Genomic DNA, 72089 nt, shown 5'->3' on the forward strand with positions numbered 1-72089 from the left:
CGACCCAGTTCGAGCGTCGAGTCTCGAACTTGGCCCTGAGGAGGCATTCGCCTTCATTCAGCTTCTGGAGCTCCGCCTTGTGCCGCTCTGCCTGGTCTGCCGGCTCCTTGGCCAGACGGCCGCACTCGTGAGCCGCCTGGCTGCGCTCTTCTCCCTGGTGTGGAGCGTGGATTCAGCCTCGCCCAGGCGCTTCCGCAGATCTGCGGCGGCCCCTGCAAAGACAAGAAAGAAAATGTCAACACAAACCAAAGACAAGGAGTCGTCGGGAGATCCGGCCCGACTACTCAGCAGTCAGCCCGAATCTCGGGGGCGACACCCAGCTGGTGCGCTGATGCGCCCCGCGAGAAAGAAGAATGGAGTGCTTACTCTAGCTCTGATTCAGGTCGCCGGTCCGCTTGGCCAGCTCCTAATGCTGGGAGTTGTAGGCGGCCATGCGGAGGTTGTGGTAATCCTTTAACGAAGACAATAGAAGAAAAAACAAGTCAGCACTCGGAGCTTACCATAAAATTCCGAGCCGCCTGCTCAGGAGCCGACCCGGAACTCGGGGACTACACACAGAGGGTGCGCTGGCGCGCCCCCATGGAAGATTGCAAAAATTGAAAAACAAGAAGCAAGTAACGTACCCGGACGGCTGCCCGCGTTGCCAAGAAATCCTGCATTTGTTGCTGGAGGGAGGCACCTTGGGTGTTGAACTGGGCCAAGACGTCCTGCACGACCATGTTTAAGACACCCGTGCCGCCCCAGTCGTCCTATCCGGTGGGGCGGCGCTGGTGGTCTCGGTGACGGGCGCCACCGAGCTAGCGGCCCCGGTCTCCATCGGCCTTGGCACCGAGATCGCCTTTGCCGGGCGCTGGCGCGCCGGAGCGCGGGGAGTCGGACCCACCACCAACTCACCGCCAGATGGCGGCACCGGAGGCACTTTAGGCCGGCTGTACTACGCGTCGGCAATTAGCGTGCGCAGAGGCACCTCCGCCTCCAAGATGACGGGGTCCGCCTCCCTCCTCTCCAAGGCTGGTTGGTCAGCACCAGTCCCTCCAGTCGGCGCCTGGCCCTCCGGCACCAACGGCTCCGCGTGCTGCGGTCCGGTGGCTTCCGGAGCCCTGCTGCGGGACACCTCCTCCTCCTGCGCCTTGGTGGCCGCGTTCGCCCGCTCCTGGGCTGCCGCGTCGGCTTGCGCCTTGGCCGCCTCGTTGGCCCTTTCGCCGCGTCGGCCTCCTTCGCCTCCACTCGAGCCGCAGCGTCCCGCTCCTGCTGCACCTCCAGCGGGTTCCTCTTCGTCGCCTCCTGAAGGGCGGCGATCGGGTCCACGCGACGCGTATTGGCGGAGCCGTCTGCCACCCCAACTACCGAGCCCGATGGGGCTCGCGACAAGGAAAGCGGGGCCCTTCTCGGCGATGCAAGAAAAACTAAGAAGGAGTTTGCGAGAAAGGAAGAAAAGCAAACGCGAGAAAAGACAAAGATACTTACGCAGATACCATCGGGCGCTGCTTCGGGCCCTTCTGGAAGAGGGCCGCCTTCGCGGAAGCCTCTTGCCGTTTGGTCGCGGCGGCCGAGGTCTTGACCTTCTTGGGCCGGCTGCCGAACAACCCGGCGTCGGCCCGGCGCTTCGGCGCGCCGGCTGCTGCAGTCGGCGCGGCTGAGGAGCAGGCGCCCGCCCTGTCGGCACCAAGGGCGCGGCGCAGCTCATCGTCCTCGTCCTTGTCGTCCGGCCACTCCCCGGGGCCACCTTCTGAGGAGCCGCCTGCTATCTCACCGCCATCACCTGTGGCGTCGTCCTCCTCCATGGCAGCCGCCCCCAACTCGGGGTCGTCTGCATTGCTTTCCATGCGGTCCGCCATATACTGATGGCCTGGGACTAGCGCACCGTCTGCCGTCTGGCCCGGGAAGCGCTGCATCGTGGCCGGGTGGTCAGGAGGCAAGAAGAAACTGAGCTAGCAAAGAAAGGAGAACCAGAAGACTTACCGCAGGTGGCGGATTTGCGCGGCTGTACGGCTCCTTGACGAACCACCACTCTGTCTCCGACAGCTTGCAGTCAGAGAAGAAGTTCACCAGTCGAACCATCTACACATCCGGCAGCACCTTGGTGCACATCCAGCACGGGTCGCAGCGCCCGCTCATGTTGCTGATGATGTGGGGCCAAGCTTGAATGGGTAGCACCCGACGCTCCACAAAGGCGGCCAGCAAATCAGAGGCCCTGAGGCCCTCCAACTCCGTCATCTCCTGGAGCCGCGCGAGAGCGGCGGAAGAGGCGGCCGACAGGTTCTTCGGCCGGAATTTCTAGTTGGCGCGGGGCTCGTAGTCCATCGTCGAGTGGATGTTCTCGATGTAGAAGTATGACTTCTGCCACAGCTTGGCTGACTGCAACAAGGCAAGGTCCGGGAAGCGGACCCCCAGAACCCGAACACCGTACCGCAACGCAGGCCCCAGACTGGGCCGCCTCGTCCTTGGCGGCGGTGCCCAATTTGAGATAGAAGAGCTCCCCCCATAGCTCGAGGGTGGGGAGCACGCAAACATATCCCTCGCAGAGGGTGACAAATGAGGAGAGCAGCACCACCGTGTTCGGCGTGAGATGGTGGGGCTGCACTTTGTAGAAGGTGAGGAACGAGCGGAGGAATCCGCTCGCCGGCAGGGCAAAGCCGCGGAGGAAGTGTGACCGGAAGACGACGCGTTCGCCATCCGCCGGCACCGGCGAGATCTCCGCCTCAGGAGGAACGCGCACCTTTACATGCGACACGCGGGGCAGCCGCCGTGTCTGGCGAAGGAACGCGAGGTGATCCTCGTGGACGTTGGAACCGTCCCAATCGCCGTAGCGCCCGCCGCACGCCATGGATGCAGTTGCTCGACAGTGGCGCAGCGCGGTGGCGAGCGAGCTGTGCCGCAGCGGGTCAGAGAGGCCCTGCGACGGTAGCTACAGAGGAGCTCCGGCGGCAAGCAGGGGCGCGGCAGCAACAAGAAGAAACAGAGGAAGAAGAAGACGTAGGGCGACGGGGCGTGCGTGTGTTCTGCCGCCCCCTCCTCCCCGTACTTATAGCCCCCCGGCGGTAGAGCCGAGGGGGCGAGACATGGGGGGCGAGATTAACTGCGCCCACTCCCCCCATGACCCCGCATCTACCGCGCCATAACAACATGTATTTAACGCGCCTGGGAAGCGCAACCACCCGCTTCGGCCGCAGTGGATCTGCCGCATGTCGAGGCCCTGTAGTGGTGGGCCAGGGCCTGCGGCGACGTCCCATCGCGCGCGTGGGCTGGCAGGCCGGCCAGGCCTGCTGACGCCGCGTGGTGGACGAGCAACGGGCGGCAAAGCCCACCACCCAGATGGCTCGCCACCCGGCCCCCACCAAGACGATTCGAATTCACCAGGCGGCTGGCCTGGCCAGGGCCGGCTCCTAACAGCCGGTATCTCCAGAAGGCGGATGCAGCAAAATTACCAGATCACTCTGAGTAGGAAGCTGCTGAGGCTCCTCGATTTTTAGCCGCGGTGCCCCACCAGCTTCGGGGACTACTGTCGGAGTAAATGACCACGGGTAGCCTCATCGGCCCCCCATGGTATTTCAAGACATCGGGCCTAGCAGCGCCCCTCACACCTCCCGGAAGCACGATCGGCTTTTTGGGCCGGCTGGTCCAAGAGGCCGGCTGCTAGCAGGCGGCAAGACCACAGAAAACGGCCGCAAAGGGGCCGACTCCTAGCAGGCGGCCCCTCAACCCTCAAAGTTTGCGCCCCATTGCCACGACGAGACCGGGCGTGGCTATAGTGCAACCTGCCGCCCGCGAATCCAGGGCGGATCATGGCCACAGTGCGGTGTAGCAGGCGGACACTCCTCGCCCGGCGCGGCACTGTAGCCATGCGGCCTGTGACATCACCTACGCCAGAGGAAGCCATGCTCCCACGACGGGCGGTCCGTACGGCCCGTTGGCGGCGGGCCCTACCTGTCCACGAGCCACCAGAAGGCGGCGAACCCCCAGCAGGCGGCAACAAGGGTGGGCCGACTCCTAGCAGGCGACCCTTCTCTCCCTTGGAGTCTGCGCGCCATTAACCAGATGAGACGGGGAGTGGCTACAGTGAGCGCCCGCCAGGCGGCGGGACTGTAGCCATGCCCCCCCGACAAAGCCTTCGTCCTCAGGGGCGAGGCTACAGTACAAAGCAGTCAACATGGCCCTACCTGTCAGCCAAGATAACGGCAGCCGGTGGGACCCACCAGGCGACGGGCCCCTGCAGCCGGCGGAGAAGCCGGCGACCAGAGACACTGACGGCTGGGTCCTACACCAGGCCGGATTACCATTGTACCCCTGGGGGTAGGCCTATATAAACCCCCCAGGCTTCCCCATGCAAGGGGTTCGCGGAAGGACAGGAAATCCGGGCACGCAGAGCCGGCGCGGGACAGCTGCGGGAGGCGGCCGAAGCCGGTGAGCAGGGAGCCAGCACGCGCACGGGTCGCGGAGCCGACTCGCGGGACAGAGCAGGGCGCGATGCGCCGGAGAGTCGTCCAGGCTTGCAGGCAGTCGGACCCGAACCTGGCAGTGGCCGCGAGCTGGACGGGCGGGATGGGGCCGCGGCGAGAGCGGAAGCCGGCCACCGCGGCGGCAACCGACGGGGGTGGGGAGGCATGCGAGGGGAGCAGAGGCACAACGCGCTGTGGGGATCGGGAGGGAGAGCTCACACGCAGGGCCTGCATGTGCCGAGGCAGCGGCCTCCAGAGGAGCCTCGCGGGCAGTGCAGTGGCGCAGCGCAGCTGGGGCGGTGCTGGACGGCACCGGCGGAGCAGCGCGCAGGGGCGGGCAGTGCGGCGGAGCAGACGTGGAACACGGGCGAGCAGAGGAGGACGCCCGCGAGGCTGCCCACCTGCGTGAACAAGGGCCAAGGTAGCTAGCTTGCTAGCTTAGCAAGGCCAATCGAAAGGTAGCTAGCTAGCTTGGGCATGAGTGTGTATCTGGCTTGCTTGCTAGCGTATGGTGGAGCTCGACGCAGCGTGGAGGGGAGCGGATGCGAGCGATGCGCGGATGGACACGGCCGACCGAAGCGACGCGGCACGGCATGGCGCGCGCATGGACGAACGGCCGGTGTCGCAGCGGTGGTGACAAAGAGGCCGAGGCCGACGATGAGGACGCGCCGTTTCGCGCGGTCGCTCCATGGACGGGGCGATGTCGATCCCCCGAGCGCTACCGGAGAGATGGCGCGATGTCGCGGCGGAGATAACAAAGATGGCGAGGCCGATGAAGAGGGCGTGTCGCCCCATGCAGTCGCCCCGAGGGCGCATTGGTGTCGAGCCCCCCAGCGCTACGGGAGAGACGACGGCGACGCCACGGTGATGATGACGAAAAGGGGTCCCGCCCGGACCACGATTCCAGCGGCAGCTTGCCCCACGGTGTGTGCCAAATGTGGGGGATATCTAGCGACATATGCCAAGGGATGGCTTATCATGGAGGGGGTCAAGAGTACGTCGCCGGGCTCTAGCAGCGGGAGTGAGTGAGATCGCATACGCCTACGAATCTTACACAGGATCGGGGCTCTCCGTGGAGATAACACCCCTAGTCCTGCTCTGCGGGGTCTCCGCATGATCAGTATGGTCAATAGCGTAGTTACAAGATGGCTCCTTGAGCTATTCGGCTAGAGGAGGAAGAAGGGCAAGGCTAGCTCTACTCCTCTCTCTATGTGGATGTGTATGATCTCTAAGGTTGTGAACCCCTTGCATGGGGAAGCCTGGGGGGTTTATATAGGCCTACCCCCAGGGGTACAATGGTAATCCGGCCGGGTGTAGGACCTAGCCGTCAGTGTTTCCGGTCAGCGGCTTCTCTGCCGGCTGCTGGGGCCCGCCACCTGGTGGGTCCCGCCGGCTGCCGTTATCTCGGCGGACATGTAGGGCCCGCCGCCTGCGGTCCATGTTGACTGCTATGTACTGTAGCCTCGCCCCTGATGACGAAGGCTTTGTCGGGGGGAGCGTGGCTACAGTCCCGCCGCCGGGCGGGCGCTCACTATAGCCACTCCCCGTCTCATATGGTTAATGGAGCGCATACTCCAAGGGAGAGAAGGGCCGCCTGCTAGGAGTCGGCCCACCCTTGTTGACGCCTGCTGGGGGTTCGCCGCCTTCTGGTGGCTCGCGGACAGGTAGGGCCCGCCGCCTGCGGGCCGTACTGACCGCCCGTCGTGGGAGCATGGCTCCCTCTGGCATAGGTGATGTCACGGGCCGCATGGCTACAGTGTCGCGCCGGGCGAGGGGTGTCCGCCTGGTACACCGCACTGTGGCCACGATCTCCCTGGATTCGGAGGCGGCAGGTTGCACTGTAGCCACGCTCGGTCTCGTCGTGGTAATTGGGCGCAAACTTTGAGGGGACGAGGGGCCCCCTACTAGGAGTAGGCCCCTTCGGGGCCGTGTTCTGTGGTCTTGCTGCCTGCTAGCAGCTGGCCTCTTGGACCAGCCGGCCCAAGAAGCCAATCGTGCTTTCGGGAGGTGTGAGGGGCGCTGCTAGCCCCGATGTCTTGAAATACCATGGGGGGCTGATGAGACTACCCATGGTCATTTACTCCGACATTGACTGACCCAAGCTTGTGAGTTTCCAAATCATCATCAGAATGAGCTTGTACATATTTGCCATTTTGTTGTGGTCCATCCTGGGCTTCCCATATACATCAACATCATCTTGATCTTCTTCAGGGGCATTCAGAAGAGCAGCCCACTTAGAGATTGATGACTGGCACCTTTTACCCTCAGTCATCCATCTGATCCTCCCATCTGGATAGAGGTGTGCCATGGAGTAAAACTGCATGATCATCTCGTCATTCCACTTTGTAAGCTTCTGACCAACAAATGCATCTACTCCCGCAAGACTGAAGCTCTCATGAACGTGGCGGAAGTAGTCTTCATTTGCATCGATGTACTTCCAGTCCACCCACTTCATGTCACTGACAATGGGCTTCTTATCAAGTAGCACTGCCTCATAGGCTGTCCTCCTCCTCATAGAATATGGATCCACTTTCCTCCATTCTCTCAGACCCTTGTCCTTCCTGAGCATCATGTTCTCTACAACTGGATGAGCATCATCATGATCTGGAATCTTGGGCTTCAATTTTCTAAGACTTAGTGGCTCATCATCATCTTGAACTTCATGCATTGGGGCCTTGTTCTTCTCAGCAGCTGGAATGTTTCTAGTTGACCTCTTGAGAGGCATGCTAGATGTGTTATTCTCAAGATGAGTGTCTATTCACTTGTCATTGCACGAGAGTACGACAGTAATAGGGATGCCCAGTCCCGAAATGAAAAAGAAATTTACTTTATGTTATCAAATAATAAATTCCTTCGAAAGTGTTGGTATGGAAGGCGACCGTGGATACGGCTAGCCCTGGATTGCGAAAGAATGGTGGAAAAAGGAATAAACTTTATTTTATGTTTGGGAACTGCCTATGATATATCTAGCATGGAAAGTATTGGGAACTAATCAGTCGTTTTCGTTGACAGGAAAAACATGTCTCTCAAAAAAATGTATCTCTCAATTTTTTCTTTGAGCTCTCGCACCTCTTCAAATCTCTGCTTCCCTCTGCGAAGGGCCTATCTATTTACTTTATGCAATTCTTATGTTTATTTGAGTCTCCATTTTCTCTTATAAAGCACCAACTAGGGAGCACTATGATCATACTTGTGCATTGGATGTAGCTAATATTCGAGTGTGTTTCATGAATGGATCTATGATTGAGCATGACGGGCTTGGGATAACTTTCTTTAGTGTGGATATTTTGAAAGACATGGTTGCTTGTTTATATGCTTGAGTATTGAAGTCTTCATGTGAAATATAGACAATTGCTTTGAACCATCTAAAAGACCAAATGTCCATGCTACAAAGGAAAAGAATATGTGATGAACATGCTAGGCAACATTCCACATCAAAAATTCTGTTTTTATCATTTACCAACTCGAGGACGAGCAGGAATTAAGCTTGGGGATGTTGATACGTCTCCAACATATCTATAATTTTTTATTGTTCGGTAAGCACGAAGGGAAATTAAACAATGTATGGGATAAAGAGTTACTCTCTGATACGTCTCCAACGTATCTATAATTTTTGATTGTTCCATGCTATTATATTATCATTCTGGGATGTTTTGAAATCATTTTATAGAAACTTTATATCATCTTTTGGCACTAACCTATTGACATAGTGCCCAGTGCCAATTGCTTTTTTTGCTTATTTTTTTACTTCGCAGAATATCAGTACCAAACACAGCGAAACTTTTTGGAGTTTTTATTTGGACCATAAGACAACTTGGGAGCCAAGGAAGCACCAGAGGGGAGGCATGTGGGGCCCACAAGACACCAGGGCGCGCCAGAGGCCCATGGTGTGCCCTGATGGGTTGTGGGGCCCATGGGGGTCTCCTCCACCGCCTCTCAGCTCTATAAATACCCAAATATTCCAGAAACCATAGGGGAGCGATAAAAACATAATTCCAGCCGCCGCAAGTTCCAGAACCACGAGACCCAATCTAGAGCCCTATTCCGGCACACTACCGGAGGGGAACACGATCACGGAGGGGTTCATCATCCTCATTGGTGCTCCTCCGATGATGCGTGGGTAGTTCACCATAGACCTATAGGTCCGTAGGCAGTAGCTAGATGGCTTCTACTCTCTTTTTAATTCTCAATACAATGTTCTCCTAGTTGTTCTTGGAGATCTATTTGATGTAATGACTTTTTGCGGTGTGCTTGTTGGGATCCGATGAAGTTTGAGTTTATGATCAGATCTATATCCATGAATATTATTTGAGTTTTCTTTGATCTCTTATATGCATGATTATTTATAGTCTCGGTTTATTTAGATCTCTGTTCTCCTTAATGGGAAGATGTGCTTTGTGATGGGTTTGATCTTGCGGTGTCCTCACCCAGTGACAAAATGGGTAGCAAGGCACATATGTATCGTTGCTATTAAGGATAAAAAGATGGGGTTAATTCCTACATGAATAGATCTTGTCTACATCATGTCATCGTTCTTATTGCATTACTCCATTTCTCCATTAACTTAATACACTAGATGCATGCTGGATAGCGATTGATGTGAGGAATAATAGTAGTACATTCGGAATCATTTCGGTCTACTAATCTTGGACGTGATGCCTATATACATGATCATTGCCTTGGATATCGTCATAAATATTTGTTCTTCTATCAATTGCCCAATAGTAATTTTTTTACCCACCGTATGCTATTTTCTCGAGAGAAGCCACTAGTGAAATCTACGGCCCCCGGGTCTATCTTTTATCATATTGTTTTCAGATCTATATTTCCAAAACCCAAAAATACCTTGCTGCACTTTTTCTTTACTTGTTTTATTTTGTGTTCTTGCTAGATCTATTTATCCAAACTCATACAATTTAATCAATCTTTTCACCGTGGAGGGATCGACAACCCCTCTTACGCGTCGGGTTGCAAGTATTTGTTCTTCGTGTGCAGGTACCATTTACTTGTGTTGCTTGGTTCTACTGGATTGATAACCTTGGTTTCATAACTGAGGGAATTACCTACCGTAGCTATACTGCATCATCCCTTCCTCTTCGGGGAAATATCGACACAATTTCAAGCTACATCAAAAGTTTCTGGTGCCATTGTCGGGGAGACATCATCGACATCTATCGAGTTAATTGCACAGAAGTACCATAATTTGGGCATTACAAGCAGATTGGTACCAAGATTGGTAATTTTTATGTGTCAATACCAACTCTGGGGCGAGGCGTTGCAAAAGAGGCTAAAACGGTTGTTTATACGTATTGACAGCCGAACTTACCGCTTGGGCCCGTGCTACCTCTTGAGCACTGCGTTGGTTTTCCCTTGAAGAGGAAAGGGTGATGCAGTAAAGCAGCGTAAGTATTTCCCTCAGTTTTTGAGAACCAAGGTATCAATCCAGTAGGAGGCCACGCACGAGTCCCTCGCACCTACACAAACAAGTAAAATCCTCGCAACCAACGCAATAAAGGGGTTGTCAATCCCTTCATGGTCACTTACGAAAGTGAGATCTGATAGATATGATAAGATAATATTTTAGGTATTTTTATGATAAGGATGCAAAGTAAAGAAAGCAAAACAAACGGCGCCAGAAATAACTTGTTGACGGGAGATTAATATGATGGAAAATAGACCCCGGGGCCATACGTTTCACTAGTGGCTTCTCTCGAGAGCATAAGTATTACTGTGGGTAAACAAATTACTGTTGAGCAATTGACAGAACTGAGCATAGTTATGAGAATATCTAGGTATGATCATGTATATAGGCATCACGTCCATGACAAGTAGACCGACTCCTGCCTGCATCTACTACTATTACTCCACACATCGACCGCTATCCCGCATGCATCTAGAGTATTAAGTTCAAAAGAACAGAGTAACGCTTTAAGTAAGATGACATGATGTAGAGGGATAAACTCATGCAATATGATATAAACCCCATCTTGTTATCCTCGATGGCAACAATACAATACGTGCCTTGCTGCCCCTACTGTCACTGGGAAAGGACACCGCAAGATTGAACCCAAAGCTAAGCACTTCTCCCATTGCAAGAAAGATCAATCTAGTAGGCCGAACCAAACTGATAATTCGATGAGACTTGCAAAGATAACCAATCATACATAAAAGAATTCAGAGAAGATCCAAATATTGTTCATAGATAAACTTGATCATAAACCCACAATTCATCGGTCTCAACAAACACACCGCAAAAGAAGATTACATCGAATAGATCTCCACAAGAATCGTGGAGAACTTTGTATTGAGATCCAAAGAGAGAGAAGAAGCCATCTACCTAATAACTATGGACCCGAAGGTCTGAGGTAAACTACTCAAACATCATCGGAGAGGCTATGGTGTTGATGTAGAAGCCCTCCGTGATCAATGCCCCCTCCGACGGAGCGCTGGAAAAGGCCCCAAGATGGGATCTCACGGGTACAGAAGGTTGCGGCGGTGGAATTAGGTTTTTGGCTCCGTATCTGGTAGTTTGGGGGTACGTAGGTATATATAGGAGGAAGAAGTATGACGGTGGAGCAACGTGGGCCCCACGAGGGTGGAGGGCGCGCCCAGGGGGGTAGGCGCGCCCCCTACCTCGTGCCTTCCTGGTAGCTTTCTTGACGTAGGGTCCAAGTCCTCTGGATCACGTTCGTTCCGAAAATCACGTTCCCGAAGGTTTCATTCCGTTTGGACTCCGTTTGATATTCTTTTTCTGCAAAACTCTGAAATAGGAAAAAAAACAGCAATTCTGGGCTGGGCCTCCGGTTAATAGGTTTGTCCCAAAAATAATATAAAAGTGTATAATAAAGCCCTAATGTCCAAAACAGAATATAATATAACATGGAACAATAAAAAATTATAGATACGTTGGAGACGTATCAAGCATCCCCAAGCTTAATTCCTGCTCGTCCTCGAGTAGGTAAATGATAAAAACAGAATTTTTCATGTGGAATGCTAGTTGGCATAATTTCAATGTAATTCTCTTAATTGTGGTATGAATATTCAGATCCAAAAGATTCAAGACAAAAGTTTAATATTGACATAAAAATAATAATACTTCAAGCATACTAACTAAGCAATTATGTCTTCTCAAAATAACATGGCCAAAGAAAGTTATCCCTACAAAACCATATAGTCTGGCTATGCTCTATCTTCACCACACAAAGTATTTAAATCATGCACAACCCCGATGACAAGCCAAGCAATTGTTTCATACTTTTGTTGTTCTCAAACTTTTTCAATGTTCACGCAATACATGAGCGTGAGCCATGGACATAGCACTATATGTGGAATAGAATGGTGGTTGTGGAGAAGATAGTCTCACATCAACTAGGCGTATCAACGGGCTATGGAGATGCCCATTAATAGATATCAATGTGAGTGAGTAGGGATTGCCATGCAACGGATGCACTAGAGCTATAAGTATATGAAAGCTCAACAAAAGGAACTAAGTGGGTGTGCATCCAACTCGCTTGCTCATGAAGACCTAGGGCATTTTGAGGAAGCCCATCATTGGAATATACAAGCCAAGTTCTATAATGAAAATTTCCCACTAGTATATGAAAGTGATATCATAGGAGACTCTCTATCATACAGATCATGGTGCTACTTTGAAGCACAAGTGTGGTAAAAGGATAGTAACATTGTCCCTTCTCTCTTTTTCTCTCTTTTTTTGGGCCTTTTCTCTTTTTTATGGCCTTTCCCTTTTTTTAGTCCAGAGTCTCATCCTGACTTCTGGGGGAATCATAGTCTCCATCATCCTTTCCTCACTTGGGACAATGCTCTAAAAAATGATGATCATCACACATTTATTTACTTACAACTCAATACTTAGAACACAATATGACTCTATGTGAATGCCTCCGGCGGTATACCGGGGTATGCAATGAATCAAGAGTGACATGTATGAAAGAATTATGAACGGTGGCTTTGCCACAAATACAATGTCAACTACATGATCATGCAAAGCAATAAGATAATGATGGAGCATGTCATAATAAACAGAACGGTGGTAAGTTGCATGGCAATATATCTCGGAATGGCTATGGAAATGCCATGGTAGATAGGTATGGTGGCTGTTTTGAGGAAGGTATATGGTGGGTGTATGATACCGGCGAAAAGTGCACGGTATTAGAGAGGCTAGCAATGGTGGAAGAAAGAAAGTGCGCATAATCCATGGACTCAACATTAGTCATAAAGAACTCATATACTTATTGCAAAAATCTACAAGTTATTGAAGCAAAGTATTACGCGCATGCTCCTAGGGGGATAGATTGGTAGGAAAAGACCATCGCTCGTCCCCGACCGCCACTCATAAGGAAGACAATCAACAAATAAATCATGCTCCGACTTCATCACATAACGGTTCACCATACGTGCATGCTACGGGAATCACAAACTTTAACACAAGTATTTCTCAAATTCAAAACTACTCAACTAGCATGACTCTAATATCACCATCTCCATATCTCAAAACAATTATCAAGTATCAAACTTCTCATAGTATTCAACACACTCATAAGATTTTTTTTTCTAATATTGAATGCCTATCATAATTAAAGCAAATTACCATGCTGTTTTGTAGGACTCTCAAAATAAACTAAGTGAAGCATGAGAGAACAAAAGTTTCTATAAAACAAATCCACCACCGTGCTCTAAAAGATATAAGTGAAGCACTAGAGCAAAAGCTATATAACTCAAAAGATATAAGTGAAGCACATAGAGTATTCTAACAATTTCCGAATCATGTGTGTCTCTCTCAAAAGGTGTGTACAGCAAGGATGATTGTGGCAAACTAACGAATAAAGACTCAAATAATACAAGATTCTCCAACAAAAAACACATATCATGTGGTGAATAAAAATATAGCTCCAAGTAAAGTTACTGATGGAAGTAGACGAAAGAGGGGATGCCTTCCGGGGCATCCCCAAGCTTTGGCTTTTAGGTGTCCTTAGATTATCTTGGGGTGCCATGGGCATCCCCAAGCTTAGGCTCTTGCCACTCCTTGTTCCATAATCCATTAAATCTTTCACCCAAAACTTGAAAACTTCACAACACAAAACTTAACAGAAAATCTCGTGAGCTCCGTTAGAGAAAGAAAACAAAACACCACTTCAAGGTACTGTAATGAAATCATTCTTTATTTATATTGGTGTTAAATCTACTGTGTTCCAACTTCTCTATGGCTTATAAACTAATTTACTAGCCATAGATTCATCAAAATAAGCAAACAACACACGAAAAACAGAATCTGTCAAAAACAGAACAGTCTGTAGTAATCTGTAACTAATGCAAACTTCTGGAACTCCAAAAATTCAGCCAAAATAGGAAGACCAAGACAATTTGTTTATTGATCAGAAGAAATTGGAATCAATATTTTATCACGTTTAGGTGATTTTTAACAATTATTTTTGTGAACAGAAAGTTTCTGGAATTTTCAGCAAGATCAAATAACCATCATCCAAGAAGATCCTATAGGTTTAACTTGGCACAAACACTAATTAAAACATAAAAACACATCTAACCAGAGGCTAGATCAAATATTTATTCCTAAACAGAAGCAAAAAGCAAAAAACTAAAAATAAAATTGGGTTGCCTCCCAACAAGCGCTATCGTTTAACGCCCCTAGCTAGGCATAATAGCTAGGATAGATCTAGGTGTCGCCATAATAATACGATAGATCATTAAAACTCATTTCATATTCTCTACGTTCAGCAGCAAGTTTTCTTTGAGGCAAACAAAAGTAATCAGAAGGGCTAAATTTAATGGCACAAAAGTCCCCAAGATCAACTTTAGGAGGTATAGGTTCCTCCTTCGGCCATTCGTATTGCAAAACCAATTCATCATTATAAGCATTCTTTTCACAGAACTTTGTGAGCCTATACTCGAGAGAATATCCTAGCTCGTTATTTTGAATAGCCAAATCATTATTAAGTTCAGAAATTCTATCAACTAGAACATTGGTAGGAACCCTTTTTCTAAGATTTTCATTGAAAGCAACATAGTCTAGAGATTGAAAACGCGTTATTTCTTCTTGATCAAAGAGGATAGCCTCTATGGGAGGACGGCCAGGGTCCACCCTATAATGCACAAAGATTTCTTTGGCCTCTTTTATTATAAATCTAAACTCATGAGCCAAAAAGATAGTAGCGGCACGCTTGACAGAAGAATGCTCAATATTATAAAATTCTATAAAAATCCCTTGTATGCAAGGATACATGTGCATAAATTGTCTTTCAAGTTCAACTACAAGCATGGCGATAGCGTCGGCAAGACTACTAGTTCTATGAAGAATAGAACAACCCATAGAAGGCAAAGCACCAGCACAAGTAAAGAAATCTTGGATAACTCCTTTTCCAATAATATTACCACTACCAATTCAGAATTTTTTGTATGTAAGACAGGGGGTTCTTCAGCAGGAGCATCGGAATTTTCCATGATATTATTATTGTCCATATCGACAATAATTTCCCCAATTTCAGACATAACGGCAAAAAGTGCAAAGGGCAAAAAGGAAAGAGGAAGGCGAACGGAAAAGAGAGGGCGAATAAAACGGCAAGGGTGAAGTGGGGAAGAGGAAAATGAGAGGCAAAAGGCAAATAATGTAATGCGGGAGATAGGGGTTTGTGATGGGTACTTGGTATGTTGACTTTTGCGTAGACTCCCCGGCAATGGCGCCAGAAATCCTTCTTGCTACCTCTTGAGCATTGCGTTGGCTTTCCCTTGAAGAGGAAAGGGTGATGCAGTAAAGCAGCGTAAGTATTTCCCTCAGTTTTTGAGAACCAAGGTATCAATCCAGTAGGAGGCCATGCACGAGTCCCTCGCACCTACACAAAGAAATAAAATCCTCGCAACCAACGCAATAAAGGGGTTGTCAATCCCTTCACGGTCACTTACGAAAGTGAGATCTGATAGATATGATAAGATAATATTTTTGGTATTTTTATGATAAAGATGCAAAGTAAAGAAAGCAAAATAAACGGCGCCAGAAATAACTTGTTGACTTGAGATTAATATGATGGAAAATAGACCCGGGGGCCATACGTTTCACTAGTGGCTTCTCTCGAGAGCATAAGTATTACTGTGGGTAAACAAATTACTGTTGAGCAATTGATAGAATTGAGCATAGTTATGAGAATATCTAGGTATGATCATGTATATAGGCATCACGTCCATGACAAGTAGACCGACTCCTGCCTGCATCTACTACTATTACTCCACACATCGACCGCTATCCCGCATGCATCTAGAGTATTAAGTTCAAAAGAACAGAGTAACACTTTAAGTAAGATGACATGATGTAGAGGGATAAACTCATGCAATATGATATAAACCCCATCTTGTTATCCTCGATGGCAACAATACAATACGTGCCTTGCTGCCTCTACTGTCACTGGGAAAGGACACCGCAAGATTGAACCCAAAGCTAAGCACTTATCCCATTGCAAGAAAGATCAATCTAGCAGGACAAACAAAATTGGTAATTCGAAGAGACTTGCAAAGATAACCAATCATACATAAAAGAATTCAGAGAAGATTCAGGTATTGTTCATAGATAAACTTGATCATAAACCCACAATTCATCGGTCTCAACAAACACACCGCCAAAAGAAGATTACATCGAATATATCTCCACAAGAATCGTGGAGAACTTTGTATTGAGATCCAAAGAGAGAGAAGAAGCCATCTAGCTAATAACTATGGACCCGAAGGTCTGAGGTAAACTACTCACACATCATCGGAGAGGCTATGGTGTTGATGTAGAAGCCCTCCGTGATCAATGCCCCCTCCGGCGGAGCGCCGAAAAAGGCCCCAAGATGGGATCTCACGGGTACAGAAGGTTGCGGTGGTGGAATTAGGTTTTTGGCTCCGTATCTGGTAGTTTGGGGGTACGTAGGTATATATAGGAGGAAGAAGTACGTCGGTGGAGCAACGTTGGCCCCACGAGGTTGGAGGGCGCGCCCAGGGGGTAGGTGCGCCCCCTACCTCGTGCCTTCCTGGTAGCTTTCTTGACGTAGGGTCCAAGTCCTCTGGATCACGTTTGTTCCGAAAATCACGTTCTCAAAGGTTTCATTCCGTTTGGACTCCGTTTGATTTTCTTTTTCTGTGAAACTCTGAAATAGGCAAAAAAACGTCAATTCTGGGCTAGGCCTCCGGTTAATAGGTTAGTCCGAAAAATAATATAAAAGTGTATAATAAAGCCCATTAATGTCCAAAACAGAATATAATTTAGCATGGAACAATCAAAAATTATAGATACGTTGGAGACGTATCAGCCCGCCCGCCAGGTGCCACGTTGTCCAGTGCGCGCATGCCCGTGTGCTGACTCGGATGAGGCCGGATCGAACCGGTTTACCCTCGGTCGCTCGTGTTCTCCTCTCCCCCGAGCCCTCTTCGCCCCAGCGGCTGCTCTGCTCTGTGAGACCATGGCGTCGATGGCTCCGGCAGGCGACGAGGGCGGCGTCGACGTCAGCGGCGGTGGCTACCTCCCCCGCTTAGGCTTCGACGCCTCAACAGGAGGAATAGACGGCGGTGGCGGCTACTCCACCTCGAAGTACTCTAGCGAGGACAAAAATTTTGTGGAGCCTGTGTTGTTGATGGACAGAGGTTGCGGATGGCGCATATTTGGGTGGCGAACCCTACCACAGCCCATCAGTGGACTCATGGAATCAGTGGTGTGCTGTAAGTTCTCCAATCTTCCTTTTTTGTTTACAAATTGGGGATTAGGGTTAGGTTTTTTTTGCATCCATGTCTCTTTTAGCTCCAAATTGGTACTGATGTATTGATTCACACAGTTTACTAGCTAGGAAACAATATTCAGTAACTAGGATTAGGGCTAGGTAGACAGCAACAATATTCAAATTGGTACTGATCTATTTACATTGTTTGTTCTGACTCCAAATTGGGATTAGGTCTAGCTTAACTAGGCAGCAGTATTCTGTAACTATCATTAGGTTTTGCTGTCATATTCTCAGTTGGCACTGAGATACTTATTTACATTGTTTACTATCATTAGGGTTTGCAGTCATATTCTCAGTTTATTCATAATTTGTTTGATTTGTAGTAATTGTGTTTACTGGAATTATTGACTAGGGTTAAGTAAATAATTCATCCATGTATGTTCTTTAAATACAAAATCTCAGCTTATTTCAATGTATATTAACCAAAAGTGGTAAAACTCATTACTGAATCGAGAATAGTAAAACAAAGCTTTGTTTATATGTTAACTAAAATTGTGTTTTAGGCTTAGGTTAAACTTGGGTACTAAATAGTGCATATATATATATATCCTTTGTAGCCTATCTGTTAAGTAAATTTATTTATTATCCCTAGGTTAAATTGTTTACCATTATTTTGTGTTATTTCATTTTGCAGTTTGTATGATGACATTTTGGAGGTTAGGATCCATCTTGATGCTGGAGAAATGTTGGAGCTGAAGCTCTGCAATTTAGATGTAACATATCTGAATATAGTGGAAGTTATGGAAACCCAAGGATTTAGTGTATATGATATACTGTATCACATTGAGAATCTAGGCTTAGGGGAGAAAGGGTTGGAGTTGGTAGAAAGTAATTCAGAGTTGGAAATCATAAAGAGGCAGAATAAGGAGGCTAAGGTTCTTAATATGCTAGTGAGGGCATGTCCACCTCCTGTTAGCCAGTTTCAGAGGCGAGAACTTTTCCCAATTGTGTATGAAGAGCCTGTGGTATATGATCTTAGTGAGCCTCCAATCTATGTTGTTGATCAAGAAGGAATTGTGTTCGAAAGTCAGAGTAGCAGCTCCAGTGCAGCTCATGCTACTGGTGTTTGCACACAAGAGAGCAGGAATTTAAAAGGAAAGCTGAAAGCATTTTTGGAAGTAGAAGAAGATGAGGGATATGGATATGAGGGTAGTGGTGCTTCTGACTCTGATTCTGAAGGTGAAGATGGCAGTGACCAAAACCCTTCTTACATGGGTGATGCTGATGACATGGAGATGGAAGAGGGAAAGAGACAGAGAGAGGAGGAAGAACTAGAAGAGGAAGGAACAGGTGATGAAGAATCAGAGGAGTAAGAAGTGGTGCATTATGAGGGTGACATAGAGGTTGAGGAACTATTTGAGCTGGAGGAAGATGACACATTTGCGGCAGAGGAAGAAGAGATTGTAGAAGTACATGCAGAGAAGAAGAAGAAGCCGAAGCTTCCAGTTAGGAGAGGGCCAACAACAAGGTCACATTCAAGTGTATTAGAAGAGGAGTTGCCTGATTTCAAACCTTCATCTGATGAAGAAGAGAAAGGTTTGTTGAAGGAGGTTGGTGATGATGGTTTTGAGCCATTATCATTTGTCCTTCCAAAGAAAAGGAAGAGCAGGGCAAAGAAGAGGTCTGCTAGAAAATGGTTCAATCAAAAAAATGGATCAACCACATCAGCAATTATGTCTGCACATGTGTTTCAAGGATCAACATCAATTCAGAGAGGCTTTGTTGAACTTACACATCACTCAAGCTAGAAACTTCAAATATCACAGAAATTCAGATCAAAGGATAATTATTCAATGCAAACAAGAACATTGCAAGTTCTTTATTGTGGCAGCAGCTATAAAAGGGGAAAATACTTTTGTAATTAAGAAGATGAGAAGTAAGCACACTTGCCCTACTGTATAGAGACAACCAAGGCCAGTGCCAAGTGGCTTGCAAACAAATATGAGTCATTATCCAGATCTGATCCAACTATTGGTATTCAGACTTTGATTGCTGCCTGCATGGAAAACTCAATGGCATATAGGGCAAAGAACCTAGCTATTAATGTTGTGTTAGGATAACACAAGAAGCAGCATCCTAGGTTGAAAGATTATGCTCAAACAGTGATGGATACATACCCTGGGAGTAGAGTAGTAGTCACAACTGTAACTCCAACAGCCACTGAAAAAATTCCCCATCCAGGCCCAAGATTCCATGCCATGTTCTATTGCATCAATGGAGCAAGGGAGGGGTTTCTCAAGGGGTGCATACCATTCATTGGTCAGTTTCTTTACGTTGTGTAATAGTTACATATTGTTTCACCTTTAAATGCATTTAAATGTGTGAGATGTTGATTTTGCTTGCTCATGCAGGTGTTGATGGGTGCCTTATTAAGCTATCTACTGATGCACAGCCAGTTGCTGCCACTGGTAGAGATGGCAACAACAATATATACCCACTAGTATTTGGAATTGTGGGGCAAGAGGACACACCTAGCTAGTGTCGGTTTCTGGACCAACTTAAAATGTGCCTAGGAGGAGAAGTGGGACAATTTGGTCCACATACAATAATGTCTGATAGACAAAAGGTATGTGTATGCATATTTTTTATCTGCTAGACATTAGCTTACCTTGTGCTTATATGATTATTAGATGCTAGACAGTAGCTTAGCCAGTTAATTGTGTGTACCACGGCCTACCAAAATGCAGTGAATGTTGTCTTTCCTAACTGCAACCAAAGATTCTGCCTTAGGCATATATATGCAAACTTCCAAAATGCTGGGTTTAGGGGGGAAGATCTGAAGAAGTGTATGGATAATGATGCCTATGCATATAGTGAACACAAATTTAACATTGCAATGAATGACATGAGAGCTGAATGCGAGGAAACTTGGAAGTGGCTTTGTGCAATACCCAAGAAAACATGGACAAGGCATGCATTTGACACCAACTGCAAGACTGACCTAGTAGTTAACAACTTGTCTGAGGTGTTGAACCAGTATATCCTAGATGTTAGGAAGAAACCAATAAGGACAATGTGTGATGGAATAAAGGATAAGAAGATGGTGAGGTGGCATAGGAACAGGGAGATTGGAAAGACAGCTAGATTGGAGATAACACCCCATTACAGTGAGAAGTTAAAGGATGAGAAGGAGAGGGCCAAATATTGCAAACCTATTCAAGCTGGTGTGAACTTATGGTAGGTTACAAGTGGGCAGCAAACACATGCTATGAACTTGGAGTGTCACACATGTGGTTGCAGAAAATGGGACCTCAGTGGCATCCCATGTAACCATGCCATCTCAGCAATAAACAAGGGCAAAAGATTTCCAGAGGATTATGTCAGCAAATTCTTCAAGAAAGAATTCTATGTGGCAGCTTATGAACCAATGATCTATCCAATTCCTAGTGAGCATGATTGGACAAGGACCCCTGGTCCAGACATTGAACCAACTGCATTTAAAGTGAAGAGGGGAAGAAAGAAAGAGAAGAGGATCAAGGGGAGATTTGAAGTTCCAAAGCCAAAGGACACATCAAGAATAGGGACTATAACATGTGGCAATTGTGGACTCCAAGGCCATGGTATACAAGCTGCATGAAAAAGTTGAAGCCTGAGCTGGCTTTGAGGAAGAACAAACATGTGGTAATCCCCTTTGAAGTACTAACATGTTTTCCTTCTTGTACATTACATACTTGTACTATTTGCTAACTGATTTCCATGTTTATGCAAGCCTACTACAAGGAATTCAAATGCTGGTGCTAATGCTCCTACACCACCACCAAGAGCTTCTGATCCAGCTCCTACAGCAGCACCAACAGCTGGAAGAGGAGGTGCTGGAAGAACTTCTGGTGGAAGAGGATTTGGAAGAGGTGCTACAACTGCTCAATATGGAACATGTGCTACTAGGAGAGGTGCAGCAAGAGGTGCTGGGAGAGGTGCTACTGCTGCTCAATATGGAACAGGTGCAGGAATAGGTGCAGGAAGAGGTTCAAGGGCATTCTCTGTCCCAAGGCAATCTGCTGCCTCCACATCTACTGCTCATCAACCTTATGGTGGTACTCATAGTGGATGGATTGCCTTCTTCGCTGCTAGTGGTAACCACAAAATGGCAGATGTGCCATGTAATGTTGAAAACTATGATAAATGTGATGTTGTTTGCTGGTGCTCTTGCTACTCAGTCTACTTCAAGAATTAATGCCATTTATGGCTTTTGTTCATGTGGATGGATGGATGTATTTATTAGTTAATGTCATTTCTGGCTTTTCTTCATGTGTGTTGATGCATCTTATGAGTTAATGTCTACAATGGCTTTTGTTCATGTGGATGGATGGATCTATTTATTAGTTAATGCCATTTCTGGCTTTTCTTCAGGTATGTTGATGCATCTTATGAGTTAATGCCTGGAATGGCTTTTGTTCACGTGGATGGTTCTTTTTATGATTGATATGTTGATGAGTACTCATTATATTGTTGGATAGAGTAACTCTGTTGGATATGTTGTTATGGTCTAGGGTGCATGTTTACATTGCTGGATATATTGTTAAGGTCTAGGCTAAAAAAGAAGCACTTAGGGTATAGGGTGGCTCGGGGTAGACGGAACCACCAAAAGAATCATTTAGTGTATAGGGTGGCTAGGGGTCGACGGGACAACCAAAAAGTAGCACTTAGGGTATACGGTGGCTCGGGGTCGACGGAACCACAAAAAAGTAGCATTTAGGGTTTAGGGTGGCTCGGGGTCGACGGAACCACCAAAAGAAGCATTTAGGATATGCGGTGGCTCAGGGTCGACGGAACCACAAAAAAGTAGCATTTAGGGTTTAGGGTGGTCGGGGTCGACGGAACCACCAAAAACAAGCATTTAGGGTATAGGGTGGCCTAGGGTGGACGGAACCACCAACAAGAAGCAATTAGGGTCTAGGGTGTCTAGGGTCGATGGAACCACCATAAAAGTAGCACTTAGGGTATAGGGTGGCTCGGGGTCGATGAAACCACCAAAAACAAGCATTCAGGGTATAGGGTGGGTCGGGGTCGAAGGAACCACAAAAAAGTAGCATTTAGGGTTTAGGGTGCCTAGGGTCGACGGAACCACCAAAAGAAGCATTTAGGGTATAGGGTGGCTAGGGTCGACGGAACCACCAAAAGTAGCACTTAGGGTATAGGGTGGCTCGGGGTCGACGGAACCAAAAAAAGCATTTAGGGTATAGGGTGGCTCGGGGTCGACGGAACCACCAAACACAAGCATTTAGGGTATATGATGGCTCGGGGTCGACGGAACCACCAAGAAGAAGCAATTAGGGTCTAGGGTGGCTACGGTCGACGGAACCACCATAAAGTAGCACATAGGGTATAGGGTGGCTCGAGGTCGACGGAACCACCAAAAACAAGCATTTACGGTATAGGGTGGCTCGGGGTCGACAGAACCACCAAAAAGTAGCACAACAAACTTTGTGTAGATCAAGAAATTTTAATCCAACATTGCTCACAACTAACAAAGAGAACCAACTTAGGGTGCAAATAGAACATTATAACATACAGTTGGCTTGCTTGAGTTCAAATACAAAGAGTACCAACATTGCTCACAGCTAACAAAGCATGGTATTGAAAACCCAAGGAAAAGAAGGGGTGGCAAAACTCCCCTAGTGGAGACAGAGGGAACAACAAGTGGCAGGATTAGCAAAGATAATGCTTGTTCCAAGAGAAATTCTTGTTCAAACAATAAATGTTTACCATGTAATGCTATGCCTCCTATACAAACCAAAGCAGTGGTTAAGAATCACACAAAATCTTTTTCTAAGGTGGCTGATGGAGATCTAGAGAACAAGCTGGCAAAAAAGCAGAAGAATAAGCAGCCTTTGAGGGAATTGGGCAAGGTGTCCTTGGCCATGGATGAAGGATCTGATGCACCTGTTGACAAATGATAAGTTCAATCAGTAGTACAAATAGTAGTGGTAGTTGCTCCACATTAAGAACTGTCACTACTGCTACTTTGGACAAAACTGGTAAGATGATTTTGGATATGTATGAGATCTATCTCTCCTTTTATAAGACTGCATCCTTGCTATTCAATGTTAAGTTATGGGCTGCTATTTTGTTCATTTGATGTGATCACTGTTGTATTGAAATGTTGAACTGGTTTGCTTCTAGTCTGATAAGCACAAACTCTACAAAGTTTAGTCATGAGTAACAATAGAACTTGGAATATCTTGAACTAGAATATTATATGTTTAAATGTTGAGGCCAAATTGTTAGCATTGAAGCAGAAAATTGAATAAAGTGCATGCTCCATTGCTTATCTTCAAGAGACTAAAAGAGAGACTTTTGATCTTGCATATATTAGAAACTTCTGTCCCACAAGGTTCAATAAATTTGAATATCTGCCCTCTATTGGAGCCTCAGGTGGCTTGCTGGTAGTTTGGAATGGATCTCTATTTACTGGTGAAAAAATCTTCCAGAACAGATTCTCATTATCCATATAATTCACTAGTCACTTATCTAATCAGAGCTAGATTTTGACAAATATCTATGGCCCCTGTGAGCACAATGACAAAGTTGTTTTCATTGACTGATCTTCTAATATTCATATGCATCCAGATGTAGACTTGATTGTCATGGGTGATTTCAATTTTGTTAGAGACCCACAAGATAGAAACAGGCCAGGAGGGGATGTGAATGATATTCTACTTTTCCATGAGGCCATCAGCAACCTCAGCCAGATTGAACTGCCTATGAAAGGAAGAAAATATAGTTGGAGTAATATGTAGGATAACCCTCTTTTAGAGAAGCTGGACTAGTTTTTCACTTCAACATCTTGGATGACTTCTTTCCCAGATAGAGTGGCCCACCCTCTAGAAAGGCCAATCTCTGACCATGTCCCTTGTATGATTAAAATAGGGACTATGATTCCTAAGGCTAAGATTTTTAGATTTGAAAATCATTGGCTTCAGCATAGTGAATTCAGGAACATTGTTATCAATGCTTGGAACATTCCAGTGGGGCACACTGATGCTGCTAAAAGTATCAATGCAAAGCAAAAAAATTGAGAAGAGCTCTTAAGAAGTGGGCCAAAAGCCTATCTTGCTTGAAGAAAAAAATTGATGACATTAATGCTGGGATTTTCCTGCTAGACCTATTTGAAGATTATAGGGCTCTAACTGATTTGGAATGGAACTACATAAACCTTCTCAAAGAAGAGTTAATGATCTTACTACAGAATTAGACAATTTACTAGAAGCAAAGAGGAAAGATTAAAGGAGTCAAATTTGGTGATGAAAATACCAAAAAATTCACACAAAGGCAACAATCAACCACATACATAACTACATTGTTGTGCGACAAAATCAAGAGCAGGTGGAGTTTACTAATCATGAAAATAGCAACAATTCTCTGGAAAGCATTAAAGAAAAGAATGGGGACTGCACAAACCACAGTAATGCATTTTGACCTCCCATCCCTATATGGCAATATTGAGAACCCCAGTATGTTTGCTCACCTGGAGGAACCTTTCTCTGATGAGGAAATCAACCAGGTGGTTAAAGGCCTTCCCTTAGATAAATCACCTGGGCTAGATGGATTCAATAATGAATTCTTTAAAGCTTGCTGGGACATTATTGGGCCTGATGTCAGGAGATTGATACATGAGTTCCTTTAAGGAAATGTTAACTTGGAAAGCATCAATACTTCTTTCATTACATTGATACCAAAAGTGTCAAGCCCTGCTACTCCTAATGACTTCAGACCAACTTCTCTTCTCAATAGCTACCTCAACATTATTACAAAACTGCCTGCAAACAGGTTGCAGAAGATTATCTTGAACCTGATACACATTAACCAGTATGCGTTCCTACAGAATAAATCAATTCATAATTGTCTTGGATGGGCTTATGAATACATACATCAGTGTCACAGATCAAGAAGAGAATGTGTTGTGCTAAAATTGGATTTTTAAAAGGCCTTTGATACCATTGACTTCAAGGCTTTACTGAGCATTCTGCAGACCAAGGGCTTTGACAGTAGATGGATCATGTGGATGAAACTACTTTTCCAAAGTGCCTCATCTGCCATATTATTAAATGGAGTTCGAGGAAAGAAATTTTTATTGCAAGCAAGGAGTCAGACAAGGGGATCCATTATCACCTCTTCTCTTTGTCATTGCAGTAGATCTATTGTGAATAAGCCTAAATAAAGCAATGTGACAATGACTCATCTCCCCACCTTTGAACTTCAACACAGCTCTAGATTTCCCAATTGTTCAATATGCTGATGACACCTTGGTGATGATGCAAGCTGACACAAGGCAACTGTTCTACTTGAAAGCTCTGCTCAACACCTTTGCAGATGCTACTGGTCTTAAAGTGAACTATAACAAATCAAATCTCATCCAAATCAATATGTCTGAGGAGAGAGCTGCGATCATGATAAACACCCTCAACTGCAAGAGGAGAAGCTTCCCAATAACATACCGAGGAATGCCTCTCATCCTACAAAAACCAAATGTGGAGCAGTGTATGCCCCTTGTAAGGAAAACTACCAACAAACTCATGGGACTTGCTGAAGGAAATATGCCCTAGAGGCAATAATAAAGTTATTATTTATTTCCTTATGTCATGATAAATGTTTATTATTCATGCTAGAATTGTATTAACCGGAAACATAATACTTGTGTGAATACATAGACAAAAAGAGTGTCACTAGTATGCCTCTACTTGACTAGCTCGTTGATCAAAGATGGTTATGTTTCCTAGCCATAGACATGGGTTGTCATTTGATTAACGGGATCACATCATTAGGAGAATGATGTGATTGACTTGACCCATTCCGTTAGATTAGCACTCGATCGTTTAGTATGTTGCTATTGCTTTCTTCATGACTTATACATGTTCCTCTATGAGATTATGCAACTCCCGTTTACCGGAGGAACACTTTGTGTGCTACCAAACGTCACAACATAACTGGGTGATTATAAAGGTGCTCTACAGGTGTCTCCCAAGGTACTTGTTGGGTTGGCGTATTTCGAGATTAGGATTTGTCACTCCGATTGTCGGAGAGGTATCTCTGGTCCCACTCGGTAATGCACATCACTTAAGCCTTGCAAGCATTGCAACTAATGAGTTAGTTGTGGGATGATGTATTACGGAACGAGTAAAGAGACTTGCCGGTAACGAGATTTAACTAGGTATTGAGATACCGACGATCGAATCTCGGGCAAGTAACATACCGATGACAAAGGGAACAACGTATGCTGTTATGCGGTCTGACCGATAAAGATCTTCGTAGAATATGTGGGAGCCAATATGAGCATCCAGGTTCCGCTATTGGTTATTGACTGACGACGAGTCTCGGTCATGTCTACATAGTTCTCGAACCCGTAGGGTCCGCACGCTTAAAGTTCCGATGACAGTTATATTATGAGTTTATGAGTTTTGATGTACCGAAGGTAGTTCGGAGTCCCGAATGTGATCACAGACATGACGAGGAGTCTCCAAATGGTCGAGACATGAAGATTGATATATTGGAAGCCTATATTTGGATATCGGAAGTGTTCCGGGTGAAATCGGGATTTTACGGGAGTACCGGAGGGGTTCCCGGAACCCCCCGGGGGTTTAATGGGCCATAGTGGGCCTTAGTGGAGAAGAGGAGAGGCGGCTAGGGTAGGGCCGCGCGCCCCTCCCCCTCTAGTCGGAATAGGACAAGGAGAGGGGGGCGGCGCCCCCCCTTTCCTTCCTCTCTCCCTCCTCTTTCCCCCTTCTCCTAATCCAACAAGGAAGGGAGGGAGTCCTACTCCCGGTGGGAGTATGACTCCTCCTGGCGCGCCTCCTCCTGGCTGGCCGCCTCTCCCCCCTTGATCCTTTATATACGGGGGCAGGTGGCACCCCAAAGACACAACAATTGATTTGATCGTTTAGCCGTGTGCGGTGCCTCCCTCCACCATAGTCCACCTCGATAATACTGTAGCGGTGCTTAATCGAAGCCCTGCGTCAGTAGAACATCATCATCGTCACCACGCCGTCGCGCTGATGAAACTCTCCCTCAACACTCGGCTGGATCGGAGTTCGAGGGACGTCATCGGACTGAACGTGTGCTGAACTCGGAGGTGCCGTGCGTTCGGTACTTGATCGGTCGGATCGTGAAGACGTACGACTACATCAACCGCGTTGTACTAACGCTTCCACTTTCGGTCTACGAGGGTACGTGGACAACACTCTCCCCTCTCGTTGCTATGCATCACCATGATCTTGCGTGTGCTTAGGATTTTTTTTGAAATTACTACGTTCCCCAACAGTGGCATCCGAGCCAGGTTTTATGTGTAGATGTCATATGCACGAGTAGAACACAAGTGAGTTGTGGGCGATATAAGTCATACTGCTTACCAGCATGTCATACTTTGGTTCGGCGGTATTGTTGGATGAAGCGGCCCAAACCGACATTACGCGTACGCTTACGCGAGACTGGTTCTACCGACGTGCTTTGCACACAGGTGGCTGGCGGGTGTCATTTTCTCCAACTTTAGTTGAACCGAGTGGGGCTACGCCCGGTCCTTGCGAAGGTTAAAACAGCACCAACTTGACAAACTATCGTTGTGGTTTTGATGCGTAGGTAAGAACGGTTCTTGCTCAGCCCGTAGCAGCCACGTAAAACTTGCAACAACAAAGTAGAGGACGTCTAACTTGTTTTTGCAGGGCATGTTGTCATGTGATATGGTCAAAGCATGATGCTAAAATTTATTGTATGAGATGATCATGTTTTGTAACCGAGTTATCGGCAACTGGCAGGAGCCATATGGTTGTCGCTTTATTGTATGCAATGCAATCGCCCTGTAATGATTTACTTTATCACTAAGCGGTAGCGATAGTCGTAGAAGCATAAGATTGGCGAGACGACAACGATGCTACGATGGAGATCAAGGTGTCGCGCCGGTGACGATGGTGATCATGACGGTGCTTCGGAGATGGAGATCACAAGCACAAGATGATGATGGCCATATCATATCACTTATATTGATTGCATGTGATGTTTATCTTTTATGCATCTTGCTTTGATTGACGGTAACATTATAAGATGATCTCTCACTAAATTTCAAGATAAAAGTGTTCTCCCTGAGTATGCACCGTTGCCAAAGGTCGTCGTGCCCAGACACCACGTGATGATCGAGTGTGATAAGCTCTATGTCCATCTACAACGGGTGCAAGCCAGTTTTGCACACGCAGAGTACTCAGGTTAAACTTGACGAGCCTAGCATATCCAGATATGGCCTCGGAACACTGAGACCGAAAGGTCGAGCGTGAATCATATAGTAGATATGATCAACATAGTGATGTTCACCATTGAAAGCTACTCCATTTCACGTGATGATCGGTTATGGTTTAGTTGATATGGATCACGTGATCACTTAGAGGATTAGAGGGATGTCTATCTAAGTGGGAGTTCTTAAGTATATGATTAATTGAACTTAAATTTATCATGAACTTAGTACCTGATAGTATCTTGCTTGTCTATGTTGATTGTAGATAGATGGCATGTGTTGTTGTTCCGTTGAATTTTAATGCGTTCCTTGAGAAAGCAAAGTTGAAAGATGATGGTAGCAATTACACGGACTGGGTCCGTAACTTGAGGATTATCCTCATTCCTGCACAGAAGAATTACGTCCTGGAAGCACCGCTAGGTGCCAAACCTGCTGCAGGAGCAACACCAGATGTTATGAACGTCTGGCAGAGCAAAGCTGATGACTACTCGATAGTTCAGTGTGCCATGCTTTACGGCTTAGAACCGGGACTTCAACGACGTTTTGAACGTCATGGAGCATATGAGATGTTCCAGGAGTTGAAGTTAATATTTCAAGAAAATGCCCGGATTGAGAGATATGAAGTCTCCAATAAGTTCTACAGCTGTAAGATGGAGGAGAATAGTTCTGTCAGTGAGCATATACTCAAAATGTCGGGGGTATAACAATCACTTGATTCAACTGGGAGTTAATCTTCCGGATGATAGCGTCATTGACAGAATTCTTCAATCACTGCCACCAAGCTAGCAGAGCTTCGTGATGAACTATAACATGCAAGGGATGGATAAGACGATTCCCGAGCTCTTCGCAATGCTAAAAGCTGTGGAGGTAGAAATCAAGAAGGAGCATCAAGTGTTGATGGTTAATAAGACCACCAGTTTCAAGAAAAAGGGAAAAGGGAAGAAGAGGGGGAACTTCAAGAAGAATAGCAAGCAAGTTGCTGCTCAAGAGAAGAAACCCAAGTCTGGACCTAAGCCTGAGACTGAGTGCTTCTACTGCAAGCAGACTGGTCACTGGAAGCGGAACTGCCCCAAGTACTTGGCGGATAAGAAGGATGGCAAGGTGAACAAAGGTATATGTGATATACATGTTAATGATGTGTACCTTACCAGAGCTCGCAGTAGCACCTGGGTATTTGACACTGGTTCTGTTGCTAATATTTGCAACTCAAAGCAGGGACTACGGATTAAGCGAACACTAGCCAAGGACGAGGTGACGATGCACGTGGGAAACGGTTCCAAAGTCGATGTGATCGCCGTCGGCACGCTACCTCTACATCTACCTTCGGGATTAGTATTAGACCTAAATAATTGTTATTTGGTGCCAGCGTTGAGCATGAACATTATATCTGGATCTTGTTTGATGCGAGACGGTTATTCATTTAAATCAGAGAATAATGGTTGTTCTATTTATATGAGTAATATCTTTTATGGTCATGCACCCTTGAAGAGTGGTCTATTTTTGATGAATCTTGATAGTAGTGATACACATATTCATAATGTTGAAGCCAAAAGATGCAGAGTTGATAATGATAGTGCAACTTATTTGTGGCACTGCCGTTTAGGTCATATCGGTGTAAAGCGCATGAAGAAACTCCATACTGATGGACTTTTGGAACCACTTGATTATGAATCACTTGGTACTTGCGAACCATGCCTCATGGGAAAGATGACTAAAACGCCGTTCTCCGGAACTATGGAGCGCGCAACAGATTTGTTGGAAATCATACATACAGATGTATGTGGTCCGATGAATGTTGAGGATCGCGGCGGGTATCGTTTTTTCTCACCTTCACAGATGATTTAAGCAGATATGGGTATATCTACTTAATGAAACATAAGTCTAAAACATTTGAAAAGTTCAAAGAATTTCAGAGTGAAGTTGAAAATCATCGTAACAAGAAAATAAAGTTTCTACGATCTAATCGTGGAGGAGAATATTTGAGTTACGAGTTTGGTCTACATTTGAAACAATGCGGAATAGTTTCGCAACTCACGCCACCCGGAACACCACAGCGTAATGGTGTATCCGAACGTCGTACTCATACTTTACTAGATATGGTGCGATCTATGATGTCTCTTACTAATTTACCGCTATCGTTTTGGGGTTATGCTTTAGAGACGGCCGCATTCACGATAAATAGGACACCATCAAAATCCGTTGAGATGACGCCTTATGAACTATGGTTTGGCAAGAAACCAAAGTTGTCGTTTCTTAAAGTTTGGGGCTGCGATGCTTATGTGAAAATGCTTCAACCTGATAAGCTCGAACCCAAATCGGAGAAATGTGTCTTCATAGGATACCCAAAGGAGACTGTTGGGTACACCTTCTATCACAGATCTGAAGGCAAGACATTCGTTGCTAAAAATAGATCCTTTCTAGAGAAGGAGTTTCTCTTGAAAGAAGTGAGTGGGAGGAAAGTAGAACTTGATGAGGTAACCATACCTGCTCCCTTATTGGAAAGTAGTTCATCACAGAAACCGGTTCCTGTGATGTCTATACCAATTAGTGAGGAAGTTAATGATGATTATCATGGAACTTTAGATCAAGTTGTTACTGAACCTCGTAGGTCAACCAGAGTAAGATCCGCACCAGAGTGGTATGGTAATCATGTTCTGGAAGTTATGTTACTAGACCATGACGAACCTACGAACTATGAAGAAGCGATGGTGAACCCAGATTCCGCAAAATGGCTTGAGGCCATGAAATCTGAGATGGGATCCATGTATGAGAACAAAGTGTGGACTTTGGTTGACTTGCCCGATGATCGGCAAGCCATTGAGAATAAATGGATCTTCAAGAAGAAGACTGACGCTGACGGTAATGTTACTGTCTATAAAGCTCGACTTGTTGCGAAAGGTTTTCGACAAGTTCAAGGGATTGACTACGGTGAGACCTTCTCACCCATAGCGATGCTTAAGTCTGTCCGAATCATGTTAGCAATTGCCGCATTTTATGATTATGAAATTTGGCAAATGGATGTAAAAACTGCATTCATGAATGGATTTCTGGAAGAAGAGTTGTATATGATGCAACCGGAAGGTTTTGTCGATCCAAAGGGAGCTAACAAAGTGTGCAAGCTCCAGCGATCCATTTATGGACTGGTGCAAGCCTCTCGGAGTTGGAATAAACGCTTTGATAGTGTGATCAAAGCATTTGGTTTTGTACAGACTTTTGGAGAAGCCTGTATTTACAAGAAAGTGAGTGGGAGCTCTGTAGCATTTCTGATATTATATGTGGATGACATATTGCTGATTGGAAATGATATAGAATTTCTGGATAGCATAAAGGGATACTTGAATAAAAAATTTCAATGAAAGACCTCGGTAAAGCTGCTTATATATTGGGCATCAAGATTTATAGAGATAGATGAAGACGCTTAATTGGACTTTCACAAAGCACATACCTTGACAAAGTTTTGAAGAAGTTCAAAATGGATCAAGCAAAGAAAGGGTTCTTGCCTGTGTTACAAGGTGTGAAGTTGAGTAAGACTCAATGCCCGACCACTGCAGAAGATAGAGAGAAGATGAAAGATGTTCCCTATGCTTCAGCCATAGGCTCTATCATGTATGCAATGCTGTGTATCAGACCTGATGTGTGCCTTGCTATAAATCTAGCAGGGAGGTACCAAAGTAATCCAGGAGTGGATCACTGGACAGCGGTCAAGAACATCCTGAAATACCTGAAAAGGACTAAGGATATGTTTCTCGTTTATGGAGGTGACAAAGAGCTCATTGTAAATGGTTACGTTGATGCAAGCTTTGACACTGATCCGGACGATTCTAAATCGCAAACCGTATACGTGTTTACATTGAACGGTGGAGCTGTCAGTTGGTGCAGTTCTAAACAAAGTGTCGTGGCGGGATCTACGTGTGAAGCGGAGTACATAGCTGCTTCGGAAGTAGCAAATGAAGGAGTCTAGATGAAGGAGTTCATATCCGATCTAGGTGTCATCCCTAGTGCATCGGGTCCAATGAAAATCTTTTGAGACAATACTGGTGCAATTGCCTTGGCGAAGGAATCCAGATTTCACAAGAGAACCAAGCACATCAAGAGACGCTTCAATTCCATCCGGGATCTAGTCCAGGTGGGAGACATAGAAATTTGCAAGATACATACGGATCTGAATGTTGCAGACCTGCTGACTAAGCCTCTTCCACGAGCAAAACATGATCAGCACCAAGACTCCATGGGTGTTAGAATCATTACTGTGTAATCTAGATTATTAACTCTAGTGCAAGTGAATGATTGAAGGAAATATGCCCTAGAGGAAATAATAAAGTTATTATTTATTTCCTTATATCATGATAAATGTTTATTATTCATGCTAGAATTGTATTAACCGGAAACATAATACTTGTGTGAATACATAGACAAACAGAGTGTCACTAGTATGCCTCTACTTGACTAGCTCGTTGATTAAAGATGGTTATGCTTCCTAGCCATAGACATGGGTTGTCATTCTATTAGGAGAATGATGTGATTGACTTGACCCATTCTGTTAGCTTAGCACTCGATCATTTAGTATGTTGCTGTTGCTTTATTCATGACTTATACATGTTCCTATGACTATGAGATTATGCAACTCCCGTTTACCGGAGGAACACTTTGTGTGCTACCAAACGTCACAACGTAACTGTGTGATTATAAAGGTGCTCTACAGGTGTCTCCGAAGGTACTTGTTGGGTTAGCGTATTTCGAGATTAGGATTTGTCACTCTGATTGTCGGAGAGGTATCTCTGGGCCCACTCGGTAATGCACATCACTTAAGCCTTGCAAGCATTGCAACTAATGAGTTAGTTGTGGAATATGTATTACGGAACGAGTAAAGTGACTTGTCGGTAACGAGATTGAAGTAGGTATTGAGATACCGACGATCGTATCTCGGGTAAGTAACATACCGATGACAAAGGGAACAACGTATGTTGTTATGCATTCTGACCGATAAAGATCTTCATAGAATATGTGGGAGCCAATATGAGCATCCAGGTTCCGCTATTGGTTATTGACCGGAGACGAGTCTCGGTCATGTCTACATAGTTCTCGAACCCGTAGGGTCCGCACGCTTAAAGTTTTGATGACAGTTATATTATGAGTTTATGAGTTTTGATGTACTGAAGGTAGTTCCGAGTCCAGGATGTGATCACGGACATGACGAGGAGTCTCGAAATGGTCGATACATGAAGATTGATATATTGGAAGCCTATATTTGGATATCGGAAGTGTTCTGGGTGAAATCAGGATTTTACCGGAGTACCGGAGGGGTTACCGGAACTCCCCGGGGGTTTAATGGGCCATAGTTGGCCTTAGTGGAGAAGAGGAGAGGTGGCTAGGGCAGGGCTGCGCGCCCCTCCCCCTCTAGTACGAATAGGACAAGGAGAGGGGGCGGTGCCCCCTTTCCTTCCTCTCTCCCTCCTCTTTCCCCCCTTCTCCTAATCCAACAAGGAAGGGAGGGAGTCCTACTCCCGGTGGGAGTAGGACTCCTCCTGGCACGCCTCCTCCTGGCCGGCTACCTCTCCCCCCTTGCTCCTTTATATACGAGGGCAGGGGGCACCCCAAAGACACAACAATTGATTTGATCTTTTAGCCGTGTGCAGTGCCCCCCTCCACCATAGTCCACCTCGATAATACTGTAGCGATGCTTAGGTGAAGCCCTGCGTCGGTAGAACATCATCATCGTCACAACGCCTTCGTGCTGACGAAACTCTCCCTCAACACTCGGCTGGACCGGAGTTTGAGGGACGTCATCGGGCTGAACGTGTGCTGAACTTGGAGGTGCCGTGCGTTCAGTACTTGATCGGTCGGATCGTGAAGACGTACGACTACATCAACCACATTGTGCTAACGCTTCCGCTTTCGGTTTACAAGGGTACGTGGACAACACTCTCCCCTCTCGTTGCTATGCATCACCATGATCTTGCGTGTGCGTAGGGATTTTTTGAAATTACTACGTTCCCCAACACTTGCCACCTTCATGACACAAGCAGGAAGACTATTACTAGTGAAGCCCATCTTTGCTTCACTACCAATCTTCTTTATGTGCTGCTTGGATATCCCTGAGACAATCAAGAAACAGATCATTAAATATCTTAGGCACTGCCTTTGGAGAGGATCCGATATGGAAGATCATAGACCTGGTTTAGTCAAATGGCAAACTGTTTGTAGGCGAAAGAATCAAGGAGGGCTGGGAATCAAGGATCTGAATACTCACAATAAGGCTCTGCTGCTGAAAAACCTGCATAAGTTTTACAACAGGCAAAATATACCTTGGGTTAACATTATTTGGGAAGCTTATTACAGTGATGGACATCTTCCAGGAGATCAAATGAAGGGCTCATTCTGGTGGAGAGCAAACTTAAAACTGATTGATCTATTCAAATCTATGGCCAAATGTAACCTGGGTGATGGAAAATCAGCTGCATTTTGGTATGATTTCTGGTCCTCCAATTGTCTGAACCACAAATTTCCAGAGATCTTTTCTTTTGCAAGGGATACACACATTACAGTTCACACAGCTCTGCAAACTGAATTCATGGAAGACCAGTTTCACCTACCATTTACAACACAAGCATACCAGTAGTTCCTGCAATTAGAAGATATCTGTGAAGGCATAAAAACATTGTATCACATTACTTCCATAGATACCTGGAGTTACATTTGGGGATCCCAACAATTCTCCACTGAGAAAGCTTATAATGTCATGATTGGTATAATAGCTACTCCACCACACTTCCAATGGATCTGGAAAAGCTCATGTCAGCCAAAGGACAAGATCTTCTTCTGGATGGGTTTGCATGATACAGTGAATACAAGGAATCTGCTCAGGAGGAAAACTTTCTACTTGGAATCATATAACGGTGCTCTCATGAGATGTCAACATGAAGAAACATTATTTCGCCTGTTCTGGGAAGGCCCTTTTGTAGCTAGATGTTGGGATTTTGTATGCCCAAATAGAGATGCACCAAAATCAATCTGGGAAGCTATACAGGACACAACAAATAAATTGGGATTACCATTTGCCATGGAAATTGTTATCCTAGAATCCTGGGACATTTGGATAACTTGATTTTTGAAAACATACAGCCTTCATTCCACGGCTGGAGAGCAATCTACATCTGGAACTCAAATTCCTAAAGTACAAAATCAAGGAAAAATATGTTGCTCTGTTCAACACATGGCTGGATCTCTTGACCTGATGGTCACCTAGTTTAGCTTGCTCTTTTTCCTCCTTTCTTTTTATTCTTCCTCTTTTGTATTCCTTTTTCTTTCTTCTCTTCTCTTCTTTTATTTATTTCTTTTATTTATTAGGCTTTCCTCAAGCCTTTTGTAACATTTTGTACTTCTTCCATTTGGGCTTTTTTAATATATAAAAATAGAAGTGGGGCATTGCCCTACTGTGTACAGTAAAAAAAAACAAAGCATGGTATCTCAGAAATAACTTACTATATTATAACATACAGTACCATGGTTCACCAATACATACTGGAGTTCAAATACATAGTGGAGTTCAAATGCTGCCATTTATCCTTTGCTAGCAAAGGATGGACAACATAAATAATTGATACATACACACCCAAAGTTCACAATTTGTACAACCATACATTACACAAGCATAGTTAACAAGGTCATTACACAACCATACTTCCCAAAAGGTCAGCAATGCCCGGTGATCTTCATGAACACCTTGTTCATTCCTCTAACATGGCTTGGATCCCATTGATCTTCTGCTTTTCCTCTCCCTTGATGAGCTTAGCAACATGAAGCTTTAACTGTACCCTCTCCTCACTAAACTTCTCCTTTCCCTTTAGTAGATCAGCAACCTAAAGCTTCAACCCTAGCTTCTCATGGGTGAGCTTCTCCTCACTTTTTTTCAACTCTGCATTTTGAAACTCCATTTTAATCCTAGCTTCAGTCAGCACTTCCTTCTCTTTCCTGTGTTTCAACTTCAAGTTCTGGATGACAGTTGCTTGAGCTCTTGTCAAGTTCACTAGGAGATCATACTTTTCCTGAAGCTTCTGGTGATCTGCATCTTTCTTTGCGATCTCTTCCTTCATACCAGCCACCAGCTCACTTCTAAATTGCTGCTAATATGTTAGGTTAGATTGCAGATAACTGAAATCTATCACCCTGTTGATACGTCTCCAACGTATCTATAATTTTTGATTGTTCCATGCTATTATATTATCTGTTTTGGATGTTTACTGGGCTTTACTAAGCACTTTTATATTATTTTTGGGACTAACCTATTAACTGAAGGCCCAGTGCAAATTGCTGTTTTTTTGCCTATTTCAGTGTTTCGCAGAAAAGGAATATCAAATGGAATCCAAACGGAATGAAACCTTTGGGAGAGTTATTTTTGGAACAAACGTGATCCAGGGGACTTGGAGTGGACGTCAAGAAAGAAGCGAGGAGGCCACGAGGCAGGGAGGCGCTCCCCCACCCTTGTGGGCCCCTCGCAGCTCCACCGACCTACTTCTTCCTCCTATATATACACATATACCCCGAAAACATCCAGGAGCACCACAAAACCCTATTTCCACCGCCGCAACCTTCTGTACCCATGAGATCCCATCTTGGGGCCTTTTCTGGCGCTCCGCCGGAGGGGTAATCGATCACGGAGGGCTTCTAGATCAATACCATAGCCTCTCCGATGATGTGTAAGTAGTTTACCACAGACCTTCGGGTCCATAGTTATTAGATAGATGGCTTCTTCTCTCTCTTTGGATCTCAATACAAAGTTCTCCTCGATTCTCTTGGAGATCTATTCGATTTAATTCTTTTTGCGGTGTGTTTGTCGAGATCCGATGAATTGTGGGTTGATGATCAAGATTATCTATGAACAATATTTGAATCTCCTCTGAATTCTTTTATGTATGATTTGTTATCTTTGCAAGTCTCTTCGAATTATCAGTTTGGTTTGGCCTACTAGATTGATCTTCCTTGCAATGAGAGAAGTGCTTAGCTTTGGGTTCAATCTTGCGTTGCTCGATCCCAGTGACAGTAGGGGAAACGACACGTATTGTATTGTTGCCATCGAGGATAAAAAGATGGGGTTTATATAATATTTCTTGAATTTATCCCTCTACATCATGTCATCTTGCCTAATGCATTACTCTGTTCTTATGAACTTAATACTCTAGATGCATGCTGGATAGCGGTCGATGTGTGGAGTAATAGTAGTAGATGCAGAATCGTTTCGGTCTACTTGTCACAGACGTGATGCCTATATACATGATCATGCCTAGATATTCTCATAACTATGCACTTTTCAATCAATTGCTCGACAGTAATTTGTTCACCCACCGTAATACTTATGCTATCTCGAGAGAAGCCACTAGTAACCTATGGCCCCCGGGTCTATTTTCCATCATATAAGTGTCCAATCTATTTTACTTTGCAATCTTTACTTTTCAATCTAGATCATAAAAATACCAAAAATATTTATCTTTTTATCTCTATCAGATCTCACTTTTGGAAGTGGCCGTGAAGGGATTGACAACCCCTTTATCGCGTTGGTTGCAAGGTTCTTATTTGTTTGTGTAGGTATGAGGCGACTTGCGTGCAGTCTCCTACTGGATTGATACCTTGGTTCTCAAAAAGTGAGGGAAATACTTACGCTACTTTGTTGCATCACCCTTTCCTCTTCAAGGGAAAACCAACCCAGTGCTCAAGAGGTAGCACCTGTCCTCCTGGAAATTCATAAGTTCATGCACATCTTGAACTAACTTGTCATAGTTGGCTTCCAATTTCTTTTTCTCTTCTGTCAGATGGTGAATCTTTAGAGCACTTTCAAGATTGCCATTCCTCCTAGCAATCTTGGCATCTTCATACATTTCCCAAAGCTTCAACAATGCATTATGCGTTGTTGGGGGCCACTGGTGATCAACCCATTCAACAAACCCACAGTTTTGACCTTCTTGGAAAAATAACAAAGGCAACAGTGAGTTTAATGCCATGGTTAGTACAATTCATCTAAATATATAAGATCCGTAGCACATTTAGTAATAACACATGCAACAGTAAGTTCACAGCCTTGCTAAATACACTACATTAGCATGTGGTCTTCAAACTAACAACACATGCAACTGCCTACAAGAGCAATACTTAGTTCACAGCCTAGAAGAGGATATGCATCTCTAGTAACACAATAGCTACTGGGAGTAGCCCACTCCTCCTCCATCTAAATATATAGTTAGTTTACAGCATATGCATTATAGCAATACACTAGCTAATGAGAGTAACTACTGTCAACAGTAAGCAATAGTTACTTATTGGGAGTAACAGATCAGCTAATGGAGGGGCTAATGTGAGCACTAAGCAACATTGCATTTGGCAACAAGTATAAAGGAAGAGCATGTGCACACAACAGGAGCACATATTTAGCAAAATTGCACTCCAGTAAACTTAATATTGAGCATTCCTACAATGAGCACTACACTAGGGCATATAAGACTAACAAATTGACCATAGACATAGCTGAATCACACTTAGCAGCAAACAAGACTCTGCCACTATCAATGAACACAATCCTGTACATAATCAAAGTAGGCAAGAAACATACCAGCTCTGCACATGCTAAGAACCTTCTCCCAGTGTCTGTTCCTTCAAATGCAACCAACCTCTCTGATGCCTTGCCATGCTTCTCACAGAACACCATAAGATCTAGCTCAAGCCCCTTGTACTCCGGGTCCTCAAGTGAATAGGGGACCTGCAGAAGCAAATCTAAGTTAACACCATGTGCAGACGAGGAGGAAACCACATCAAAGCAAATCCCCAGATCAAAATCAAGCTAAACACAAAAATCCCCAATTCTCAAACCCTAACCCTAGCTCCAATGAACTCACCTGGTTGAGTCCATCGGTGGAAGAGGAGGAGTGAATGTGTGAGAGGCTTGAGGTGTCCTCACTGCTTTCGTCCTCGAAAACCATGGCTGCGGCAGTGTGGTGTTACGGCCGGCGGGCGGGGACACAGGCAGCGGTGAGGGAGCGAGGAGCGAGGAGGAAGAGGAAGAATGGAGCGGGGGGTGGCTCGGGCCGACAGCTATCGAGGGTAAAACGGTTCGAGCCGGCCTCGTCCGAGTCATCACGCGGGTACGCACACACTGGACAGTGTGGCACCTGATGGGCGGGCCAAACGGTCAGTTCATCCCTCAATACGTATAAACAGTCGTTTTAGCCTATTTTGCAATGCCTCACCCAGAGTTGGTACTAACACGTAAAAATTACCAATCTTGGTACCAATATGCTTATAATGCCCCAATTTGTGGTACTTCTGTGCAATTAACTCACATCTATCAGGTTCCTAATCACAAATCTCATCTCCTGGGAATTTACATTAATTGCCATTTGCCTCTCGTTTTCATTTCCCCCACTTCTAAAACGTTTTTGCGGAAAGGACAAAAATATTTGCCTTTTTATTTGCCTTCTTTTCTGTTTGTCTTTTTTATTGTTTGCCATGTGCCTTCTATTTGCTTGCGTCTTTGCATGCTAAAAATATACTGATATGGATCCTCATCCACTTGCTAATCTTCTTAAAAGATCCAATTATGATGAACCAATTGCTAGTGAATTGAGTTCACTAGATTATATTTATGAAGTTTTTCTTGAAATTCGTGAATCTGAAAATTGTGATGAAGTGATTGATAAAGTGATTCGTGATATCTCTTTCAATGAACAACTTGATTGCGATGAAGTTATTATAAATTCTATTATTGTCAATTGTGTTAATGATATGTGAAACCCCAAGCTTGGGGATGATGATTTTTTTATGTTCACTACTTATTGCAATGATCATGATTGGGGTGATAATGTTTCTTATGATCTTGAAATTTTATTCAAGCCACATGATGAATATGATATTGATGTTTGCAATAATATTGAAAGTGGGTTTGGAAGAGCGTCAACTTTAGGTAAAAATAATCCCACGTATTTGGAGAGTGTTCAGTCTTATGAAATTATTGATAAAAGTGGGCTTGGAGAGGTCATGACTTTGCTTGATGATAATCCCACTATTTTGGAAGAGTGTCAACTTTGCATGCATGTGGATCATGAAGAGAATATTTTATTTGATAGCTATATTGTTGAATTTGATTACGGTCCTACATGTAATTACTATGAGAGAGGAAAAATATGGTTGTACAAATTTTCATGTTACTAAATCACCTCTCTTTACGTTGAAATTATTAATCCTTCCTTCTTCCTATTTGCATATGCTAGAAATTACTTGTATTGATAAAAAAATCCCTATAAAATGCCTATGCATAGGAAGTATGTTAGACTTAAACTTGTTTTTCACATAATACATGATGCTCTCTTTGTGCTTCAATTTTTTGTCTTTCATGTGAGCATCATTAAAATTATTATGCCTAGCTAGGGGCATAAAACAATAGTGCTTGTTGGGAAGCATCCCAATGAATAAAATAATTTTTTTCTCTTTTTATTTCTATTTTTTTGTGTTGACACAATCATGCTACTGTTATGATTGTGTTTTTGTGTTTTAATTAGTGTGTGTGCCATGTAAATCCTTTGGGATCATGTTGGGTGATAGTTGATTTGATCTTGTTAAAAAACAGAAACTTTTGCGCCCAGTAGCTGAATTGTTAAAAATCACAGAAGCGAGATAAAATTCTGATTTTTGTACACAATATTTATATAAAAATTTCCTACGTTGTCCTAATTTTTCAGAATTTTTGGAGCTCCATAAGTATGGTCAAAGTCTAGATTACTACAGACTGTTATGTTTTTGACAGATTCTGTTTTCGTTGCAATGTGTGCTTATTTTGATGAATCCATGGATTGTATCGGGGGGTATAAGCCATGACAAAGTTGGAATACAGTAGGTATAATGCAATAATAAAATATGAATGGGTTTGCAACAGTACTTAGAGTGGTGATTTGCTTTATTATACTAACGGATCTCACGAAGGTTTTGTTAAGCTTTGTGTGATTGAAGATTTCAAGTTTTGGGTGAGATCACGATGGATGAAGGAATAAGGAGTGAAAAGAGCCTAAGATTGGGGATGCCCATGGCACCCCAAGTTAATATTAAAGGAGAACCAAGCAACTTATCTTGGGGATGCCCCGGAAGGCATCCCCTCTTTCTTCTAACGACCACTAGTAAATATACTTGGAGCTATATTTTTATTCATCACACATCATGAGTTTTGCTTGGATTGTATTATAGGAGTCTTTGCTTGTTTTGCTTTTTAGTTTGTCACAATTATCCATGCTGGACACACCTATTTGAGAGAGCCATAATGATGCTATGATTTGTTAGAATTGCTCTGTGTGCTTCACTTAAATTTTTTGAGCTATGGAATTGATCTAGTGCTGCACTGATATCTTTTTCAGCACGGTGTGCTTTAATTTTTATGAAGAAATACTCTCATGATTCACTTAGATTTATTTGAGAGTTAGGAATTTTTTTCGAAGAAATTCTCTCATGCTTCACTTATATTATTTCGAGAGATGAAAATCTTTATGCTCATGTTCTTCACTTAAATTTGTTTGAGCTTGTCAAAAGCAATGGCAATATATGAAACTAGTCCCAAAGTGATAGATATTCAAGAGGGATAGAAATAAAACTTTCATGAAGATATTGGACAAAATAAACTTGATTCTTTGTAATAGTTTTGAGATATGATGATCGTAATATATGAGTCATGTTGGTAAATAATTATGCTTTAGTAAGAATATTGGTGTTAAGGCTTGTGATTCCATATGCGAGCACGAAAGTCAATATGTATGCAATGGAATTACATCCTACTTGTGGTGCATTGTTCGGTGTTAGTTATGCTTAATGCTCGTTTTTGAGAATTTTCGTTTCTTGGTTGGTTGCTTCTCAATCTATTTGCTAGCCTCTATTTGCATTAAGTGGGAATACTGCTTGTACATCCAAAATCCTTAAACCAGTTATGCCATATGAGTCCATGATACGTCTCGACCGTATCTATAATTTATGAAGTATTCATGCCATGTTTACAACAATTTTACATGGTTTTGGTATGATTTGGATGGAACTAACCCGGACTGACGCCGTTTTCAGCAGAACTACCGTGGTGTTGTTTTTTGTGCAGAGATAAAAGTTCTCCAAATGCAATGTAACTATTTGACGAATTTTTAGGAACAACAGAGGCACTAGAAGCTTCGTGGGAGGACCAGAAGGTGAAGGTGGTGAGCACAAGACACCTGGGTGTGCCAGGAGGCCCAGGCGCGCCCAGGTGGGTTGTGCTCACCTCGAGGCCTATTTCGCGTGTAACCAACGCCAAATATCCTGTAAATACAGAAACCCCCAGAGATAACCCTAGATCGGAAGTTCCACCACCGCAAGCCTCTGTAGCCACGAAAAACCAATCTAGACCCTATTTCGGCAATCCGCCGGGGGGGGGGGGGAGTCATCACCGGTGGACATCTTTATCATCCCCGCGTCCACCATGATGAGGAGGGAGTAGTCCACCCTCGGGGCTAAGGGTTTGTCCCAATAGCTATGTGTTTAATCTCTCTCTCTCTCTCTCTCTCTCTCTCTCGTGTTCTTGATTTGGCACGATCTTGATGTATCGCGAGCTTTGTTAATATGGTGTTTTCCCCTCTATATCTTGTTGTGACGAATTGAGTTTTCCCTTTGAGATTTCATTATTATCGGATTGAATACTTTGATGGATTTGAGAGCACTTGATGTATGTCTTGCTATGAATACCCGTGGTGACAATGGGGTATCATATTGATTCACTTGATATGTGTTTTGGCACTCAACCCGCGGATTCCCGAGGTGACATTGGGGTAATCTATGCATAGGGGTTGACGCACGTTCTCGTCTTTGTTTCTCTGGTAGAAATCTTGTGGCACTCTTTGAGGTTCTTTGTGTTGGATTGAGTATTATGAATCTGAAATTGATTGATGCATACCGTATAATCAACTCATAGATACTCGTGGTGACATTGGAGTATCTAGGTGACATTAGAGTTGGTTGATGTGTATCATATGGTGTTGTTTTAGTACGAACTCTTAGATTGATCGATTGGAAAGGATAACTTGGTGTTATTTTAGTATGAACTCTTGGATAGATCGATCGGAAAGGCTGACTTTGAGGTGGTTTCGTACCCTACAAACATTTTTTTCTTATGTTCTCCGCTAGATAAGAACTTTGCAGTGATTCTTCATCGCATGTTGAGGGATGGTTATATGATCCAATTATATTAGCATTGTTGGGAGATTGCACTGGCGAAAGTACATACCCTAGGCTTTATTTTCAAGCATTGCAATACCGTTTGTGCTCACTTTTGTTACTCGCTACCTTACTATTTTTATTGTTACTATTACAAAAATCAATATCTACTATCCATATTACACTTGTATCACCATCTCTTCGGCGAACTAGTGCACCTATAAAATTTACCATTGTATTTGGTGTGTTGGGGACACAAGAGACTTTTTATTGTTTGGTTGCAGGGTTGTTTGAGAGAGACCATCTTCATCCTGCGCCTCCCACGGATTGATAAACCTTAGGTCATCCACTTGAGGGAAAATTGCTACTGTCCTACAAAACTTTGCGCTTGGAGGCCCAACACAAGTATACAAGAACAAGTTGTGTAGTAGACATCAAGCTCTTTTCTGGCACCGTTGCCAGGGAGGTGAGTGCTTGAAGGTATATCTTTAGATCTTGTAATTGAATCTTTTAGTTTCTTGTTTTATCACTAGTTTGGTTTATAAAAGAAAACAACAAAAAATGGAATTGATTGGGTCTCATATTGTTCATCTTCATCATGTCTTTCTTGAAAATGACGGAAAGGAAAATTGTGCTAAATTGATAGAAGAAGAATTCAATAAAATGATTGGCATGAATGATGAGAATGATTGCAATGTTGCTAGTATAAATTCTTCGAATATCCATGATGCTAGTGATATGCAAAGGCATAAGCTTGGGGATGCTATATTTGATGAAGATGATATTTTTAGTCCCCGAAGTTTTGATGAGAAAATTTATTATGATGATAGCATGCCTCCTATTTATGATGATTATATTGATGAAAGTGGGTTTGTAAGAGTGTCAACTCTAGGTAGTATTGATCCCACTATTTTGGAGGGTGTTGAATCTTATTGTTATAATTATGAAAGTGGATTTGGAGAGGTCATGACTTTATTAGTGAGAATTCCACTATTGCGGAAGAGGTTTCAATTTACTATAATAAAAAAGTTGCTATCTATGATGATTACGGTGATGACATGTATGCTATACTGAATAATGATTACTATGAAACTTGTCATCATGATTTTATTTTTCAATCTCATGATAGTTATTTTGTTTAGTTTGCTCCCACTACTATTCATGAGAACAAATTTTCTTATGTGGAGAGTAATAAAAAAATTATGCTTGTGGATCATGGAAAGAATGCTTTATGTGATAGTTATGTTGTTGAATTCATTCATGATGCTACTGAAAATTATTATGAGAGAGGTACATATGCTTTTACATATCTCACTAATCTCAAGTTTCCTCTCTTTTTGTTGAAAGTATTGAAATCATGCTTCTTGTGCCTTCCTATGCTAGTTGATTCTTGTTCCCATAAATTTTTTGCTCACGAAATCTCTATGCATAGGAAGTGGGTTAGACTTAAATGTGCTTGCCATGTGATTCATGATGCTCTTTTTCATGTTTCAATTACTATTCGTATGTGAGCATCATTGAAATCATCATGCCTAGCTAAAAAGGCATAAAAGAAAAGCGCTTGTTGGGAGACAACCCAACACTTTTACATACTGCTTTTGTGTGTTCACATGATTAAGCTATTGTAGTAATCATGTTTTATTGCTTTTGTTTCAATAAAAGTGCCAAGTAAATCCTTTGGGATAGTGTGGATGATAGTTGATTTGATTCTGTGAAAAAACAGAAACTTTTGCGCCTAGTATCAGAATTATTAAAATTCACTGGAACGTGCATTTGATCTGAATTTTTTACACATGCACTACTAGGGAAAACCCTAGTAGTAGTGCAGGTTTTGAGGCTATCAGCAGCGCGGGCACCCGCGCTACTACTACGGCGCTACAACTAACTGTTAGTAGTAGTGCGGTCTGTACCCGTGCTACTACTATTGACTATATCAGCAGCGCTTTTCCTGAACGCGCTACTATTAGTTAGCTGTAGCGCTTTCCTAGCCCCGCGCTACTTCTATATCTTTCATCACCCCCCCCCCGCTTCCTATCCCGTTTCAGTTCCAATAAACTGCAATTTCCAGATACTAGGTACTACTAGATATCAATTTCATAAAGCATTATAGGTATTAGGTAGTACTCCCTCCGTTCCAAATTACTCGTCGTGGTTTTAGTTCAAATTTGAACTAAAACCACGACGAGTAATTTGGAACGGAGGGAGTACTAGATAACAATTTCATATATAGTCAACATGCATCCTCAAGCGGTACTAGGTGATATCGACGATGATCATCATATGTAGTTCTAGATGATATCGACGACGATCATCATATGTAGTTCTAGATGATATCAACGACGATCATCATATGTAGTTCTAGATGATATAGCCACACACACATATGTTGTTCTAGATGATATCGACGACGATCATCATCCTCAAGCCTGGGCGGTGGGTGTTCCTGATAGTAATTAGGATGGCCTGTCCAACACGAAGATTCTTGCCAACGAGGAATCTCTTCCACCTAACCGAATTTAAATGTGTGCGACCGTCCGTGTCCATGCGGTAAGTACAGGTGGTGATGGAGCCCCTTGCGGTAAGGTGTAGTCCAGCTGAGACTTCTTCATCAGGCTCGATACCACAACTCACAGATTGGCTCTTTGGCAATTTCTGAATAAGAAAAACATATCAATTAATAAATAGCCTCACACATACTTTTGCAAATATATTTCTATTAAGTATAGATATCTACAATTTCAAAAGACATAGTACTACACATTTGTACTAAGCATGAATTCTACTAATAAGTATATATGGATTATCTACACTATCAATAGCTCCCTGGATTCTACACTAATAAGCATGTGATCGGAGTCTACACTAAAGCATAATATCGACTAGATTCCACACAGCATATCATTGGACTCTACACTAAGTATATCATCGGATAATTTGCATTTGTAAGTATAACATACCATATCATGCCGATCGACCATGGTACTTGTCAGGCGGGTCACAAATGACACCCCGACAAAGTCATCACGTGGCAGAATTATGTCCCATAGGTTGCACACCTCCTCCTCGCTCAGCCTCATTCTTTGAGCTACGATGGCTTCATGAAGTGGGTCCTCATCATCTTCATCGAGTGGGTCCTCATTATCTTCATCATCTTCGTCATCTTCATCTTCTTCCACCAGGTTGATATAAATGATAGCCAGCTTGGGTCTTTCTGCTCTCTAGGAGAAGCTGATCAACTCACCACCAGTAAGACGCATGCGGGCGAGGAAACGGGCCCATCCATCTCCTCCAATCTGCGACATATTGTGTCCTTTCTCGACCTCCATAGTGTACGACCCCCAGGAGCCTCAAATGTCACAGTGTCTCCTGTCATCTTGTTGAATTTCAACCTCACATTGCATGGGACGATATGTGTAAAAAAGCAAAATGACACAATGCAGTAATGCCAACACTAAAAATAAAAATAGTTGTTACATTTCATATAATTTCTTACCGCTGCATGACAAAAACTCGGCTGGAAGTAGATGCCGAACAGCTTGCCAGTTACAAGGCTGCTGGCGCACCTTGACTTTCACAGTTGACATGGTGGTGGTGTTGCCATTTTCCTAAAGCAATATGAGCAAAGGATTAACGATCCACTTCATAGGAAAGAAAAACAGTAGCATGTGATATTTTTGGTTCTTCTTCAGTTATATTTTCATAGCTTACTAACACCTTCTACCAAGAAAAACTTTTCACAAATATCTACCAAATCAGGGTACCGCCTACCAAGACATTTCATCTAATTTGGCCCCTATTGCCTAAGATAATTGATTAAAAAAACAAGTGGAAAATTTACCTAAATTGGCACCTACATTTTGCCCAAAAATAACCTATTACAGAAAAACAAAGCATCTAGCTATCCATGTACAGAAAAAAATAACAATAAAATGGTGCATTTCTTTCCAAGCATCTACCTAGGTGGTGCCAAATCTTCAGAGCTATCAACCAGCGTACTAAATCAACTAAATCAAAATGTTCTATAAATTAACTAGCCTACTAAATAAACTAGCCTACTAAATCAACTAAATCAAAATGTTCTAAATCAACTAAATCAACTAGCCTACTAAATCAACTAAATCAAAATGTTGCATATGAACTGGCCTACTAAATCAAAATGTAGCAGGGAGGAGGGGTTGTAGATGGAGGAGGGAGAAGGAGGGGCGACTGGAGGAGGGAGGAGAGAGTAGGACGGAGGAGGAAGGCAGAGCGAGGAGGGTGCGGCCGGCTGCGAGTGGAGGGAGGACGGAGGAGGAGGGTGGTACCGAGTCCAGCGAGGAGGAGGAGGTGACGGCGGCGCAGAGAGAGGAGGGGTAGGCGAGGGTGGCCGGCGCAGAGGGGTTGAGTGTGAGTGGATCAGAGACAGGAGAGTTGGGGGTGGGAGATAGAATGGCTTAGCAGTAGCGCGCTATAGGGAAAGGTGCTACTGCTAAACGACCTAGCAGTAGCGCCTTTCACAAAGAACGCGCTACAGCTATGTGTCAGCATGTAAAAATAGACATAAAAAATACATTGATAAGCAATGATCTTTTTCTGTACAATCTGATTTGTCAACATGAGTCCTCACCGATTTAGGAACCATTGAAGACTCATATTGCGGCCACAAATTTTACACATAGAGTTCAATGAAGACCAAGTGCTTGTGATAGTTTGAGAAGTAACATATTTAAGGTGGTAGAAACCCTCTTCGCGGAGCAAGGTGGGACTAAATTTTTGTATTAAACTTAGCAGTAGCGGGTATTACGGGAATGCGCTACTGCTATGATCTGTAGCAGTAGAGCTCTTTGTTTTAACGCGCTGCTGCTAAAACTAGCTTCGTGGCGTGGTCGTGGCAATTATAGCAGTAGCGCGGCTTACGGAAGGTGCGTTACTGCTACTTTTATTTCAGCAGCGAGTTCAGCTGGAGCGTGCTGCTGCTATATTTTAAAACACGCTACTGGTAAGATTCTGTGTACAGGCTTTTCCCTAGTAGTGATGCTTGATATGCAAATTTCCCACATTGTACTAATTTTTGAGAATTTGTAGAGTTTCAAAAGTATGAGAACAATTCAGATCATTACAGACTGTTCTGTTTTTTGACAAAATCTATTTTAATGGATAATTTGCTTGTTTCATTGTTTCTATGGCTTATATTGGTCAATATAAATTGTGGAAATGATAGAGTACAGTACACGTTGTGAGAGAACAATTATGAATCTTGTCTTTGACATTACCAAGTGAATGGTTTGCTCTTTATCATACTAACGCATCACATGAAGTTCCGTTAAGTTTTGTGTGATTGAAGTTTTCAAGTTTTGGGTGAGATATTGATATGAGGAGAATAAGGAGTGACAAGACCCTAAGCTTGGGGATGACCAAGGCACCCCAAGGTAGTATTCAAGGAAGATCCAAGCAACTAAGCTTGGGGATGCCCCGGAAGGCATCCCCTCTTTCGTCTTCAACATTATCGGTAACCTCACTTGGAGCTATATTTTGATTTGTCACATGATATGTGTTTTGCTTAGAGTGTCATTTTCTTTTGTTGAAATTTGCTTTCTTTTATTTAGAATAATGTTTTGCATCTTTTATTTCAATAAAAGTGGCAATGATATCCTTTACCATGCTTTTTTTCAAGTCTATATGTTGCTGTTTCAAAACAGAAAGTTTATCACTCTTGCAAAAATTCCCGAGAAAAGTCAGAATGTGATAAAATGTTGATATTTTTTGCACAATAATATATGATGATTTTTCTACAGTGTGTTATATTTTCAGAATTTTTGGAGTTAGAGAAGTATGAATCTTCTTGCATTCTTTACACACTGTATTGTTTTGACATATTGCTGTTATTTTTGCGCTGTTTGGATAAGTTTGCTTGTTTAATGATTCTATTTGAGGATAGGAGTATTAAATATGCAGAGGCATTTAGTATGCAATGTTGAATAGTAATTTTAGTGATTTGCTACGGTATACAATGATAAGGTTATTGCATTGATTTAAACTAACTTATCTCATGAGTTCTTGTTGAGTTTTGTGTGGATGAAGTTTTTAAGATTTAGAGAAATCGTGATATAGAAGGAATTAAGGAGACACAAAAGCTCAAGCTTGGGGATGCCCAAGGCATTCCAAGAGAATATTTCAAGAAGTCTCAAGCATCTATGCTTGGGGATGCCCCGGTAGGCATCCCACCTTTCTTCATCAACAATTATCGGTTAGCCTCGGTTCAGCATGTCGGATTCGGGGACCCGCAGACCCACAAAGGTTCGAACTCTGGGGCGTGTGCGAAGGACTCAACCTCTCAGGCGTGCCAACGCGTCGCCCTATAGCCTAGCCTTGCCGGATTCGCGTGAGCAGGGAAGAAGATGAACACAACAGTTTACTTTGGTTTGGGCCACCTTGCGGTGTCAAACCCTACTCCTGCTTTGTGGTGGATTGGCCTCACGAGGAGGTTTAAGGATAAACTAGTACAGTGGATGAGCTACCTCACGAGGGCTCAAGTGGTGAGGGTGGAATGGACTCGATCCGATCACCCCCCTATGGTGGTGGCTAACCTATATTTATAGTGGCATTGGTCCTCTTGCCCCAAAACGTAGGCGGGAAGGGATCCCACAGCGGCCAATGTAAAAGGGGACTAGTAGTACATCTTATCATGACAAAAGGTGGCCTTCGCCTACAAAGCTTCTGGTCATGACGCAGTGTTGGGCTCGGCGATGACATCTGTCCTGCCGACCATGGCCTTGGTCTTGTAGCACCAGAATGGAAACCTTTGGTAGATTCCTCGGGAACCCACGCCTGTCCTTGTCTCCTTAGCACCAAAGAGGAAACAGCCTCCTCTGCGCCTGCTGACGCCCGTCTGGCCTTGGTCGTCATGGCTTGCGTCACCGTAGCCTCGTGAGGCTTGTACCTGCATAGAAATCTCCGCTCCTCAGGAGGCAGCCTCGGGAGGACGCTCCCTCTGGAGGTCTTGGTGTCGTCTGCCTCGCGGGGCCAGGGGGCCCTCGCGAGGGTCTTGTCTTGGCAGTCTTGCAGATGGGCCGTACCAAGCCATCAAGGGAGCCACGCTGTGGGCCGCAGGAAGGCAAGTCTGGGTACCCTGGTTCGCAGAACACCGACAGTAGCTCCCGAGCCCAAGGCGCACTCGGGCTTGGCTTCGAGGCTAAGGGCCGTAGGCCCCAATCGCGTGCAGGCGAGGCTGACACATGGCGCTCAAAGCGGGGCGGACGACTTCGCTTGCGCACGTCGCCCCGGCAACTGCCCTAACTCGACAACTGCCTGGTGCATGCAGCGGGGCCACCATTGCCCGAAACATGGAGGGGCGGCAGTTAGCCTTCCTCCGCCTATAGGAGGGCGAGGGAAATGGAGCCCCCAGTCCATCTTCATCTTCTCGCCAGCTTCCTCTCCTTGCTCCATCGCGTCGCCACCTTGCCGAGGCGTCCATGGCACCAATTAGGAGGTTCTCGGCCGAGGAGAAGGGCAATGCCCCGCAGGAGGAATCGGGGTTGCTTCCGCTAAGAAGAGACGCGGTCGCCCACCCATGGCCACCACGGCGCCCACCGCTGTCCAAACCTGGAGCGAGCACACTCCGCCGGTTTCCCCGTCAGGGCAAGCGTTCGCGCACAGGGCCCCGCTTGCGGGGATAGCCGCGGAGTACGAAGCCAGGAAGGAGAATGAGTAGTGGCCGTGTGGCCACCTCACCCATAGGCCTATACCAATGACACGGCCCGCGAGTTCGTGGTGTGGGTGGCAATGCCGCCGCGTACATGGATCCAGCTCCCGGGATCCTTAGCGGGGGGAAATACCGCAGAGGGGGCCCGTGGAGCTATGGCTGCAACATGATGGTTGCTGTGGCGAAGCCTCGCACGCGGAGGTTAAGGCAACTGCCTCTGGAAGTGTCTTCATGACTCACGGATGCGGAGCGATCGCCCACGCGTGCAACTCAGAGGGGAGGCACGCCCTCCACTTCAAGTACGAAGGGGCATCGACCCTCTTCTTCAAGGTTTTCGGGGAGGACGGCGAGCGGCTGGAATGCTATCCTGGGGGCAGCAACCGTGGCGGCGATCTTCCTGCTGGCCGGCGAGGGGCGAGGCCCCTGGCAATGAACTTGCCCTTGGCCTTGTCCGCGACACCTCAAGCAGCGGCGGCACTTCCCCCGGAGAGAGCTCAAGTGATGATGACTACGTACACCGAGCCGCCACGCCGTCGCACCCGAGCCTAGGAAGAAGACGCGACGCGAGGGCCTGCACCTCCCGAGCAGCGGTCCTCGCTGGTCTTTTCTTTTGCTCCGTTTCATGTATCAGAATCATGAAGGGCCCCGTGGGGGCATGTAAGGACCATGGCGCTCGCGCCTTTATTATTAACATGTGCAGTTCATGCTCTTGTCTACGCTCACGTCTCCCGATTGGGCATTGGTCCCCTTTTTTGATCTCGCGACAGCGTGTTGCTCTGCGTCGGCAAGACCCAGTCCTGAGGCGAGCTTCAGCCATCGCTGGTATGCCAGGTCGCGATGCTGTGTTCAAGGCCAAGAGATGAGCGACCCGAGGTCCGGTAAGAGCCCCTGAGGCGTGATGCTCAGAGGTCCCCCTTGGCGCCCAAGCGACTATCGAAAGATTAAACAAAAAGGGGGAGTCCCTTGCCCGAGCGGGGTCGTGAAAGAATTAAACTTCAGTAGCAAGGCTTATGCTGGTGTGCGCAGGATAATTTAGCTTGGCGAGGTCATTGTTTGCGGCGGTTCCTTTGCCGCGGAGGCAAGCTTCCTCGGGACTTCTCGACCCTGTGTGTGTTTCCTGCCTTGCAACAAATTAGAAGAGAAAACCCTGCTAGGGGCACGTGAGGGGGCCGACGCCCATTATATTCGAAAGGGCAAATGATCGAACGCCTGCATCGACGGGCCTCACCCTTTCCCTTGTGTCCCCCATGAGCCTGGCGATTCCTCTCCCTTTGCTCATCATAATGCTCTACGTCATCAAGACCCGGCCCTTGAGCGGGGCTGAGCCGCCGCTGGTATACCATGTCGCGATGCCGTGGTCAAGGCCAGGGGGTGAGAGCTCGAGAGCCAGTAGGAGCTCCTGAAACACAATGCTCAGGGGTCCCCCCTTTTCATGTGCAAGCAATTTGCGTAGGAGAGGAATGGCTCACCTCGCGGTGGTGCTCAGTGTAGGCCATACCCGTCGCCATACTGGATATAGGACAAATTTCACTTAGCCTTTGTGAAATGTCGGAGTTGGCGTGCCGTGGCCATGAGGCCTGGTCTCCTGAAGCCCCTGCAGGTGACTTAGTCACAGAACGCCAGGGGCGGCACGCATTTACAGATCTACTCGCGGTCGTTTCGTGGGAAGATGTAGGCACTAAGGACCTGGTGAGGTGACGTGCACGGGACCGGACCGTGAGCCAGAGCTCAGTCTCTTAGATTTATCAGCACTGCAGGGATGGACCCGAGCACAAGCGCCGTGCCGGTAGCCCCCTCACACGGGACATTCTGGAGGAGAGCTGCCAACGCGCGAGGCCCATAGGGGCGACTCCAGGGGTAATGCATAACCAGTCGCAAGGTCAAAAGCCAGAATAGCTCATAAAACATAATCAATCCAGGGTACATGAACTGAAGTAACATAACTGGGAGAAGCGGTTCCTGATAGCCTGAGGATAACGAACCCCGGGGGGCGCCCTCAACCGAGCTAACCTAAAAGTCACCTGGCACCGGGGTTGTTGAAGCGTCGAGGTAGCTGAAGATGCGTGCCGCAGAGATCGCTCCTCATGAGGCTGTAGGCTTCGGAGGCCTAGGAGGCTCGCGAGGCCCAAGGGGCTCACGAGGATCCAGGGCATCCCGAGACATGACCGCCATTTGCCTGGCCTCATGAGATGCCATAGCACGTTGCGCGAGGCGCTGGAACGTGGCGCCTGCGTTCCGCAAGCCGAATGGCATGCAGACGCAGATGCAGGGGTAGTCCCCACTCCGACCGACATGGGACTGCCAGAAGAGCTCCTGACAAGTGGCCCTATTGAGCCCGGGATGTTCACGCAGATGCGTAGCTTGCCGCCCATGTCAGGGGCGGGGCTGCACTCGGTGGTGCGGGGCGTCACTTGCCACGCACGGCTCGCGCCTCCTTAAGTTCCTCAATTGCCTTGGTGATGAATTCCCTTGCGCCTAGCGCCTGGTGCCTTGCTCGTTGCTCACGGGGGCGCGAGTTAAGGCACGCCTCCAAGTGGTGCCCGAGCACCTCCCTCGTCACGCTAGTCAGGTCAGATGCCCTCCAGACGAGAGCTCCCGAGCCCATCCTGAGGGGGGTGCCAGGCACGCCTTCCTGTGCGAGAGGGAAAGGCGCCCCAGCAGTGGGCGCAGGGCCTGAGGTGCCGTTGGCAAGCACCCCAGCCTCCTGACGACCCTTGAGGAGGAGCTGCTTCTTCTTCTTGGGGATGGCCTCGGGAGGCAAGACGATGCCTTCGTCGTCAGAGTTCTCAAACGCCGCAGCTTGGTAGGCATGCTCGAGGGAGCACACCGCATCATTTTCGTCGTAGGTGACCGTGATGATGTCGCCGCACCCCGGCATCTTGAGGACGTTGTAGCCATGGTTGGTTGCTGCCATGAACTTGGCCAGGGCCGGATACTTGAGGATGGCATGGTACGGGAGGCCAGGGCCGCATACTTGAGGGTGACTTCAAAGTCGATGAGATCGGTGTGGTAGTTGTCGTGCTTGTCGAAGGTGACTGGGAGGCGAACCTCGCCCAAGGGGACGGTGGAGCTATCGGTCACCCCTGAGAAAGGCTTGGTGGGCAGGAGCTGGTCGTAGGGCACTTGGAGCGTCTCGAGTGTCTTGACGGAGAGAACATTGAGCCCTGCGCCACCATCGATGAGGGTCTTGGTGATGAGGACGTTGCTGATGGTCGGCGTGCAGAGCATCGGGAGTACGCTGGCGGCGGTGGAGCACTTAAGTTGGTCCGTGGAGTCGAAAGTGATGTCGTGCTTGGACCACCTGAGGGGGCATGTCGCTTCAAGCATCAGGAGGGCCGCATTCACCTCGCGAGAGAACTGCTTGAAGATGCGATGTGAGGCGGGTGCCTGAGCACCGCCCAGGATGCAAGCAATCGCCCGAGGCTCCTGGAAGCCCCCAGCCACATCATTCCGCCGATTGTCGTCGTTTCTCCTTGGCGGCGGCGGAAGCGGAGGGAGGCCCGCATTACCCTGAGGGCGGTCCTCACGAGGCTAGTCTCGCCAAGGACCGTCACGAGGCTGACCCTGCGAGCGGTCCTCGCGAGGCTGATCATGCCAGTCTTGACAAGGGTCGCGGTTATCCCAGTGGCCTCCGCCGCGGCCTCCTCCAAGACCGTAGCTGCGGTCGCCGCGCTCGGGGCGACAGCCGAGGCGCCCGTCGCGGATCACCCTGAGCTCCTAGCAGTCATCGGTGGACCATCATGGTCACGGCCGCGCTTCATCTCAGGCTCGGCTGCGAGCACAGCAGGGCCCTTGGGCTTTGCCTCCTTGGCTTTGGCCTTCTTGTCTTCAGGATCGGCCTTGAGAAGCTCCAGGAGGAAGAGGCGGCCTTCCGCAGCCCTCACGCACTTGTTCGCCAGGTTGAACATCTCCAGAGCTGAGCACATTTCCTCGTGGATGGTGAGCTCCTCCTTCATCTTGACATCTCGGACGCCATCAGTGAGCATTGAGATGATGGCCTTGTCCGACGCCCTCGGGATCTTGAGGCGAACATTGGTGAAGCGTTGTATGTACTTGCGCAGAGTTTCACCCGGCTACTGCTTCACGCGCTGCAGGTCACCTACTGCAGGCACGCGGTCGCGAGTGCCTTGGAAGTTGGGGATGAAGCACTCGCGAAGCTTGCCCCAGGAGAAAATCGACCCCTCTAGGAGGTTCAGGAGCCAAGAGCGCGTGCCGTCCTTGAGCGCCATGGGGAACCAGTTCGACATACTCATCACAGCTTGCCGCTTCGATGCTCAGCAAGTAGAGTTGGAGGAACTCCGCAGGGTCGGGGGTTCCATCATAGCGCGGAGGCAGATCTGGCTTGAATTTGCCGAGCGAGACGACGCGACGCAACTCCAGGGTGAAGGCGCGGCAACCCGCCGCGCTCGGGGGTGCACCGCGCACGGGAGGAGCTCGGTCTTGGTGCCCATGCGCCACAGGCTCCAGCGGCGCGCGGTCTTGGTGCTGGCCTTGAGGTGCTGGGAGTGCGCGCGTATCGGCCTACGGATGCTGCACCACCTGGCAGCTTGCTTCATCCCTTGCCGATGCTCCGCGCCGTGGGTCACGCGGCGGCGCATCACGCCTGGGCTCTGGGTCGGCTTCGCGCCGAGGAGGTGGAGGAGGTGCGCTGTGGGCCACGTCACCCTCCTAGGATAGCGAGGGAAGAGGCGAATGGGACGGTGCAGGGGCCTCGACGGCGGTGTTGACTAGCTCGATGATGCGTCCAAGCGAGCCGTTGTACAGGTTGTTGGCGGGGCGGCAGCGCAGGAGCTCACGCGCAATGAGCAGCGCAGCCTGCTCGTTCACCGGCCCGTGGCGAGCTTGGGAGGACGACGTCGTGGTGGTGGTAGGCGATGGAGTGGCGGTGCGGCTATCGCGCCTTACAGAAGGCGGTAGCGACGAGTCTTGCTGCTCATGAGCCGCAGGATCAGAGGCAGCATTGGCCACGGGGGAAGCAGAGTGGGGAGGAGCGCCGTTGCCCATGGGTGTCGTCTGAGCGACATGAGCGGCCCGGCGCACGGCGTAGACACGGCGTGCATCGGCCATGGGAACAACAGAGCGGAAGCGATGCGGAGGCGGAAAAAGGACCTCGACACGCCCCTACCTGGCGCGTCATATGTCGGATTCGGGGCTCCACAGACCCACAAAGGTTCGAACTCAGGGGCGTGTGCGAAGGACTCAACCTCTTGAGCTCGCCAACGCGTCACCCTATAGCCTAGCCTTGCCGAATTCGCACGAGCGGGGACGAAGAGGAATATAGCAGTTTACCCAGGTTCGGGCCACCTTGCGGTGTAAAACCCTAGTCCTGCTTTGTGGTGGATTGGCCTCACGAGGAGGTTTGAGGATGAACTAGTACAGTGGATGAGCGGCCTCGCGAGGGCTCAAGTGGTGAGGGTGGAATGGATCCGATCCGATCTCCCCCCTATGGTGGTGGCTAACCTATATTTATAGTGGCCTTGGTGCTCTTCCCCCAAAATGTAGGCGGGAAGGGATCCCACAGCGGCCAATTTGAAAGGGGACAAGTAGTACATCTTATCCTGATGAAAGGTGGTCTTCGCCTGCAAAGCTTTTGGTCGTGACGCAGTGGTGGGCTCGGCGATGACATTCGTCCTGCCGATCATGGTCTTGATCTTGTAGCACCAGAATACAAACCTTTGGTAGATTCCTCGGGAACCCACGCCTGTCCTTGTCTGCTTAGCACAAATTAAAAGAGGAAACTGCCTCCTCTGCGCCTGCTGGCGGCTGCCTGGCCTTGGTCGTCATGGCTTGCGTCACCGTAGCCTCATGAGGCTCGTACCTGCATTGAAATCTCCACTCCTGAGGTGGCAGCCTGGCGAAGCTGCTCCCTCCGGAGGTCTTGGTGTCGTCCGCCTCGCGAGGCCAGGGGGCCCTCGCGAGGGTCTTGTCTTGGCAGTCTTGCAGATGGGCCGTAGCAGGCCATCGAGGGAGCCACGTTGTGGGCCGCAGGCAAGCAATTCTGGGTACCCTAGTTCCCAGAACACCGACAGAGCCTAAGTCTTTGCTTTTTCACATGATGTGTGCTATTCTTGGAATGTCATTTTATTTTGTTTTGCTTGTTGTTTTCATAAAATACTTAGATCTGAAAGTTTTAAATTAGAGAGAGTCCTCAATTAGCTACCCATTTACTTAACTTCTCGCTTGATCTTCACTTGTATCTTTTTGGAGTAGTTTGTCTTTTACTCTTGTGCTTCACTTATATCCTATGAGTAAATTATTGAATGAATTGAATATCATGAAGTTGAAATTATATGTTCATATTATGCCTATTAGTAGCTTCACATTGGGTTTAGAAAGTGAAATCTTTTGAAGCTTGACAATCACAATATTGGTCATACAAGCAATTCATGAATGATTAGTATAAGGAAGAGAACTTTCACATGCAAATATATTAGCTTGGACATCTTCTATGATTGTGAATACCCATTTTATTTTCAAACTTGAGCAAATTAGTTGAAGTTGGACAAGGAAGACAACATAATGACTTATGGTTGTGTATATTTGCATAGAATTTATATTGTCATGGATCCTCCAACATGTGGTGTTTGCCTAGGATCTTTTGTTAGCCAAAAATTCCTACTAAGTAGAGATACTACTTGTGCATACAAAAACCTTTAAACCCTGTTTCTTGCCATGAGTGTCCACCATACCGACCTATGGATTGAATAAGATCCTTCAAGTAAGTTGTCATCGGTGCATAAAGCAAAAAAAATTGCTCCGAAATATGTTTGATCCTTTATTGTAAGTGAAAATTGAGCATTGTACGAACTTGTGATGGCAAAGTAATAAAAGCGACAGACTTCATAATAAAGGTTGCTATCATAAGGGCAATTTAACGTGACGTTCCTTTGCATTAAGAGTTTGAGTATCCAAATAAAAAGCGCATGACAACCTCTCCTTCCCTCTGCGAAGGACCTATCTTTTACTTTTCAGTATTTACTTTTATGCAAGAGTCAATAGTATGCATTCTCATTTCAACCTCAATTATTCCCTAGTTGGCAAGCATAATGTGGTGGGGAAAGATCTAGGCACATATGACCAGTCAAATATATTTGATCATGAATTATTATTGTTGACAATTATCTCTATGATAAATGAGTTGGGAGGCGAAACATTAAGCCTCTATCTTTCTCTGTGTTCGATGGAAGCCATTTGTTCTAAAAAATATGCTTTGAGTACTAGCAATCATATAAGACTATATGATGATTGAGTATGTGGAGCTCTTACTTAGACTCTGTTGAATATGTTGAATTGTAATTGTTTGGTGCCTAAGAATATACGTTGTCGAGTTTCAAGAGAATTCATTGTTTGAACCTTAACATGTGAATTGGTTGCTACTTTAACATGATGAGTTTTATGAGAAAGAGTTGATGTTATGATGCTAGGAAAAGTGATTGAAATTATCATTGATCAAAATTATGCACTTTGCTAGCATTCATACTTCATAAATTATTTCTTTTATCATTTACCTACTCGAGGACGAGTAAGAATTAAGCTTGGGATGTTGATACGTCTCCAACGTATTTATAATTTATGAAGTATTCATGCCATGTTTACAACAATTTTATATGGTTTTGGTATGATTTTGATGGAACTAACCCGGACTGGCGCTGTTTTCACTAGAACTACCGAGCTGTTGTTTTTTGTGCAGAAATGAAAGTTCTCCAGATGCAACAAAACTTTTTGATGATTTTTTTGGAACAAAAGAGGCACTAGAAGCTTCATGGGAGGACCAGAAGGTGAAGGTGGTGAGCACAAGACACCTGGGCACGCCAGGAGGCCCAGGCGCGCCCAGGTGGGTTGTGCTCACCTCGAGGCCCATCTTCGCGTGAAACCAATGCCAAAAAATCATATAAATATAGAAACCCCCAATAATAACCCTAGATCAGAAGTTCCGCTGTTGCAAGCCTCCGTAGCCATGAAAAACCAATCTAGGCCCCATTCCGCACGCCGCCGGAGGGGGAAATTATCACCGGTAGCCATCTTCATCATCCCGGCAGCCACGATGATGAGGAGGGAGTAGTCTACCCTCGGGGCTGAGGGTTTGTACCAGTAGCTATGTGTTTAATCTCTCTCTCTCTCTTGTGTTCTTGATTTGGCACAATCTTGATGTATCGAGAGCTTTGTTAATATAGTTGGATCATATGGTGTTTTCCCCTCTCTATCTTTTTGTGATGAATTGAGTTTCCCTTTGAGATTCCATTATTATCGGATTGAATACTTTTATGGATTTGAGAGTACTTGATGTATGTCTTGCTATGAATACCCATGGTGACAATGGGGTATCATATTAATTCACTTGATATGTGTTTTGGCACTCAACTCGCGGATTCTCGAGGTGACATTGGGGTAATCTATGCATAGGGGGTGATGCACGTTCTCGTCTTTGTTTCTCCAGTAGAAATCTTGGGGCACTCTTTAAGGTTCTTTGTGTTGGATTGAGTATTATGAATCTGAAATTATTTAATGCAAATCGTATAATCAACTCACGGATACTCATGGTGACATTGGAGTATCTAGGTGTCATTAGAGTTGGTCGATGTGTATCATATGGTGTTATTTTAGTACGAACTCTTAGATAGATCGATCGGAAAGGATGACTTGGTGTTATTTTAGTATGAACTCTTGGATAGATCGGTCGGAAAGGATATCTTTGAGGTGGTTTCGTGCCCTACAAACAATTTCTTCTTATGTTCTACGCTAGATAAGAACTTTGGAGTGATTCTTCTTCGCATATTGAGGGATGGTTATATGATCCAATTATATTAGCATTGTTGAGAGATTGCACTAGCAAAAGTACGGACCATAGGCCTTATTTTCAAGCATTGCAATACTGTTTGTGCTCACTTTTGTTACTCGGTACCTTGCTGTTTTTTATTGTTACTATTACAAAAATCAATATCTACTATCCATATTACACTTGTATCACCATCTCAACGCCGAGCCAGTGCACCTATACAATTTACCATTGTATTTGGGGTGTTGGGGACACAAGAGACTTTTTATTATTTGGTTGCAAGGTTGTTAGAAAGAGACCATCTTCATCCTATGCCTCCCATGGATTGATAAACCTTACGTCATCCACTTGAGGGAAAATTGCTAATGCCCTACAAAACTCTACGCTTGGAGGACCAACACAAGTCTACAAGAGCAAGTTGTGTAGTAGACATCATTCCACCATACCTACCTATATGCGGTATATCCGTGCCGTTCTAAGTAAATTTGTATGTGCCAACTCTAATTTTGAAAATGAATTTCCTTTTTGTGTGCCTGTACCGCTCATGAAGCGACAGGGGGTGGCCAATATTTTTCCATGCTAGATGTGTTATTAGCAAGATGAGTGTTTATTCACTTGTCATTGCACGAGAGTACGACGGTAATAGGGATTCCCAATCCCGAATTGAAGAAGAAATTTACTTTATGTTGTCAAATAATAAATTCCTTGGAAAGTGTTGGTATGGAAGGCACCCGTGGATACGGCAAGCCATGGATTGTGAAAGAATGGTGGAATAGGGATTAAACTTTATTTTATGTTTGGGACCGCCTATGATATATCTAGCATGGAAAGTATTGGTAACTACTCGGTCGTTTTCCTTGGCAGGAAAAACATGCCTCTCAAATAATTTATCTCTCAATTTTTGCTTTGAGCTCTGGCACCTCTACAAATCTCCGCTTCCCTCTATGAAGGGCCTATATGTTTACTTTATGCAATTTATATTTTTATTTGAGTCTCCATCCTCTCTTATAAAGCACCAACTAGGGAGCACTATGGTCATACTTGTGCATTGGATGTAGCTAATATTCAAGTGCGTTTCGTGAATGGATCAATGATTCAGCATGATGGGCTAGGGATAACTTTTCTTAGTGTTGATATTTTGAAAGACATGGTTGCTTTGTTGATATGCTTGAGTATTGAAGTCTTCATGTCAAATATAGACCATTGCTTTGAACCATCTAAAAGTTCAAATGTCCATGCTACAAAAGAAAAGAATATGTGATGAACACGTTAGGCAGCATTCCACATCAAAAATTCTGTTATTATCATTTATCGACTCAAGGATGAGCAGGAATTAAGCTTGGGGATGCTGATACATCTGCAACATATCTATAATTTTTGATTGTTCCATGCTGTTATATTATCATTCTTGGATGTTTTAAAATTATTTTATAGCAACTTTGTATCGTTTTTGGGACTAACCTATTGACATAGTGCCCAGCGCCAATTGCTATTTTTTGCTGGTTTTTTACTTCCCGGAATATCTGTACCAAACAAAATCCAAATGCAGCGAAACTTTTTGGAGATATTTTTGGACCAGAAGACATCTTGGGAGCCAAGGAAGCACAAGAGGGGAGGCCTGTGGGGCCCACAAGACACCAGGGCGCACCAGATTCCCTGGCGCACCCCGATGGGTTGTGGGGCCCACGGGGGTCTCCACCACCACCTCTCAGCTCTATAAATACCCAAATATTCCAGAAACCCTAGGGGAGCGACAAAAACACAATTCCAGCCACCTCAAGTTCCAGAACTACGACATCCAATCTAAAACCCTATTCTGGCACCCTGCCAGAGGGGAACACGATCAGGGAGGGGTTCATCATCCTCATTGGTGCTCCTCCTATGATGCATGAGTAGTTCACCATAGACCTACGGGTCCATAGGCAGTAGCTAGATGGCTTCTTCTCTCTTTTTGATTCTCAATACAATGTTCTGCTCGTTGTTCCTGGAGATCTATTTGATGTAATGACTTTTTGTGGTGTGTTTGTGGGGATCCGATGAAGTTTGAGTTTATGATCAGATCTATATCCATGAATATTATTTGAGTTTTCTTTGATCTCTTATATGCATGATTATTTATAGCCTTGTATTTCTTCTCCGAATCTTTTGTTTAGTTAGGCTGACTAGATCAATTTTTCTTGCAATGGGAAGAGGTGCTTTGTGATGGGTTGAATCTTGCAGTGTCCTCAACCAGTGACAGAAGGTGTAGTGAGGCACCTATGTATTGTTGCTATTAAGGATAAAAAGTTGGGGTCTATTCCTACATGAATAGATCTAGTCAACATCATGTCATCGTTCTTATTGCATTACTCCATTTCTCCATGAACTTAATACACTAGATGCATGCTGGATAGCGGTCGATGTGTGGAGTAATAGTAGTAGATGAAGAATCGATTCGGTCTCCTAACCTTTGATGTGATGCATATATACATGATCATTTCCTTGGATATCGTCATAATTATTTGTTCTTCTATCAATTGCCCAACAGTAATTTGTTTACCCACCATATGCTATTTTCTCGAGAAAAGCCACTAGTGAAATCTACGCCCCCCGGGTCTATCTTTTATCATATTGTTTTCAGATCTATATTTCCAAAATCCCAAAAATACGTTGCTTCACTTTTTCTTTACTTATTTTATTTTGTGTTCTTGCTAGATCTATTTATCCAATCTCATACAATTTAATCTATCTTTTCACCGTGGAGGGATTGACAACCCCTCTTACACGTTGGGTTGCAAGTATTTGTTCTTTGTGTGCAGGTACCGTTTCCATAGTGTTGCTTGGTTCTCCTACTGGCACTACAAAAAAAGACACATCCGTGACATTTTGGGCCGAACGAATTTTTTTGTTTCATGCTTATGACACTTCTATGACGATAATTGTGACAAAACCCAATATCATCATAGATGTGGTGGGCTCCTACTTCTATGACAAAATATCATGATAGAAAATGGGCTTTTCGTCCTGGGCGGGCCGGAGACGCAGCTGCATGACATTCTTTGGGTCGTCCATGACGGGAAAAACCATGGTAGAAGCAAGGGCGAGGAAAATATCGGGGAGTTCCCGGTTATGGTGGGTGGTCGGGGCCGAGCGATGCGCCTTTCTCTCGTACACGTACGCGCGTGGGTGCGAGGTGTTGGGCTCTAACTAAACCCGAGCGAGGCGTTCGCTTACTGAACTCGAGCGACTGCACTGCAGGCTACGCGTTAATGAACCCGAGCGATCGATCGATCTGGCTGTTAACTGAACCCGATCGAGCGATTCCTTCACTACTGTTACTAACTGAAGCCGATCGAACCTGCTGCCTCTTGATGAACAGTGAACATTGTTGGGGGGTTGGACGAACAGTTCCCGGTGGGGGTTGGATGAACAGGACCCCGCGGTAGTAGAGGCCGTTGCCGCTGGATGAATAGGACCCCGATCGATCGAGCCGGTTGGGGGTGGATGAACAGGACCCGTGGAGGGCTGGTTGAACAGGACCCCGTGGAGGGCTGGTTCAACAGTAGCCGGTGGACGGCTGGATGAACAGTAGCCCGTGGAGAGGTGGTTGAATAGGACCCCGTGGAGAGGGCTGGTTGAATAGTAGCCAGTGGAGGAGCGGTGGAGGCTGGATGAACAGGAGCCCGTGGATGAATAGTCGTAGGTGGAGGCTGAAGGAGGTCGACGGTGGATGAACAGTAGCCCGTGGAGGCTGGAGGAGTTCAACGGTGGAGATGAACAGTAGCCCATGGAGTCCATTTTTGCGGTACGCCACACCCCTCCAGATGAACAGGACCCCCGTTTCGACTGTAGCGCTGCAAGACAAACCTGTTTCCTCTGTTTTGCGGTACGCCACACCCCTCCCAATCAACAGGACCCCGTTTCGACCGTAGGAGGTCGAAGAGAAGTCTGTTTCCTCCGTTCTGCGGTACGCCACACCCCTCCCGGTGAACAGGATCCCGTTTCGACCGTAGGCGGTCGAACACAAGGTCGTTTCCTCTGTTCTACGGTACGCCAGGACTCGTTTCGATCGGATGTTCCGTCCAAGCCGGTTACTCCCGATGAACACGACGCATTCCGTTGCCTCCCGATGAACACGACGACACAGTTTCTCCGTTTTGACCCAGCCATGTACACGAGCCCTGGCCGTACGTATGCACGAGTAGGCGTTCGAGACCCCGCCCATATGTACGTACGTGGCCATATTTACTTTCTTGCACCCTAGCTGTACGTACATGCACATGATATTAACAGAACTGCGTGACATGCTACGTGTGCGCCTCTACTACGACGTGTGCCCTTCCTTACTCGACCACGGTTCATCGCTACAGCCTGCAGACAGACCGATCTACCAATATGTACGTACACATTCGCGACCAGAATGACAACGCTATGTACGCTTCGAGCAGGTGGGTCCCGACTGTCAGGGAGGATAAGGAGGCACTTCCTTGTGTGCGAAGATGTAGCTGGTGGGTACCAGCAATCAGGGGGAACTTCTTTTTCGCAAAATACGATGGCCCTTCCGGTGGATCCCTGCTGTCAGGTGGAGGGATCATTATTTTGCACGTAATAAGGAGGCACTTCCTTGCTACGGCCGTGGATCCAGCTATCAGCCTCTTCGCGTGCAGTAATCTTATGATGGAAGTCGTTCCTTGACCACATTGACCACGCCGCGCCGAGAGCACCAAGGCGGTGGACGACGGCGAGGCCTAGGAAGGGGACAACGCGGAGCCGGGGAAGACGCGACAGTTGATGCCCACGCGGAGAGGAGTACGAGGGTTCACTGGTTCGGCTACGGTCTGAGGCTGCCATCGCCGTAGAATAACACAGGGTGTGGGTGAGTAGAGGGATGGTGTGGCCAGCGGTGGGAGTAGTAGGGGGCGGTGAGGCATCCGCGGCAACACAGCCAGCCACGGGAGGCAGGAGCAGGCGGCATGACCAGCGCTGGTTTGGGCAGTTGGAGCAGGAAGACCAGTGGTTGTAGAAGCACTACGGCCGTTGGATGGACATCGTATGGTCACTGGAGCTAGAATCGTTCATATTGACTAAGTTCACAAAGCCCTCCGTCCCCGTCAACTTAGTAGGCCCATAAGTCAGCCTCCCACTATGGTGGGTCCCAGCTAGCAGGGGGAGTATTCAATTTTTTGTGCGTAATAAGGAGGCACTTCCTTGCGTGTGAAGATATAGCAGGTGGGTCCGAGCTGACAGCTGGGGGGACATTTTTTTTCACAAAATACAGAGGCCCTTCCGGTGGGTCCCAGCTGTCAGGTGGAGGAACCATTATTTTGCGCGTAATAAGGAGGCATATCCTTGCGTGCGGCCATGGACCCAGCTGTCAGCCTTTCCAAGTACAGTGCACTTCCGATGGATGTCGGTCGTCAACCATGTTGACCACGCCGCGCCGAGAGCACCATGGCGGTGGATGACGGCGAGGCCTAGGAAGGGGATGACGCGGAGCCGGGGAAGACTCGGCAGTGGTTGCCCATGCGGTGGGGAGTACGATGGTTTACTGGTTCGGCTGTCGTCGCCGAAAAATAATAGGAGGTGTGGGTGAGTAGAGGAATGGCCTGGGCAGCGATTGAGTAGGGTGGGGCGGTGCAGCCTGTGGTGTAGCACAGCCGGCCACGGGAGGCGGGAGCAGGCAGTCCCACCGGTGCTGGCTTGGGCAGCTGGAGCAAGAAGATCAGATATTGAAGAAGCAGCACGGCCGTTGGATTAACATCCAACGGTCACTGCTACTAGAATCGTTTGTGGACTAAGTTGACAAAGCCTTTCGTACACGTCAACCTAGTAGACCCACAAGTCAGCCTCCAAATCCATCCCAAACAGCATACAGCCCGAGATTTCTAGCCAGATTCAAATTAGTTTAAAAACTAAACATACCTTAATTTAAATCCAATGAAATTTTACCCGCGCAACAACAATGAAATTTAAAATACCAAAATCTGAAAGAAAAACGTATTTTCAAACTAATTGCCTGTTTGTTGTATCCTTTCATTTTACAGCCCATTTATTATTACTTATAGCCCATTTCTTATTACTTATAGCCCATTTTTTGGGCAAGCCCGAATGCATCCCTCCTCGTCTTGAAAGATTTCCGGCCCAACAGGGCATAGAAAAGTAAGTAGGCTTATGTTGCTTATTCTGCAAAAAACAAAATAGCTGGGCTGGCCATATTTAGAAAGGAAAAAAACAAACTGGGCTGGTCATGTGGTAAACATATCAAAAAAACCTAGGCTAGACGGGCCGCAACTCCCGCATAACCCACTTGATACCCTTCTCCCTCCCAAAAAAAATTAGTGCGCCCGCTGCTGGGTCCCTACTGTCATCCTCACCATGTACAGTCATCTCCTTATTCCTCTCGGTTGTTGACCATGTTGACAACACCAGAGGGAGGTGCGACGGCAAGCGAACCAAGGCGGAGGACGATGGTGAGGCCTCGGACGGGAACGAACAGGAGCTGGGGAAGATGCGCAGAGTTTTAGGGTGCGATGTGGCCATGATGCGTGCGTGGCAGCACAGCCAGTCGTGGGAGGCGGGAGCGGGCGGTCCCGTCGGCGCTGGTTTGGCTTTGGCGGCTGAAGGAAGAAGAGACTGAAGAAACATGACAGACATTGAATGTCAATCCAACGGTCAAGGTTGGCACAATCGTTTGTTGACTAAGCGGACACCAAGTAGCATACCTTTTTATATATAGGAACAAAAGGAAAACTGGGCTCGTTCGATTGATAACATTCTCGAAACAGCGACCGTTCAATCTTGCGTTGCAACTAAAACTGCGAGGAAAATGCATTTGTCTGCCGTCCTCCTCCCGAAGCTCAAGATCGTAATGGCTAAACCCTAGAAGTCTAGCCTGTATGACTATGGTAATGAATATATCCCATCCGTACTACGCCCTCCGGTTTATATAGACACCGGAGGGATCTAGGGTTACATAGAGTCAGTTACATAAGAAGGAATCTTCATAGCGGGTTGCCAAGCTTGCCTTCCACGCCAAGGAGAGTCCAATCCGGACACGGGTACAGTCTTCGGCCTTCAAGTCTTCACAGCCCACCAGTCCGGCCCATGGATAACAGGTCGGACGCCCGAGGACCCCTTAGTCCAGGACTCCCTCAGTAGCCCCTGAACCTGGCTTCAATGACGAGGTGTCCGGCGCGCAGATTGTCTTTGGCATTGCAAGGCGGGTTCCCTTCTATCCGAACTCCAAGATAGTCTTCGGACGCGATGATAGTATCCGAACCTGTCACACACACACCATACACAACCACAGAGAGAATATAATTTTGCACGAGTCCAATCCGCTGACAAATTTCGGTAGCATGACATCACGTCCGACCGGTCATAATTCCGGACCGTTTCGTGCCCGACGCTCCACGTCTCAAGACGCGGTTGCCTTTGGCACGTCTTGTCGAAGCAGAGATCGTGCCCCCTTATAGTGGGATTCTCACCAATGCGGGCATGGGTAATCCAACCGCGCCGTTTAAACAGCCCTTGGGAATAGGCGAATTCTAAGGCGAGTGGGGAGGCGTTCGATATTTACTGCCTTTATAAGGGGATAAGGATTCCCTCTCCCTCTACCACGCCCTCTCTCTATCTCCGCCCTTCCAATCTCGAGCTCCAGTGCCCAAGTTCTCATCTCCCTTCCATTCGAGCTAGCACTCAACCATGTCCGGATCCGGAGGTCAGGGCAAGTGGATGGTCTCCTCCATCAAGGAGGAGGACATTACTGAGCTTCGGGCGGCCGGATACTTGGCGAAGGAAATCGCCCACCGCCTGCCGGCCGAGGGACAAGTCGTCCACACGCTGGAGGCCAGCGAGAGGGTGGTATTCCTCCCTCATTTCTTCCAGGGACTAGGGTTCCCACTCCACCCTTTCGTTCGCGGGCTGATGTATTATTATGGGATAGATTTCCATGATATGTCCCCGAACTCCTTCCTCAACATCTCAGCATTTATCGTCGTGTGTGAGGCCTTCCTCCGCATCCAACCCCACTTCGGGCTATGGCTCAAAGTCTTCAATGTGAAGCCGAAGGTGGTGGATGGCCAGCACGGGGAGTGCGGGGGAGCCATGGTGAGTAAGCTCTCAAACGTCTCTTGGCCGAAAGGCATTTTCGTGGACATAGTAAAGGAGTGGCAGAAACAATGGTTTTACATCACAGAACCCCGCGGCACCACCTGGGCCGCAGCTGCCGAATTCCGCTCTGGTGCTCCCATGCGACTCACCTCCTGGGTCGAGAAGAGTCTAAACTAGTGTTCGCACAATGAGCTGATAGCGCTGCAAACACGCGTTCAAAGTATGATAGGCAAGAACGTCAAGCTTGTCGATGTAATCCAGGTGATGCTAGTTCGCCGGATCCTCCCGTGCCAGCGTAGGAGTCACCCTCTATTGGAGTTTAATCTGAAGAAGCACCAAACTCTGGAGAGGCTCTTCGAAACCACTCACGAAGGTGCCTGGAAGTTGTTCTTTAAGGGCAACGAGAAACCGCCGGCCACAGATTCAGATCGTGGGCACGATTGCAAACACCTCGCCAGCGAGGTATGTTATTTTTGACGTATCCCTTACTTCATTGTTTCGAGGATGATGTCTGAGTTTATCATTGCTCTTTCAGGATTGGATGGAGAGGGCGAAGCGGATCCGCTCTCCGGATCCGCTGCCTAAAGAGCCGGTCATCCCGCGCCTGGCGAAGATGCTTGTGCCGGCGCCATATAAGGCGCCGGAGAAGAAGGCCAAGAAGAAGGCCAAGGGGGCCAAAAGTGGCCCCCGTCGCAAGGGCACTTCGGACGTGACGTCCGAAGACGAGGAAGCCCATTCCTCCGTCCCTGAGGACAACGACGAGGAAGAGGAGGAGGAGAAGAACCCTCCCCCTAAGGAGAAGTAGAGGGGGGCCTCCACGAATCTGGAGGCGGGAACGCCCAAGAAGGGGAAGGGCGCCCCTACGGTCAACACCGCGTGGGACGTTGACAGTAGTCCGGAGCGACGCCTCCGCACTAAGCCTCGGGACGCATCGTAAGTACTATGACTCCCGTACATAAGTGTACCCGGCCTCTCCTTTTTATTGCTTTGGAGGGTTTAATTGTGCCATTGCAGTCCGGTCCGTGGAAGCATCCAGCGATCCTCATCTGGGGGTTCGTTGGATCCGGCGAAAATGGCTAGTATGTCGTCGCTGCCCACTTACTCCCCTGAGGCCAAGGACGACACCGAAGTGTTGTCCCGGAGGACCGCTCCGAGCCGACGAGGAGCCCAGGACGCTATCCAGTAGGCGCCCGAAGGCGAGACCTCCTCTGCCGGACACATGGGGGAGCAGATCCCCATGGATACTGGCAAAGAGGGACATATTCAATTCAGCCCTCAGCCGAATACGATCCCGGGGACCGATACGGCCCCGGAATCCGGCGCGCGCCATCCTTCGAAGGAGGGGGTGCGCTAATTCCACCGATGGCCCCTGTCCAACCAGGGGTACCGGATAACTTGATGGAGGCACTACGAGGCGCCTCCATTGTGGACGAGCACCGTATCCTTATGGGTACGGTGATCGAGAAAGTTCAGTCCGTCAAGAGTGGACTAAACGAGGCCTGCCATAACTTGTCAACAGGTTTCGAGGTAAGTCACATAAAAAGAGAACACCCCGTGCTGACAGTAGCCCCTGAGACACTGTCCGGTGTTCGGAAAGAAAGGCCGGACAGGGGATCAACCCTTTGTAGGAGACTTACTATGTGATTAAACAGGCGTCGCTGTTGGCTGCGACCTCGCATGCTGCCGAAGTCTCTGAACTGAAGCAGAGGTTGGAGCGGACCGAGAACAAGCTCGGCGAGGTGAAGATTCAGCTCCACAAGAAGCAAGGTGAGTAACGAATTGCTGTGTATTCGGAAAGAGTAAGCGATGAGTATTGACCGGAGTGTCATAATATGTGTAGGGGCGGCGACCGAGTTCGAGGACCTGAAAAACGCCCTGACCGAAGCCGAGGGGAAGGCCGTCCAGCAGCAAGCCGCCCGTAAGAAGCTCAAGGCCCGGGTTGGCGAGGTCCAGCAGGAGCTCCAGGACGCGGTGAAGAAGTGTGAGGCCTTGGAGCGCGAGCCGTCGGCTCGAGACGCCGAACTTACCAAGGCTCGCCAGAGCGCAGAGGCCACCCGGAGTGAGGCCCGGCACGCTCTCCAGGAGATCCAGGAGGCCAAGAAGATCACAGCGGGTAAGGCTTTTAACATGCAAAGCAAGTATGCAGAGAAGAAGTACCTTTTACTAACCCGGGTTCGGAGTTGCCCAGGGGCCTTTGCGGATGTGCCACGCAGCGTGTCCGATGCCGCAGAGTTCTTCTGAGCCGGAATAGGGAATTCCATGGAGAAGCTGCTCTGGTCGCAGTATGCTGAGCTAGAACATCCGGTGCCCTTTGCCGATCAACTGAAACAGTTGGTCGAGCTGCACATGGTGGCCGAACTGGCCATGATGGATTTAATTATCCGGTTGTGGCTAGCCGAAGCTATACCAAGCAACTATTTTGGCCTTGTGAAGCGGGTGATGGAGGCTTGTGCGCGGCTAGACGTCGTCAAGTGATCAGTCTGTATCAAAGGTGCCCGCGTGGCCTTCGCTCGTTACAAGATGTGGTGGGCGAAGATGGACGCCGTCGAGGTGGCCAAGGGGCCACCGGAGGCCAAGGAGCACCGCACACCCGAGCGATATTTTGCGGATGTCCTGGAGGGGTCTTGACTTGCAGCAGCGCAGTGCGGGCAGGACATTATTTTCGAATGAAGACATTCGTTTTGTGTCTTTGCCTTGTATGATGAAAACAAATCCGGTTTTGTAATATAATGTTTGTTATGTTTTTATTGTTTCCTCCTGTGCGACCGTGTTGTATGGAATCTGAGGGTTGACCAGTCGTCGGCTTCTACCCTTACGTAGGTAGTACGGAGGTGTTTGGGATGGAATCTAAACAATCTTGATCCAATTATATGGTCCTTGAAGGAGTTGTTTAGCGCAACAAACCAGGCAATCAGACTATGCGGCTTAAACGCCCTCACTTAGCCATAGGAGTTCTATAATAAAACATTGGCGCAGCCCCTAGTATACGAACCAGAGTGCTGTCGGCGTCTGATCGGGAAGTACCGATCCTTCACGAAATGCGGAAAAAAATCTCCAACGATCTGTGACCTCCGAACAGCTGACCGGCTCTCGCCGCATCATGACAGTCACTTTTCGGCTTTCTCTACTGAGGTGCTCATCCGGTTTAGACCAGGGCACAATCTTAGTAGTTCTCCCTTTACTACCCTAGCCGATGTAGCAGAACATAGGGTAGCAAGCACAGGAGCCGGGCAACCCAACTATTGACCAAAGACATGATTCGGAGCCAATAGATATGATGCTAAATTCGGGGTGCCGAACTTATCTATAAGAAGTGTTCGGACTTTGTTGCCGTATTATGGGGCGATAGGGAGCCCCTGGCGAATATGAAACGTACCAAAGTGCACAGGTGCGAGGATATAAGTAATCAATAGCAACGGGAAGCAGAAAAAGAGCAGAGGTAGTATCTGGGGCCCCTTGACTTGGGCCATAAACTGTTTCCATTATAGTTGGGTTAATGCGTCAAAGCGCATTTACACAAATGATGCGATAAGCAACCGGCTATTTAACATGCCAGAACTAGAGGAGAGCTGCATTTGGTTGCTAAAAAACAGCTAGAGTAGTCGTTTGATTGTCCTCTAGGGCTTCCCCTGTGTGTCTGTGCTCTGCGCTAATCTGGTGTACTTGTCCTTTGACAGGACCGGTAATCAGGCCATCGGAGGAGGCCTGTATAAAAAGATACCTGAAAAAGGAAAAAAAAAGAAAAGAAAAAAGGAAGTAGTAAAGATACCAGTGAGTCCGGGATCGGTGTAGCCGAACTACGAGCTAGCTGTGGCTCCGTCGATGCCCATGGGATTTTGAGTGCGTAATTATGTACGCGAGGTGCGGATGCGGCTATCTCATCAGGACCGGGACAGAGGCCGAA

General features: G+C 46.5%; 1 protein-coding gene across 1 annotated transcript; it reads right to left on the reverse strand.

Annotated features, from left to right (window-relative positions):
• Positions 1-36295: 36295 nt before the first annotated feature.
• LOC141026093 (uncharacterized) lies at positions 36296-39403 on the reverse strand. Its single transcript, XM_073502059.1, has 3 exons — positions 39320-39403; positions 39037-39183; positions 36296-36556 (listed from the first exon to the last, which is right to left on the reverse strand). The coding sequence occupies exons 1-3, from the start codon at positions 39401-39403 to the stop codon at positions 36296-36298; spliced, it is 492 nt and encodes a 163-aa protein (XP_073358160.1).
• Positions 39404-72089: the final 32686 nt, after the last annotated feature.

Source organism: Aegilops tauschii, chromosome 6 (genome assembly GCF_002575655.3).
Source record: "Aegilops tauschii subsp. strangulata cultivar AL8/78 chromosome 6, Aet v6.0, whole genome shotgun sequence".
In the NCBI taxonomy this organism is placed as follows: domain Eukaryota; kingdom Viridiplantae; phylum Streptophyta; class Magnoliopsida; order Poales; family Poaceae; genus Aegilops; species Aegilops tauschii.

Excerpts from the sequence above, each read along its gene's own strand:
- LOC141026093 (XM_073502059.1), bottom strand. The coding sequence starts at position 39,403 with ATGGTTTTCGAGGACGAAAGCAGTGAGGACACCTCAAGCCTCTCACAC. Across the intron at positions 39,184-39,319 it reads CCACCGATGGACTCAACCAG|GTCCCCTATTCACTTGAGGA; the intron begins GTGAGTTCATTG and ends TTGCTTCTGCAG. Across the intron at positions 36,557-39,036 it reads TCTTAGCATGTGCAGAGCTG|CAATTTAGAAGTGAGCTGGT; the intron begins GTATGTTTCTTG and ends ACATATTAGCAG.